General features: G+C 45.9%; 1 protein-coding gene across 3 annotated transcripts; it reads right to left on the bottom strand.

Moving 5' to 3' along the window:
• Window positions 1-27,889: 27,889 nt before the first annotated feature.
• On the bottom strand, window positions 27,890-70,934 carry KIF9 (kinesin family member 9; the record flags this gene model as incomplete). Of its 3 annotated transcripts, XM_080829274.1 has the most annotated exons (20): window positions 27,890-28,199; window positions 35,780-35,884; window positions 36,005-36,120; window positions 36,418-36,594; window positions 40,091-40,305; window positions 41,698-41,889; window positions 43,231-43,364; window positions 43,850-43,940; window positions 44,702-44,757; window positions 46,324-46,428; window positions 47,158-47,226; window positions 54,003-54,080; window positions 56,451-56,515; window positions 57,595-57,742; window positions 59,104-59,196; window positions 59,303-59,386; window positions 65,257-65,481; window positions 67,255-67,361; window positions 69,243-69,408; window positions 70,842-70,934. In XM_080829274.1, the coding sequence occupies 20 exons, from the start codon at window positions 70,932-70,934 to the stop codon at window positions 28,149-28,151; spliced, it is 2,370 nt and encodes a 789-aa protein (XP_080685400.1). In that variant the 3' UTR covers window positions 27,890-28,148. The 3 variants fall into 3 exon arrangements, with proteins under 3 accessions (XP_080685400.1, XP_080685401.1, XP_080685402.1); XM_080829275.1 differs by lacking the exon at window positions 65,257-65,481; XM_080829276.1 differs by lacking the exons at window positions 41,698-41,889; window positions 65,257-65,481.
• Between the last annotated feature and the right edge of the window lie 1,155 nt (window positions 70,935-72,089).

The following is a 72,089-nucleotide window of genomic DNA, read 5'->3' as shown; positions in this document are numbered from 1 at the left end:
AGTTGGTTAAACATCCAACTCTTGATTCTGGCTCAGGTCATGATCTCAGGATTGTGAGATGGAGCCCCACTTTGGCCTCTGTGCTTGGCAGGGAGTCTGCTCGAGATTCTTTCTCTCTCTCCCCCTGCTCTGCCCCCCACCCCAACCATGCACTCTCTCTCTCCTTCTCTCTCAATATAAATAACTCCTTTAAAAAAGTGATTCTGGGGCTCCTGGGTGGCCCAGTTGGTTAAGTGACTGCCTTCAGCTCAGGTCATGATCCTGGAGTCCTGGGATCGAATCCCGCATCAGCCTCCCTGCTCAGCAGGGAGTCTGCTTCTCCCATTGACCCTCTCCCCTCTCATGCTCTCTCTCTCACTCTCTCAAGTAAATAAATAAAATCTTTTTTAAAAAATTTAAAAATAAGGGATGCTTGGATGTCTCAGTGGGTTAAGTCTCTGCCTTTGGCTCTGGTCATGATCCCAGGGTCCTGGGATCAAGTACCACATCAAGCTCCTTGCTCGGCAGGGAGCCTGCTTCTCCCTCTGCCTCTGCTGGCCATCTGCCTGCTTGTGTGCATGCTCTCGCTCTCTCTCTCTCTCTCTCTCTCTCTGACAAATAAATAAATAAATAAAATCTTTAGGAAAAAACTTTTTTTAATAAATTAAAAAGTGATTCTGGTTTGAACATAGTAAGTTAAAGAATGCTGCTAAACATTTAAATGGAGATATGAAGTGATCAGTTCAAAATACCAGTCAGGGGGCACCTGGGTGGCTCAGTGGGTTAAGCCTCTGCCTTCAGCTCAGGTCATGTTCTCAGGGTCCTGGGATCGAGGCCCACATCGGGCTCTCTGCTCAGCAGGGAGCCTGCTTCCTCCTCTCTCTCTGCCCGCCTCTCTGCCTACTTGTGATCTCTCTCTGTCAAATAAAGAAATCAAATCTTTAAAAAAACAAACAAACAAAAAACAAACAAAATACCGGTCAGGAATTTAGAGAAATGCTATAGATAGAGACATAGATTTTGAAGTCACCAGAATACAAGTCTGCATGAGATCTCCTAGGGAGAAAGTACAGCTAGAGAAGAGGGCAAATAAAAGGACAGGGCCCAGGATTAAGCATTTGGGACCATTAGTATTTACAGGTCATAAAGAATGATAAGCCAGCAAAGGGACAAAGGTGAAATTGAAAACAAACAGAGAGTGTGGTCTCATGGAAGCCATAAGAAGAAGGCTTTTAAATGAACGGACAGAAATTCAGAAGCAATATGCTTCCCACTCTCAACTATTTTTCAGATTTATCTTTGTATCATTTATCAATTGGTACATAACAAAATAGTGATTTAAAACAAAAATAGTGGGGTGCCTTGGTGGCTCAGTCAGTTAAGCATCTGCCTTTGGCTCAGGTCATGATCCCAGGGTCCTGGGATCGAGCCCTGCATCAGGCTCCTTGCTCATTAGGGAGTCTGCTTCTCCCTCTCCTTCTCCCTCTTCCCTTTCCTTACCCTCCCCCTCCCCCGCTCATCCTCACTGTCTCTCTCTTCTTTCAAATAAATAATATCTTTTTAAAAAATTAAAAATAAAACAAAAATAGTCATTGATTGTGCTCACAAATTTTCAATCTGGTCAGGACTCAGGCAGGGAAGGTTCATCTCCCATATGGGATCCCCCGTATGGGATCAGCTGGGACCACCCTACTGAGAGCTAGCAGACTGGTTTCCAAGGTGGCTCACATGTGTTGCTGGCGAGCTGGTACAGGCTGTTGGCTGGCAACTCAGCCAGGGCTGAGGACTGAGGTCCTTAGATCTTCCTGTTAGACCTTTTCATGTGGCCTGGGCTGTTTCATTAGTATAGTGGCTGTTTCTAACAGTGAAGAGAAGAGGCAAGTGAAAATGGCATTGCCTTTTGTGAACTAGCTTTAGAAGTCACACATAGCAATTACTTCCACTGTACTCTATTAGTTGAAACAATCACAAGGCCCACCCAAGTTCAAGGGGAAGGAACATAGCTCCACCTCTTAATGGGGGGAGCAGCAAGGTTTTAGAAGAGCACCTTTGATGGAAATACTGTTGTTACTATTTGGGCAAAATATCTACCCAAACCTGGTCAGACATGATAGCTAAAAATCAATGCCTAGAGATGTCTACACAGATGGGTACCAAATTTATTGACAGAGTATGTTAAAAGAAATATTGCAACGAAGTGTATAAGAATCACATTTAATGTGGTAGTTCAAAGTGTTCTGTTTGATACATATTTCATAATCAAAGGAGGAGATCCTGGGTATAAGAGGGGGCATAGACTAAGCAGATGTTTATTTAATGTTAGGGGACAATGACCACAACATTATTAATGTTAACAATTATCATTTAAATTTAGTATATCCATATAAAATCTTGTTTGGTATTCTGAGTTGTTCTTGGCTATTCATTTACATTTTAAAAAAATTTTAATGAAATAAAAAGTAGATAATGGATGATATTCTTGGAAAAATGAAAATTCCCAAACTTGAATCAAGAAAAATTGGAAAAGAAGAATAACCACAGGAGAAATAAAGGGCTGGGGCACCTGGGTGGCTCAGTCATTTAAGCATCTGCCTTCAGCTCAGGTCATGATCCCAGGGTTCTGGGATCGAGTCCCACAACGGACTCCCTGCCCTCCCCCTGGGAGGGGGAGGCCTGCTTCTCCCTCTGCCTCAACCTGCCACTCCTCCTGCTTGTGTGTATGTGTATGCTCACTCTCACCCTCGTGCTCTTTGACAAATAAATAAATAAATCTTAAGAAAAAAAACAAAAAACTAGAAACATAGGTATACTGGTAGAATCATATAGAGGGCCTAACATTAAAGCCTATAAATAGGAAGAGGAAAATATTACACATTTTCTACAGACAATATGATCCAGAGCACTTAAGAAAATCAACTGGTAAACTATTAGCTCTCATAAAAATTTAATAACAATGTGGTTGGATATGAGATTAGTCTATTTTTTTAAGGTTTAGGAGTCCCATGACCATTCTCAAGTTAGCTGGTTTACTAGAATGATTCACAAGACTTACTAGCAGGTTATACTCATAGCCAAGGCTGCAAAAGATACAGAGTAAGAGCAACAGAACAAAAATATATATTGGGTGGAGTCCAGAGGACACACACATGGACTTCCAAGTCATTCCCCTCCAGACCACACAAGATATACTCTAGCAGCAAACTGGAAGTTCACTCTGGTCCAGGGCTCTGAAGCTTTTATCAAAGGTGGGAGGCATGTAAGTAGCTATTCTGGCTTCACGACTGACCATCCATGGTAGCTGAAACTCTGGGACCCTGACAGCTAAATGAGGCACATCATCAATAGTGATGTTTACGGGGGCGCCCGGGTGGCTCAGTGGTTTAAGCCTCTGCCTTCAGCTCGGGTCATGATCTCGGGGTCCTGGGATCGAGCCCCGCATCGGGCTCTCTGCTCAGCGGGAGCCTGCTTCCCCCTCTCTCTGTCTGCCTCTCTGCCTAGCTCTGATTTCTCTCTGTCAAATATATAAAATCTTAAAAAAAAAAATAGTGATGTTTACGCAAAACAATCCTAATAAAGTGGTACGGCATCATCCATTGCCCTGAGCATACAGAATGTCATCAGAAACATAAAGAGCATTCTGAAGGCCATATTCTCATGGTTGGCCAAGGGTTAATAACAGGGTTCTGGGCTTCCCAAAGACATACAACTAGACCGCCTGTATTAACTCTTCTCTTCACAAAAATTACAGTATTAGCCAATTTTTAAATGTAAGAAAGAAAAAGAGAATCCCATCCCTAATGGCAACAAGTTATAAACAAGAAATAAGCGCACCCTATATTAAGAAAAGTTGAGGAGTAAAGTTTTAAGAAACAGGGAAATATATGTTGTACCTAGAAGGAAAGACAACATTGACTTCTGCTTCTGGATAAGGGTATAAACACACATCCTATTCCACTACAAACAGCAGCTAAAAAAAAAACAAAAAACAAAAAACAAAAAACCCTGGACATTAAAAATAGAATAAACCAAAATGACTCTGGAATCTTACTGGCTTGGGACCTTGGGATCCCAAAACGACACAGTGATGAGATGCCTGGTTTTTCTCTTTTGTCTACTGTACCCTAGACTGGGTGCTAGAGTAGCTTCCAACAGGAAAGCACAAAAATGCTCCCCAACCTGCTTCTCTAGCTAATGACCCAAGAAACGTGCAATCTACCAATAGGGAAATACACAATACTTCCCTGTCCTACCAAACAACATGGAACAAAACTATGGTCTCTCTTTATTTCTGTCAGCAGTACCTTGGGAATGGGGAGCCTAGAGTTCCACTCTGTCCCAGCTGTAATGTGGGTGCTATCAGAGAAGATTAAATGGGAAGTTGCCTAGTAGTACTGAGGCCCCTTTATAATATCAGTGGAGGCCACATGGGGATTCTGGACTTCTCCCTACCATCTATGTAAAGGTACCCTTTATCCTTCAGTATCAGAGGAGGCTGAGTGTGAAGATAGAACTTTGACTAACACCCATCAATAATGAGGCCTCTCCTATTACAGTATTGCAGGATCTAACAAGTCACCCCCACCTTCCCAACCAAGGTGATGTCAGGTATAGTGGGAGGCAAGATGTCCAGCTTCCATACAAAGGAACAAGGCACCAAGGTATCACACTTCCCTCTGAGATGCCAAGAAAATTAAATGGGAAGTCCGGAATTTCACCCTCATCTGGCAGAAAGGAGGTGGGTACCCCATTCCTCTCTGGCATGGTGTCAGAAAGAACTTGCTGAAATAGAAGATTTATATAAGATCCAAAGTCTCATGTCTCTAAATGTCCAGGATACAGTTTTTTTTTAAGGATTTTATTTATTTATTTGAGAGAGAACACGAGAGCAAGCAGGGGGAGGAAGAGGGACAAGCAGACTCTGCACTGAGCGTAGAACCTGATGCAGTGCTTCGATCTCAGGACCCTGAGATCATGACTTGAGCTAATATCAGGAGTCAGACACTTGGGGCACCTGGATGGCTCAGTCGTTAAGCGTCTGCCTTCAGCTCAGGTCATGATCCCAGGGTCCTGGGATTGAGCCCCACATCGCGCTCCCTGCTCAGTGGGGAGCCTGCTTCTCACTCTTCCACTCCCCTCGCTTGTGTTTCTCTCTCGCTATGTCTATCTCTGTCAAATAAATAAATAAAATCTTAAAAAAAAAAGGGGGGGACACTTAACTAACTGAGCCACCCAGGTGCCCCTATCCAGGATACAATTTTTAAAAAATCACCCAAGAACCAGGAAAATTTCAACTTGAATAACAAGATATAATTTTTAAAATGCTGACACCAAAATGAATCAGATGTCAGAATTATCTGACAAGGATTTTAAAGCAACCGTCATAAAACTGCTTCATCAAACATTTATGAACCCATTTGAAACAAATACATTTAAAAAGTCTCAGTAAAGAAATAAAATACAAAGTAGAACTAAATGCAGATGTTCAATTCAGTGGGTGAACTCAACACCTGAAAGGAGAAGACAGGAAAGAACCAGTTAACTTGAAGATAAGATAATACTACCCAATTTAAACCACAAAGAGAAAATAAGCTGGAAAAAAAAAATGAACTGCTCCCCAGGAACTAGTGGAACTATAACAAAAGATAAACATTTGTGGAATCAGAGCCCCAGAAGAAGAGAATGAGGGTGGAGTCGAAAAAGTATTCAAAGAAATAATGGCTGAGATTTTTCCAAATTTGTCAAAATACATAACCCTATAGATTCAAGAAGCTGGACAAATCATAAACTGGACAGACCCAAAGAAATCACCCCAAGATACATCATATTTAAACGTCCTAAAACTGGGGTGCGTGGGTGGCTCAGTCAGTTAGGCATATCTTTTTAAAGATTTTATTTATTTATTTGACAGAGATCCCAAGAAGGCAGAGAGGCGGGCAGAGAGAGAGAAAGGGAAGCAGGCTTCCTGCTGAGCAGAGAGCCGGATGTGGGGCTCGATCCCAGGACCCTGAGATCATGACCGGAGCCGAAGGTAGAGGCTTAAACCACTGAGCCACCCAGGCGCCCCAGGCATATCTTTTTAAAAATAAATAAACTTCCTAAAGCTAAAGACAAACAAAATCTTGAGAGCAATGACAGAGAAATAACACCTATAGGGGAACTTTTTTTTGAATGACATCAGATTTCTCATGAGAAACCATGGAGGTCAAAAGAAAGTAGCCTGTTTTCCAAGTACTCAAGGAAAAGAACTGGCAACCCCAAATTCTATATCTAGTGAAATCATCCTACAAGAATGAAGGGAAACTACAGAAAACTTAGAAGAACTAAAAATTTGTCACTACTAAACCGACTGTAAAAAATGCTAAAGAATGTTCTTAAAATATAAGGAAGAAAGGGGCACCTGGGTGGCTCAGTGGGTTAAAACCTCTGCCTTCAGCTCAGGTCATGATCCCAGGGTCCTGGAATCCAGACCCGCATCGGGCTCTCTGCTCAGCAGGGAGCCTGCTTCCTCTTCTCTCTCTGCCTGTCTCTCTGCCTGCTTGTGATCTCTCTCTGTGACAAATAAATAAATAAAATCTTAGGAAAAAAAAATTATGTTTGACAGTTGAAGCCAAAATGTAACATTGTCTTACGTGGTTCTCAGTGTATGTAGGAGAAACATTTAAGATTTATAAATAGGAGAGGGTAAAAGGACTTAAAAGGGAGGTAAGGTTTTTATACTTCATTTGAACTAGTAAAATATTAAAACCAATAGACATAAGTAATGTATGTATGTATAATATCTAGAGCAACTACCAAAAAAAACTGTACAAAGAGACACACTCAAAAACACTATAGTTAAATAAAAATGGAATTTTTTTTTTTTCCCTTAATGCAGGGCTCAAACTCACAACCCTGAGATCAAGACCTGAGCTGAGATCAAGAGTTGAGGGTTTTTTTTTATTTTATTTTTTTTTAGATTTTGTTTATTTATTTGTCAGAGAGAGAGAACACTCGTAGGGGGAGTGGCAGGCAGAGGGATAAGCAGGCTTCCTGCTGAGCAAGGAGCCCGTGCTGGATTTGATACAGGACCCTGGGATCATGACCTGAGCTGAAAGCAGACCTTAACCAACTGAGCCACCCAGGTGTTCCACCAAAGTGGAATTTTTTTTAAAAATATCAATTAACTCACAGAAAGGCAAGAAAAAGAGAAATTAAAAAGAGAAGGAATAAACAAAAAAGAAAAAGGCAGATTTAAGCTCCAATATTTCAGTGATTGCATTAAATATAAATTCCCTAAATATAGTAATTAAAAGACAGATTAGGAGAGTAAATTAGTAACAATAACAAAAAGATCAATAACCCAGGGTTTAAAAATGGGCAAAGGAGTTGTAGGGTGACAGATGGTAGCTACATTTGTGGTGAGTATAACATCACAAATAGAGTTGTCAAATCACTATGTTGCATACCCGAAACTAATGTAACATTGTGTGTTACCTATACTTCAATAAAAATTGCTAAGAGAATAATAAGATTTATATGGAGAATTTAAAAGCACAGGAAGAACCATGGTTTTAACTTTGTAACTATAATGTATCAAATATTAATTTTAGAAACTAAACTAATTTTTAAAGTTTTGGGGTTTTTTTCTAAGTAATCTCCACATCCAACTTGAGAATTGAACTCACAACCCCAAGATCAAGAGTGACATGCTCCACTGGCTGAGCCAGCCAGGCTCCCCAGAAACTAAATAAACTTACGAGTAATCTCTTCTGTGCAAAAATTATTAATTAGGGGACGCCTGGGTGGCTCAGTCAGTTAAGCCACTGCCTTTGGCTCAGGTCGTGATCCCAGGGTCTTGGGATCGAGTCCCACATCGGGCTCCTTGCTTGGCAGGGAGCCTGCTTCTCTCTCCGCCTCTGCCTACCACTCTGCCTACTTGTGCTCTCTCTCTCTCTCTCTGACAAATAAATAAATAAATAAAATATTTTAAAAAAAGAAATCTCAAAAATCAACAGTAAGAAAACAACACAATTTTAATTATCAAAAGATTTGAACAGGCACTTCATCAAAGAAGATATCCAGATGGTAAGAACATGAAAAGATGTTCAACATCATGCAAATTAATTATGCAAATTAAAAATGGAGCACGAAACTACTACACAGCTATTAGAATAGCTAAAGTCAAAAAGACTGACCATACCAAATATTGGCAAGGATATATTGTGCTTTCTTCTTAATGGTAGGAGGTACAGGATGCAGTAATTTGTCTTTCATTGTGGAGGTGATGTCCCAGAATACTAGAGTCCTAAAAATTTTACTGAATATGATGGACACCTGAGTCTTCATAGGATTCACCTCCCAGCCATTGTAGCACATGAGTCTCACCAAGGAGCTTACAGTGCTATCCATTTATTGCTTATTTTGTTCAATTAACATGACATCATCAATATGGAGAACCAATGTGATATTCTGACAGATGTCCAGATTGTTTAGATCTCTCCATTTTATTTTTTTTTAAAGATTGTATTTATTTATTTGACAGAGGGAGACACAGTGAGAGAGGGAACACAAGCAGGGGCAGAGGGAGAGGGAGAAGCAGGCTCCCCACCGAGCAGGGAGCCCGATGAGGGGCTTGATCCCAGGACCCTGGGATTGTGACCCGAGCCGAAGGCAGACACTTAATGACTGAGCCACCCAGTTGCCCCTAGATCTCTCCATTTTATAATTTGACAGAAGTCAGGAGAGTTAGGAGAGCTTTGGGCCAAACTATGAATGTGTACTGATGTCCATTCCAAATGAATGTGAACTGTTTTTGAAATTAGAGATTATTTAATATTTATAACTGCTACCTTTTAGCACTATTGTAATATGCACAGCTTTTGTCTGTTTAGTTCACATTATGTAACCCTAGCATATGACTGAACATAATTCAACCAAGTGCCCCATATGGCAGAGATAATTCAGTGTCATTTTATCCCTCTGATACTCTAATTTCTGCCTCCCTAGACAGTACTCACAACTATTTGTATCTCAGAAAGAAAAATAATATGTACACTCTAAGGAAGTACAGTAATGTCCTGTGCTTTTTTTTTTTAATCAAGAAATTGGTTTGTCTGATAAATGGTGCTCAACTCTTACTGAAAAAGGCTAATTTTTATTGAGTTACATAGATGTTACTTTTTTTTTCATTGTTTTATCTAACGCAAGCTATTTTGCCCCTACCATGAGAAACCCAAGCAAGTCAAAATTAATCCCAAGCTTGCAGCAATAAATTAGTAGATTCCTGCTTCTCTCTGTGTGAACATCTTTTATTTTTATTTTTCGGTTTCCCAGGTATAGTACCTGCCAGTAGAACTTTTCCAAAAAAGTGTTCTCTCACAGCAATTATTGAATGCTTTCTATGTGCCAGCTCCTGTGGGTAGAAATAGAGGATATGGAGATAAATGAGATCATCTCTGCCTTTGGGGAGCTCTCAAACTAACTGGGAAACACTTCTAAACAGTTAATATTTCCAGGCAGTGAATGTTAGCCCTGATGAGTTTGTTAATAACTTTAGACCATACTTGAAGCCAAGAGCATTGTTCTCTTATTTCCTACAGAGAACCAAAGCAGTAGTCAGCTTAATGTGCTAAGTTAGGGGTATCTGAATGTCAACACGGACTTTCAACAATGAAGCAGCAGGTAGCCCAGGCAGGGGCTGAGATGCAGTATTGCCTAAAATCATTCTTAAACACATGCTCATGTGAGAATGTCTGGCTCACCTGGCATGTCTGGCCCCCAGGGTTTGTACTATGATGTAATATTACAGCCATCGGGAAAGAGCCTCCCACTCCCTTGGAATACATTTTCCACAGCTTTTTCATTTAATTCTTTACAAATCCACCAAGAATGAGGACTCCAATGGCAATTCAGAGTTGAGCTTCTTGTTGCAGTGGGGGCTGATGTTTTTCCTCAAAGGACACTGAACTACTATTAGTCATTGGGTCATCACAGCTGAATCCTGGCAAAGTAAAATTTTCAAAAAATTGAAAACATCAGGATGCCTGGATGGCTCAGTTGTTTAAGCATCTGCCTTTGGCTCAGGTCATGATCCCAGGGTCTTGGGATCGAGTCCTGAGTCGGGCTCCCCGCTCGGTGGGGAGCCTGCTTCTCTGTCTTTCCCTGTTTGTGCACTCTTTCTCTCTCTCTGACAAATAAATACATAAAAATCTTTTTTTTTAATGATTATTTATTTATTTATTTATTTGAGAGAGAGAGAGAGAGCATGAGAGGGGACAGGTCAGAGGGAGAAACATACTCCCCGCCAAGCAGGGAGCCCGATGTGGGACTTGGTCTCCGGACTCCAGGATCATGAGCTGAAGGCAGTTGCTTAACCAACTGAGTTACCCAGGCGCCCCATAACAATCTTAAAAAAATAAAGCCACCACCCTCTGGAGTGCCTGGGTGGCTTAGTTATTAAGCGTCTGCCTTTAGCTCAGGTCATGATGGTGGGGTCCTGGGATTGAGCCCTGCCTCAGGCTCCCTGCTCGGCAGGAAGCCTGCTTCTCCCTCTCCTACTCCCCCTACTTTTGTTCCCCCTCTCGCTGTCTCTTTGTCAGATAAATAAAATCTTTAAAATAAGTAAATAAATAAATAAAATGTTTTTTAAAATTGAAAACATGACTTATACAAATATAAGGGAACTAGTAAGATGTTAAAGCGGGTTCAAAGAGCATGTTGAGGAACTGGGTATTCACAGACATTTACAAAGGAATACTGGGAGAGAAAAAAAGGATGTTAGAATTAAAATGTTGGATAAGTATAAAACTCGTTCGTGTTGAGCAGAGCAATCAAACGGTTACCTTTGGGGTTATCTTTTCCACTGGATAATATTTATCATCTAACTAGAGTAATTGATAGTAAATAACAGAGGCACATTCCTTTAAGATAGATAATTAAATAACTCTTAGATGAAACCAACATCCCCCTTAATTCCCTAATTCCCAGTATGACATTGAAAGTACACATCAATTACCTTTCTGCCTTTTTTTCCAAGTAATTTTTCTTAACAACATCTTTATATTTCTTCAGCCAGGTACCTGAGCCCTCTCTCAGCCACCTATCCATCCCAGCATGCCTTTATAAGTCCATCTTCCACCTACACCTTTCCCATACTCACCTATGTCAGAACAACTGCCCACCCTCCTATCAGCTGAAGACCCTGTGGCTCATTGTCAGAGGCCACAGTACTACTTACCCCTCACGGGCAGTGCAGCTGGCACTGCTACCCACTCCTCAGAATCAGTGCGGTAATGAATTGAATCCCCCTTGACACTACTCCAAATTACTTAGTAACAATCTTTCTTGGCTGGTATAAATTAAAGAAAAAGAGGTTTCATGGGATTTCACCATTTCATTTGCTTGGAACCTCTCTAGAGACAGCATGATGAAAAACTAAGTCTTCAACTATTAGGCATTTGGTCCTGTTAAATTGGATTTGACAGCTTGGGCACACCTGCACAAAAGCTTTCAAACGAAATGTGCATTTTGTTGCATGAGCCTAATTTAGAACTGACCCAAGGGGATATTTTGTATGATTGGTGGGAAATTTATGATATCATGTTGAAACTTAACAATTTTTAGTTTTAACAATGTTGGTGAAAAAAAATCACAAAACCTTGGAAACTGGACCACAGAAAGAAGAATTTAGACTGTTACCTCTGGCAGTTGATAAAGGGACAGTCACATATCTACAATCAAAAGAATGAATCTGATCTACCTCCTCACAAAATCAACTCAAAAGAACAAAAACTGTAAAACTCTTAGAAGAAAACATAGGAGTAAATCTTCATGACTAGGGATGTGGCAGTGGTTTCTTAGATATGATACAAAAAGCAAAAGTAACAACAAAAAAGCAGGTGAATTGGCCTTCATCCAAATGGAAAACTTATGTGCTTTAAAGGACACCATAGCGGGTGCCTGGGTGGCCCAGCCGGTTAGGCGTCTGCCTTTGGCTCAGGTTATGATCCCAGGGTACTAGGATCGAATGCTGCATCAGGCTCCCTCCTCAGTGAGGAGTCTGCTTCTACCTCTGTTGCTCTCTCTCTCTCTGTCTGTCAAATAAATAAATAAATAAAATCTTTTAAAATAAATAAAGGACACCAGGGAAGAAAGGGAGCCTACATATGGGCAAGTATAATTATAATATAATTATAATATTTGCAAATTATATATCCGACAAGGAACATGTATTAGACTACATAAAGAACTCTTACAACTCAATAATAAAAAGTTAAATAACCCATTAAAAATGGACAAAGGATGAGATAGATATTTCTCCAAAGATATACAAATGGCCAATAAGCACATGAAAAGATGCCCAACATCATTAATCATTGAGATGCAAATAAAAACCACAATGAGATAGCACTTCACACCCAGTGGGATGGCTATGATAAAAAAGATAATAACAAGTGTTGTTTAACATGTGGAGAAATTGGAACCCTTCAACACTGCTGGGGGCTGATAAAATGGTACAGCCACTTTGAAAAACAGTCTGGCAACTACTCAAAGGGTTAAACACAAAGCTACAATATGACCCAGCGATTCCACTCCTAGGCATATACCCCAAAGAAATGAAAACATATGTCTACACAAAAACTTGTACTGGGTTCATAACAGCACTATTCATAATAGCCCCAAAATGTAAACAGTCCAGATATCAGCTGATGAGTGAATGAACAATTGTGGTATGTCCTTACAGTGGACTATAATTCAGCTATAAGAAGGAATGAAATACTGACACATGCTACAACATAGATTAACCTTGAAGACCTAATGCAAAGTGAAAGAAGCCAGTCATATACTGTATGATTCCATTTATTTGAAATGTCTCAAATGGGCAAATCTATAGACAGAATGTAGATTGGTGGTTGCCTATGGCTGGGAAAGTAGCATGAGGAAATGAGGAGTGACTGCTAATAGATACAAGGTTTTTTAAGAGGTGACAAATGCTCTAAAATTAGATTGAGGGGATGATTGCACAACACTGAATATACTAAAAACAGAGTTGATGGTTGTGACAGTTACAGTCCACAAAGCCTAACGTACTTACTGTCCAGCCCTTTATAGAAAAGTTTGCCAATCTCTCTCTTATAGTAAGTTTTAGATTGGGAAGTGTGGGTCCCCCAACTTTGTTCTTCTTTTGGCGGATGGTTTTGACTATCCTGGCTTCTTAGAATTTCCATATAAATTTTAGGATCAGCTTGTCGATTTTTGAAAAAAAAAAATCCAGAAAACAAAACCCTGCTGGATTTTGATAGTAATTGTGTTAAATTTGCAGATTAAATTAGGAGATCATTTTAAAAAATTAATCTTAAATTATCTCAGATTTAACTAGTGAAACCTCTTCCACTGCCTTCTATGTCCTTTTGATAAAAACCATATCATTCTTTGAGCACTTCCTTGTTGTCTGGCATAAATTATTCCAAGCTTGTCTCATAACTTCCCTTGTCACACCCTAGGAATTCTTTTCATGGAGGGTGGTATTTAGAAGCCAAGATCTTGGTACTTGGTATTAGATCTGGCACATTGCTGTTGGAGGTGTTACTGCACCAAGGCCCCCTCGGTGCCCAGGGCTAGGGAATATTTGCATGTAAATACATATATGCATACTGTATTAGTCTATATTATGTATATGTATGTATGGTAGGATTGGATTGTCCACCACTTCGTGGCTAGCAGAGCTAGCCTGTCTTCTTTCCTCATGTACTAATTGGGAACCCAAGAGGTCAAGGAACACTCCCAAGATCAAGCTATTAGTGATGGACACGGGCCTGGCTGAACACAGAGCTCTCTACCCTCTGATGGGTTTGCTTGTTTCCTGTGATTCTGTAGCAAGCACAGGTCTGACTCCTAGTAGGAAGATATCTTAGCTTGGCTTCCCTTGAAACGGACTCTGAGCTACAGAGAATTTGTTCAGCAAATTCTGAACAGCCAGTTTGTTAGAGAATGTACTCAGTAGACATAACTATAAGGGGAGGAGGGAGGCAGAACTGGGCAAAGGGAGAAGCTGGCCCCCAGTGAGGTTGCAGATGGGACTTCAGATAACCCTACAAGCAGATCTGGAGCTGGGGAAGTCCCTCAGAGTTGACTCAAATTGTGAGATGAGGAGCAGGCCGTTGGCTGTGAGCCTGGAAGGGGGCAGAGCCCGCACGGGCAGTTCCCTAGAGCTGAGGGCAGTTTCGGGTGAAGAGTGTAGCTATGAACCATCAGCTACTGTTATTTCCAGCAGTGGAGTGGTGGGTGCATCACCTCTGAAGAGGGAATGGAATAGAGCCCCCCAGAATCCACTAGAGAGAAAGAGGTCCAGCCTGCAGGCAGTGGGTCAGACAAGCAAGCCCCGTTGCACCGTGGGTAGAGCTCAAAGAGCAGAACTGGAACAGGCCAGAGCAGCTGGTGTTTTGGCTCTGGAGACAGACTGGGCCCAAAGAGGCCACACGGTGTGAGGAGGCTCTAAGCTAGAACTTTTACCTCTGGCTTGTGTATTCAGGGGCTGGATGGTCTGAATTTAAAAACAAAACAAAAACAAAAACACAAGAAAAACAAGCCCACAGGGTCTCCCGAGTTGCTTCCTTCTAGAGCATCAGCTTCAGGTGGCAGTTGTGATTCAGTATTCAGTGTTGCCTTCCTCCTTTCATAGTTGAACAGGAGACAATTGATACATTGACCTCGTAAAGAAGCATGAAAATCAACAGAAAAATTCTGATTCTTACAATGGAGTCTTAGTCTGAGACTGGTTATGACCCTTGGTTATGACCCCTGGATATACTCCTGCCAGCCACATAATGACAGCCTAAAATTGTCCTGATGCTTCCCTTTGTTCCGCTCAGCCCATAGGGAAAGCCTAGGAGGAGGTGCTTTTCTGCTCTGGCCTGGAGACTTTGGTGTCTGGGCCTGTGGGATTTGTGCCTGTTCTCCCCGTCCCACTGTTAGCCCAGTCACCGCCACACTTCCAGCGTGATTACTGAGTGCTGCTCAGACTTTCTAAACGGCTGCTCTAGAGAGCCCAGGCCCTCTCTGGGATTTCTCACCCAAACCCAGAACTCTTGCATCCTTCATGCATATTGTCCTCTTACATTCAACCCTGAGGAAAGTGTAGAAGTAGAATCTTACCTTGGACTTTTTTTCTTCCTTTTCCTCTCTTCCAAAAAATCATAAGAAATTAAAAGTCACTCATTACCCCACCCTACAGAAATAGCTACTGATGATATTTGCATAATATTTTTATTTGTATGTGCATGTGTATTTGAAATGGAACATTATATATGTTTTTTTAATATTTGCATTCAATACCATATTGTTTATCTTTTTTTTTTTAAGATTTTATTTATTCATTTGACAGATCACAAGTAGGCAGAGAGGCAGGCAGAGAGAGAAGGGAGGAAGCAGGCTCCCTGCTGAGCAGAGAATCCGACGCGGGGCTCGATCCCAGGATGCTGGGATCATGACCTGAGCCGAAGGCAGCGGCTTTAACCCACTGAGCCACCCAGACGCCCCTGTTTATCTTATTTTTAACGGCTGTGTACTCTTCCAGAGTATAAATGTACAACTCATTTAATTAATTCCCTCATTTTGGGTGTTAACAACTGTTCACTCTTTTTTTTTTAAAGATTATTTATTATTTGACAGAGAGATACAGCGAGAGAGGAAACAAAGCAGGGGGAGCAGCAGAGGGAGAGGGAGAAGCAGGCTGCCCACGGAGCAGGGAGCCTGATATAGGGCTCGATCCTAGAATCATGACCTGGGCCGAAGGCAGACGCTTAACTGACTGAGCCACCCAGGCACCCCACAATTGTTCACTCTTAAACATTGGTACCTTTCCAGATAAGTCTCTGTTTATCACCATGATGTTTTTGTTAGTAAATTCCTAGAATTAGAATTTCTGAGTCAAGGGGTGCCTGGGTGGCTCAGTGGGTTAAAGCCTCTGCCATCAGCTCGGGTCATGATCTCAGGGTCCTGGGACCAAGCCCCACGTCTGGCTCTCTGCTCAGCAGGGAGCCTGCTTCCCCCCCCTCCCCCCGCCTGCCTCTCTGCCTACTTGTGATACCTCTCTGTCAAATAAATAAATAAAATCTTTAAAAAAAAAAAAAGAATTTCTGAGTCAAGGGATAAACAAGTGATACATGCTCATCATAAAAAATCTAGACAACACAGTAGTTTATATTGCTAACAGGTGTATATCCTTCCAGGCCTTTTTCTCTACATGTTCATTCACATTTATGCACATGCAAACACATGTTTATAAAAGGTAAAATGGTTTCATACTATGCCTTTTGTTCCACAGCTTGCTCTTCTAAAAATACTAAAACACATCATGAACATCTTTTTAGTCACTATAATTTTACCTCATTTTATGTAAGTTGCAAAGTATTCCAGTGTACTATTTTTCATGAACCTTTCCCATATGGACAGACACTTCATTGCCGGTAACTTCTCTCTCATGGGAATCATGTGGCACTAAATATTGTTGTTTGTATACATTTGCACAGTTGTATGAGTAATTTGGTAGGATAAATTTCTAGAATTGGATTGCTGGGTCAAAGGGTGTTAGAAATGTACTGAAGTTCAGTCTCAGTCTTGGCATCCTACCAAAATCTGATATTTGAGTCTGGCTTTACCTAAATAGCAAAATGCCTACTTCATAATCACTTCTGCCTTCCCTGACCTTGTCACCAGTGATCACATGGTAGCCCTGGACATCAGCAAGTCCATCTAGTCCACGAAGTTCCTTCTTCACGTGATAACTGTGGTGGGTAGAATAATACCTCTCCCCACAAAGATGTCCGTGTCCTAAGTCCTAATACCTGGAGCCTATGAAGATGGTAGATTACATGGCAAAGGTGAATTAAGGTTGCAGATAGAACCAAGTTTGCTAATCAGCTGGTTTTAAAAATAAAGAAGTAATCCTAGATCATCTCGATGGGGACAGTGTAATAACAACGGTCCTTAAAAGTGGAAGAAGAAAAGGATAGTCAGAAGGAGACATGACTATGGAAGAATTGTCAGAGATGGCTTTGGGGATGGAAGGGGGCCTGTGAAAATGAAGTGTAAACTTCCTTTAGAATGGGAGTCAGGAGGCCAGCAGGGGGAGCTTTCATGAGGAGTCCCTCATTGTCCATTGCAGACCCAACAGGAAGAGATGTATTTGCAAGTACATACTATTATAGCTACTACTTTACTCCCCAAGCAGGAGGCTGAAAGGCTTTCCTCCTCCCCTGGCAACAGCCCAGCCAATGAGAAAGTGTCACAGCTCAGCCAATGAGAAGCTGCTTTACTTTGGACTCCTGGTTTAGTCCAGTGGGCTTTCTGTTTATAACAGCTTTCCCAAGTTCTCCCTTCCGTCTACCTCTAAAAGACGGTTCCCCTCCTTTGTTCTGCAGGACTTACCTAGGGTTTTTCCTGCAGCCCACCTGTGCCAGATTGAAGTTTTCTGCTCTTCCTAAACTTATTTTTGCCAGTAAAATAACTGGCAGTTTTATTTTGAAGGTTAACAGAGCCATGAGCCAAGGAATATAGGCATCCTGTAGAATCTGGAAAATGCAAGGAAATGGGTTCTTCCCTGTCATCTTGATTTTAGCCCCATATCAAACTTCAAACTGTAAAATAATAAATTTGTGTTATTTCAAACAACTAAATTTGTGGTAATGTATAATAGCAGCAATAGAAAACTAATACAGTCACAAGAGATTTCCAAGTCTAACAACAGAGTGAATCTTGCTAAGTAATATTTATGGAATGGAAAATCATGGTAAAGACCATGAGTGTTTTTGGAATCATACAAAGTTTTGTTCACACCCTTCAGATATTTGTTCAGACTATCCCTTCAGTGCAGCAGGCTGTAACAGAATTACTGGTCAAAGGCAGAGAGTGGGCTGCTTTCACCATTTTTCTTGGCAGAGACATTACCTGACCTGTCAGAGATTTGGGAACTGCCTTGTCATGCTTATACAAGTTGCTCAGGCAAGATGAAATGGCGGCCATTAGGTGTTAACGTACAACAAGACGACTTGTCACTGTTTTTTTTTTTAACAATAATACTAGCATAAGACTTATAAACAACCAGTGGTCGCTTACAATGAAAGTAGTTTGCAGGAACCTGATAAAGAGAACTAAAACCAACTTAATTTCCTGTCTCTAGGTTAAAAAATACCAAGCATACTTTCCTCTCCTTATATTAAATAATATTAGGAACAAGCAAAAATAGCTTAGCTATTTGCTTCAAGAAATACTTGATCCCAGAAAACTATGAACTAACAAAAAGAGCTTACTTACAGAAACTAAGTCATCAAGACTTGCTTAAAGATTGTTGCCTCACTGGGTATTATATGGAAGTGTTGAATCACTAAATTCTACACCTAAAACTAATATATTACACAGTATGTTAATTAACTGGAATTTAAATATTAAAAAAAGTCTGTTGCCCACTGTGCCTACCAATCCAAAATCGTTGTTATAAACTCTGCCTTCTCTCAATCAGTTTCCTGCTTTGCAAGTCCCTCCTTAAAATCATCCAGTTTAGGCCCTAACATCCTAGAAATATCCTCTTCTTAATTTCCCCTTCTGAGAAATTTTAATGACTTTCTCAAGTTGGCATTCTTAATGCAGCAGGTTTAATAAATTTAGCTCTACTTGACAAATAGCTTTCAGGTAGTCTTTTGGAGAGTCTACACTCAATTGAAGTAACCTTGAGAGTGCTAGTATGTCTCCTGTGAAACCTGCTGTACAGATTCTCCAAATTCCCACTCCAGGGAAGATGCTAGAATTGGTGTGTATGCAATGGAGGCTGACTACCACATGGATACTTAAGGACAATTTTGTAAAATGACTTACACTGCTCCACAGCCACAGTTCGAGGTCCAAGGTCAAAGGATGGTATAATGGGAAACTATTAGAAAAAAACAAAACAAAACAAAACAAAAAACAAAAACGTAAGCGGAAGTAGCAATGTTGCACCTAATATTCAGTATGGGACCTCTCCAAGTAAAGCAGAACTCTACAGTTTGTGTGTTTGCTTCGAAGAAATTGTATCCGCACCCTAACCTCAAGTTCAGGAATTATAGAGGAGATAAATCTTTACCCAAATACTATTAGAGAGGAAGGAAACTTGAGTAACTTGATGACATCATTGTCGATTAAACCCTTTACTGCAGAACCTATGGAAATAAATCTGGCTCCTCCACTCACCTTAGTTGAAGGCCAAAAAAAACAAAATTCAGCGCAGTAAATTTGAGTATCTCATTGGCTTTATTCATTGATTCATGAATCAGGCAGCAGCGCATTCAGCAAGTAGAAAGGAACTCACTCCAAGGAGCTATGCAAAATGGAAGTCTTTTGTTGACAGAAGGGCTGGAAAGGGAGTTTATAACAAAGAGTGGATTGTCTCAGACAAGGTTTCTTTGGGGAGGAGGGTCTCTCATGAAGATGACCTCACTGGTGCTGACCAGGTAGTCCCAAATGGACTGGTTAAAGGTCACATTCTGGGAGTGGCTGAAACTGCAGTTCGGTCTTGGTTTGCTGTTGGGGACAAGTGACTTCATTTGGGCGTCTGTTGTTCCTTTTTGAACAACATGGATGTCTTTTTAGTATCTCGGAGGTACACATAGCCGTAAGGTGCTTGGAAATTATGGTGCCCGTAAGTATTAAAATGTTAAATTTTTACAAACTTGGCTACTAAAATAAAAGTTATAATTATTATATGTTATAAGTAAAATATGTGTACAGTTAATTAAATTATATAATATATAATTACATGTCATGTATTATAATTATATCTTAATACTATATGCATTATTATCTAATATGTAATTATAATAATAAATCATAATTATTTTAAATTTAAATAATTAACATTTGTGTATATGTATTTGTGGTATAACTCTGGTAGACACACAATTATGTTTTTTTGTTTTTTTTTTTTTAAGATTTTATTTATTTGACAGAGAGAGAGACAGCTAGAGGGGGAACACAAGCAGGGAGAGTGGGAGAGGGAGAAGCAGGCTTCCCGCTGAGCAGGGAGCCCGATGTGGGGCTCAATCCCAGGGCCCAGAGATCATGACCTGAGCTAAAGGCAGACGCTTAACCCCTGAGCTACCCAGGTGCCACCACAATTAAGTTTTAAGGTATAGCCATATTTTTATCCCAAGTGTAGGTACTAATGCATACATGCAGTATGTGCCAATATGTATATATATATATATTTTTTTTAAAGATTTTATTTATTTATCTGACAGACAGGGATCACAAGTAGGCAGAGAGGCAGGCAGAGAGAAAGAGAGAGGAAGGGAAGCAGGCTCCCCCCTGAGCAGAGAGCCCGATGCAGGGCTCGATCCCAGGACCCCGGAATCATGACCTGAGCCGAAGGCAGAGGCTTTAACCCACTGAGCCACCTGGGCGCCCCCAATATGTATATTTTTAAGGCTCTGGAGAGACACTGCCTAATAGTCCTCCAGAAAACATGAGCCAGTTGATTCTCTCTCCAACACTAAAGAATGCCCATTTATCTGTTGTTAGAGGAGAATTTTTCAAAGAAATTATAATCATATAGTCAAGGTTATCATATAGATATAAAATGAACATGTGCCAAAGATTTTTTTAATTCACTGATTAATGAGAACATCACTAACATGTTACAGCTAGTCCAAAGGAGAATATAATCCATCCTCCTCTCCAACCAGCTGTCCATACTTCCATCTATCCATCCCTCCATCCATCCATTGATCTACTCCAATGGTTCTTAACCCAGGGTGATTCTGTCCCTAGAGAACATTTGGAAATGTCTGGAGACATTTTTGGCTGTATAACCGGGGGGATGCTTCTGGCATCTAGTGAGTAAAGGCCGGAGATGCTGCTAAACATCCTACAACACACAAGATCACTCCCAACAAATAATCATCTGACCTAAAATGTCGGTAGTGCCAAGACCGAGAATCCCCGGATCCCCATCCAACCACCCACCCGTTCATAGAACCATCCATTCATCCACACCCATCTATTTAAATGTTTATGGTGCACCTGTAACAGTGCCTCTCAATCTTGACTGCAAATGAGAATCACCTGTGCAGCAGATAAAACATACACTGCCAAGGTATTACCTTTGAGTACTTGGACTTTTATAATCAGAAACTATGGAAATTTGTGAATTGTAAGTTAATCAGCAGAGAAGCTTCTGTGCTTGTTTCTAAGACAATATATGATATTAAATAATAGCTAATTAAGATTAATAAACAATTTATCACCATATTAGGTAAACAAGAGCATACCAAAGGTGAAAAATAAATGTCCAGGTCTCCTACCAGGGCGGTCTCAACTCATTCTACACATTAGAATCACTGGGGAGCTTTTAAAGATTACTGATCTCCAGATCTGAGGCTCTGATTTAATTGGTCCAGGATGTGGCCTAGGCCTCAGGATTTTATAAAAGCACCCTAGGTGATTATAATATGCAGCCAGGAATAAGAACAGCTGTGTCAGAACTCAAAAAAATGCACTTCTCTTTTTCTATATTGGTTAATTTTTGTGTTTTTTTTTTTACATGTACAAACACTTTTTTCTTTTTCTCTTTAGAGTCCAATCTTAAAATAATGCTTGAGGTAATAATCTGCATCGGTTTTGCCCTTGGAGTCTTGGTTTGCTTTATTTATTGTGTTTGTGGGGGGTTGACCTAGAATCACAGGCCCCCAGGATCGCCGGACTGCCAACCATCAAGGGAAGGGCTCCTAATTCATCTTCTGTCTCTGGAGCTTTTCAAGGAAGTGGCATTGGCAGAAGACCACAAGGCTTGTTTCAGGAGCTAATTATACATCTTGACTAATATTAGAATATTCGGACAGATGGTAACAAAATTTAGATGAAAAGACTTAAAGGGCTGGAAACACCTAAATACCATTAGATGTTCTCACTAACATCCAGTCATCCATCTGTGTTCAGGAGATCCTGGTTTCTTGTCCGGTTTGAATAAACTCATGGTTCAGGTACAAAATCTTTCTTAGACTTGGACACCACTGGGCGCTGCCGCCGCCACCACCACCACACCATGTTTTTCTATAGCTCTGGGAATTTTTAATGCTCTTACTGGGTGTCAAAACTCCCACTCTTTTCTGAGACTCTAACCCAAGAGAAGAGATTCTTACCTAATATAGCTTCCTGCCATCCTGAGAGAACAGGAATAATAATATATTTATGGAAGGCTTTAGACATTGTAAGGTCTTTGTAGACATTATCTCCTGTGATTCTCTTAGCATCCCTGTAGCGGAGAGGGCAGTGAGAGCTGCTGCATCCATTTTACAGATGCAGAGATTGAGACTCAGAGAAGGAAGAGCACCCAAGGTCCTGAGTGGCAGCATCTGGACTTGGGAGGTCTCACATCCTGTGCTCCTTTCTCATATACGTGGCGCCATTTGTGGCTGTGTTCTCTATCCTCTCGGCCTCTCCGGGAGCCTTCCGGGTCGCTCCCTCAGCTTTCCCACCTTCCGCAGAAGGCCAGGGCACAGCCCCATAGCACATCAACCCCCAGTTTAAGAATAGCACTTGTCTGCTCCACACATGCAAAACCCCAGCCTCATAATGCCTTTTACAGCTTTTTTGGACAGAGAGGATTCTCCTTCAGGGGACTTGTAAAAGGAAAATCCCATCTGCATCCAGAAATCCACTTCTTTCTTTTCTTTTTCCATTTCTTAACCAGCCACTTAGTCATCAAATCACACAATCATGGCCAGCCCCAAGGTGAACCCCTTCCCTACACGTAAGACCCCCTTCCAGAATTTGAGGATACATTTCTGCAAACAGAGTGCCTCTCCCTTTATCGTTGTAAAGCTGAGCTGCTCACTAGAAAACTGTTTTTATTATTAAAGTATTCTCTAAATTTGATATTTCTGTTAATAAAAGCAATTAATATTTAATAAACTAAAAATTCAAAAGAAAAGGAAATCCTGGTTTCATCCAGAAACAACCACTGAGCTTTTGACGTTTTAGTCTTTTTTACTCAAATATGAATATGTCTTACATATATGATGTGATTTTCGATTGATACATTAAATAACTTTCTACAGCTGCTTTTATAGAATCACAGAATTTAGATTTAGAAGGAATCCGGGGGCCTCCCAAGTCCTCACTTCCTGGTTTAAGGATTTCTTTCACATGGACCTTGACTGGGGCTGCCCGGATACTGCTTGCATCCTCCAGGGACCCGGGGCCCAATTTGCACCAAGATCATCCATTCCAGGTTTAGAAAACTCATCCTGGGGACGCCTGGGTGGCTCAGTTGGTTAAGCGGCTGCCTTCGGCTCAGGTCATGATCCCAGCGTCCTGGGATCGAGTCCCACATCGGGCTCCTTGCTCCGCAGGGAGCCTGCTTCTCCCTCTGCCACTCTGTCTGCCTGTGCTCGCTCGCTCTCTCTCTCTCTCTGACAAATAAATAAATAAAATCTTAAAAAAATAAAAAAAGAAAGAAAGAAAACTCATCCTGTTTTTCCCTCCTGAAATGACAGAAGATCTGCCCCCCCTTCACTTCTCAGATTAAATGTTTCTAATTTCTGTGACTATTCCTTGCTTGACAGTTTTGGGGTTTTGGTTCGCTTTATTGTTTTTAATATTTATTTATTTGAGAGAGAGAGAGCACAAGAGGGAGGAGGATCAGAGGGAGAAGCAGACTTCCCTGCTGAGCAGGAAGCCTGATGCGGTACTCAATCCCAGGACTCTGGGATCATGACTGGAGCTGAAGGCAGTTGCTTAGCTGAGCCATGCAGGCGCCCCAGCTTGACAGTTTTTTCAGAGCCTCTCATGATGCTTGTCGCCCTCCCCTGGGGAGTCTGTCCAGCAAAAACTGCCTCCAGCCACCAACATGAAGTTCCAAGGCAGCCTGGCAGATGTGGTATATAGTGGGACTACTACTTCACTGACCCAAGACACTTGACCTCCAGTAACACCGCCCAGGATAACACTGGGTATATTTTTAGCAGCTACTTCTCTGTACTTCAGCTTTTGGTCTTTAAAAATCACAGTCAGGCTTAATTGGGGAACAATAATGCCTGTCTGAATGCTGCCTTTTCAAATTCAAAATCCATTTTGGGGAGTGGAAAGGGAGCCTAACATTGGGGGCAGGGGTGTATATATTTACCGTCTATCAGGCATAATGCTGGGCACTTTATTACTGTTATTGTTAATGTCATGGCAGTTTCAGTTGGTTGAGGCCCTGCTGTGCACTAGACATACACGGTCCCAGGGTTATTAATCATTGTTTTACACATGAAAAATGGCTGAGAAATTGGACAACTTGCCCAAGGTCCCACGCCATTAAGATATGGAGTTCCAATTTAAACTCGTATGTCTTGGCCCAAAGCCTGTGCTTACCACTCTGTTGTATTGGCTCAGGAAAATGCAGCCCTCTCGAGTCAAGTGCAAAGTGAGACTCCCGGGGCCACTTGGTGGGGGGGGGGGGCAAGTAATTGGAACCTCCATTACAATGCCGGAGGAAACAGTAACAGGGGTGTCTGAACCCTCCAGATTAAAGATCATGAAGGACAGGGAGGACTACCCTGAGTTCTTTGTCCTATCTTGAATCTCCAAAGAAACCTTGGGTGCTACATTCGTCCAATCTTATCCTTTTCATTATACTGTTATATATGATTAAAAATTATATCATTAGCTACTTTAAATATTTTGTGATATTATTTCACTGATAATTCCACTAAATATAGCAACCATCTTTTTTTCCTTTGGTTCCATTCATCTGTGTGTGCATTTGTACTTTATTGGGAAGTCCCAGGAAATAGCAGACATGCCTCAGAAATGTCCCATCCAGGGGAGAGGTTAGGATGCTCATCCGCCAACTCAATGGCTGAGGGTTGCTCCTCAATGTTAACTCCCTGGCATTTGGGCCCCCTTTGCAGCAAATACGTCCCTATGGTTGAGAAAGCCTTTATGTAGAGAGTTGCAGATGCTTTCAGTAGGAACCCACTAGCAGGAATGGCAAGTGCAAGGGTCTATGATCAAGGGATGACAGTATCTGCTACAGAGGGTGACATTTAAGCAGACTTGGAGGAAGTCAGAGTGAGCCACGTGGACATCTGGGAGAAGATTTCAGGCAGAAGAAACAGCCAGTACAAAGGTCCTGAGGCAGGAGCTGCCTGGCATGTCTGAGGAACAGGGAGGAGGCCCACATGGCTGGAGCAGAGTGAGCAAGGGGGCAGAAGAGAGAAGAGAGTAAAGTCACAGGAGGCAAGATCACGTGGAGCCTTCGAGCTGTTTTAAGGAACTGGGTTTCACTCTGAGAGAAACAGGAACCATCTGAAGTCTGCAAAGATGTATGATGTGGTCTAACTTAGATTTCAAAAGGATCAACCAGGCAGCTGTTATGGAAACGGACTATAGAAAACAAGGGGAGGAAGCGAGAACACGGGAAGTTGCTGAGATACCCAGGCAAGACAGAACAGGGGCTTAGATCAGAGTCGGGGCAATAGAAGCGGGAAGGAGGCCTGAAGGAGGCAGAAGGGTAAAGTCCACTGAATTTCTTGACAGATTTGACGTGGGGTGTGAGAGGAAAAGAGGAGTTTAGTATAAAACTAAGGATTTAGCCTGAGCAATTGGGCTGAGATAAGGGAGATTGTAGTGGGGCATATTTGGAGGCCAATTAGGCATTTAATTTTAAACACGCTGATTTGCAGATGTCTTTTTTTTTTTTTTAAGATTTTATTTGAGACAGAGAAAATGAGAGAGAACACAAGCAAGGAGGAGGGTCAGAGGGAGAGGGAGAAGCAGACCCCCTGCTGCGCCGGGAGCCCAACATGGGGCTCGATACCAAGACCCTTGAGAACATGAACAGAGCTGAAGGCTGACACTTAACCGACTGAGCCACCCAGGCGCCCCTGATTTGTAGATGTCTTTATAGACATTCAAACGGAGATGCCAAGTGGGCTGTGGCTGTTACAGGTTTGGAGTTCAGGAAAGCAGCCTAGGCTAGTTGTATACGATTGACAATTGGCATATGAACAGACACTTAAGGCCAGGACACTGGATGAGCACACAAGACCATGATGTCCCTGGGATCGCCTCTGGATCTGTGATTACATGTATCCTAGCACTTCTCATTCTGTCCACCACATTTCTCAGCCACACTTTCAGTTTTCTATCTTGCTAACCCTCTATGCTCTAGTCCAAGCAACTTCTTCAGATCCAACATCCAGGTCATTGATTCTCTCTTTTGCTGTTTCTAGTCTGTCATTTTAACTTTTAGACCATTTTTTCACCCCTAGACGTTCTGCTTTTTAAAATATGTGTGATTAGGATGCCTGGGTGGCTCAGTCATTAAGCGGCTGCCTTCGGCTCAGGTTATAAGCCCAGGGTCCTGGGATCGAGCCCCACATCAGACTCCCCAAGCCTGCTTCTCCCTCTCCCTCTGCCGCTCCCCATGCTTGTACTCTCTCTCTGTTAAATTAATAAAATCTTTAACAAATAATAATAAATAAAAACTTCTACTTGAGCTAGCATTTCTGTTTGTAGCAAGAGTATTGTCAGGTTATCTTATCTGTCACATGATGGAATTGGAAGGCCCCTCAGGGGTGATTTTAGTGGTCAGATTAGCTCAGCAGGAACTATTTTCTAGAACAGGCCCATTTGAGTGGATATGATGCCCCCTAGCTCCCTGTCATGTTGGAAGCATCTATGCGGAGTTCGCGTGAAGGGTGATCTACCGAGCACCATCCTGGCTTATTCCTGTGGCTCTGCCCATGCTCATGACTACCTGTTTCACGTTGTGCCAAAGAGGCCTACAAGGTAATGAATGAGCTAAAGATGAATGTGCCCAACTGCCATGACAGAGGCTCCGAGACTGGCCGTCTAGGAATCCTGTGGAGTGATGTCCAGCAGGGCCGTGCCATTCCAGCCTTTGGCAGGGAATGAGGGGAAGGGGGACTGGTCATGCCACAAACAGTTGCTTCCTGTGGCCCCAACAAGACGACGTAACCTATTTGTTGTGTCCTGTTTCCCGAGATGCTCCAGAGACCTGGGAACCCTCAACAAGTCCTGGTTGGACAGGGACAGCCAAGGAAGGAAAGAATCAGAACTCTCTGCCTAAGGCCTCCACTAGCTGGGAGGGTAGGCAGAGCCTGGGCAGACTTGTCTATTTGGCCCCAATCGAAGGAAACATGAGGACAGACCAACAGGGCTGAGTGCACACCATTAGTGCTGGTCAGTGACAGTTCCCATGTGTGTCATCCAGGAGGATGAAGTCGGGGCACTGCTCTGCGAAGCCCTGGCGGAGTAGGGGTCTCTGAAATCTCTTTTAGGATCATCGTGTATCAGTCAGTGAAAGAGGAAGGGGCTGACCTCAAGGATGCCTTTCTACTTTCTCTCTTCTACAAACCCCCATCCATCTGCTCACTGACAGGCTGAAGTCAGAGTCACAGGGTCTTTGGACCAGCGCCGTCCAGTTCAACCTTCTATGCAGTGCATGGTCTGTAACCTCCTTGCCAGAGAGCCTCCTACTGTGGGGCTCTTGCTGCTAACGTCATGGTAAGATGGCTCTCATTTTAAGCCTCTTCTTAAGTGAGATGAAAATCTGCCCTTCAGCCATTTCCACATGGACCCATTCCTCTTCTGGTAACTGAGGAAGGAGGGCCTCCTGCCTTCACTGGCTCAGGAGCACAGACAGGATGCCCTGAGGGAACCTACAGCCTGAAGGAGCTGTGAGAACCGGGGCTCCTTACAGCCAGCTCACCCCCAGGACGTCCATCCAGGGAAGGAAAGGCGCTGGCTGGTGGGACAAAGCCGTGCCAGGAGGAAGGCGGCTGAACTACTTTTTCGCCTTCTTCCTGGAGACTCAGTTCTGACCCCACCTGTACACAGGAAAGACATCCTCCTGGACAGGAAATAAAAGCAAGTTTTTGAGTGAGCATCAAAAGTCCAGACTAGAAAGTGGATTTTATCCTGTCCCTGCATACAAGACAGTGAACTGAAACCCCAAGCATTCTGTGAGGATGACAAGGGTGTCCGGTGAAGGATGTTCCCGTCGGGAGGCAGGCTATCGCGAGTTCTCTGCACGGGGCCCCAGCCTCCGAGCAGAGCGTTTGGAGCTCTGGGCAGGTGGGTCAGCAGCGCCACGAGAGCAGGTGGGAGTTCCCAGGAGTCTCATCCTTTAAGGCACTGGCGATGAGTCCCTATTTCCTGTGTGCCTGCTGGAGGCCCATCATGGTTTTCAAGTAATTGCGCTGGACACAGAGAAGAGGAGAAAATGGGAATTGATTAGGAGGCATGGACTTAAGACTCTGAAGCCATGCCACTTACACCCACGCCCTCATTCTTTCTGCAAGCATCACAGTCTGGGAATAAGGATGCCCTCTGACCAGCCCCAATTCTGTGAGAAATATGTTCCATGCATCCCCTTTCATTCTTTTGTCCTAAAGAAAGTGTGTAAAACCGTTTTAAAATGGTGTGGTAGGGGGCACCTGGGTGGCTCAGTCGGTTAAGCCTCTGCCTTTGGCTCAGGTCATGATACCAGGGTCCTGGGATTGAGTCCCATGTAGGGGTCTCTACTCAATAGGAAGCCTGTTTCTCCCTCTCCCTGTGACTTCCACTCCCCCTGCTTGTGCTCTCTCTCCCTCTTTCTCTCTTTCTCTCTCTGTCAAAGAAATAAATCATTTTTTTAAAATGGTGTGGCAGGCATGTTTTTTATTTTTTATTTTTAAATATTACTTGAGGGGCGTCTGGGTGGCTCAGTAGGTTAAAGCCTCTGCCTTTGGCTCAGGTCATGATCCCAGGGTCCTGGGATCAAGCCCCACATCGGGCTCCCTGCTCAGTGGGGAGCCTGCTTCCCCCCACCTCGCCTGCCTCTCTGCCTACTTGTGATCTTTGTCTGTCAAATAAATAAATAAAATCTTTAAAAAATATATTATTTGGGAGAGAAGAGAGAGAACGAGAGGTATGGGGAGAGGGGCAGGAGGAGAGGGAGAAGCAGACTCCACTGAGCAGGGAGGCCCACACAGGGCTCCAACCTAGGACCCCGGGATCATGACCTGAGCCGAAGGCAGATGCTTAACTGACTGAGCCACCAGATGCCCCCAAAAATCATGTGGCAGGCAGATTTAAAAAGAAACATGCATGTTCCAAGGGCCCACTTGAAAGTTTCTGGCAAGAATTAGGTTCAAATAGAAAACAAGAGGTTTCTCTCTCCAGAGGCATGGACGTACATGCCTCCACAAAGCAACTAAATGTTCACTGCTGGGCTCTCAGAAAGCAGCGGGGGAGTGTGCGGATACAGAAACACTGGGCAGTAAACAAGCGAATGCAAAACCCAACCGGAAATGTAGGTATGAGTCCAGACCCCCCACAGCTCCCATGTTAAACTGGAATTCTCTTGTTCACCCCGGTGTTTTTATTGTGGCAAAAGACACATTACATAAAAGATACTGTCTTAACCTTTTAAGTGTACAGCTCAGGAGTGTTAAATACATTCCTAATATGCAACCGTCCCCACCATCCATCCCCCTGACTATTTTCCTCTTGCAACACTGAAACTTCGTGCCCATTAAGCACGAACTCCCCATTCCCTACCTCCCCCAGCCCTTGGCAACCACTTTCTTTTTCCTGTCTCTGGTTTTGGCAACTCGAAGTACCTCATGTGAGTGGAATCCTATAGTGTTTGCCTTTTGGTGACTGGCGTGTTTCACTTACTGGCTGTACCACTCTACATTCCCACCCACAGCATGCTCACTAGGGCTCCAATGTCACCACATCCTCACCAAACTTGTTATTCTCTGGCTTTTGGATAGTGGCCATCCTAACAGGTATGAGGTGGTTATCCTGTAGCTTTGATTTACCTTTCCCTAATGAGTGGTGACCTTGAGCATCTATCTTTTCATGTGCGTACTCTCCATCTGTATATTTTCTTTCCAGCTATATCTATTCTTTGCCCATTTTTGAGCTTTAAAAGTTCTCTATATATTCTGGATATTAATCCCTTCTCAAGCTGTAATTTTTTTTAGGATTTTTTTTTTAAATTTATTTGACAGAGAAAGATCACAAGTAGGCAGAGAGGCAGGCAGAGAGAGAGGAGGAAGCAGGCTCCCCGCTGAGCAGAGGGCCTGATGCGGGACTCGATCCCAGGACCCCGAGATCATGACCTGAGCCGAAGGCAGAGGCTTTTAACCCACTGAGCCACCCAGGCGCCCGAGCTGTAATTTTTTTTTAAGTAAACTCTACACCACACATGGGGCTCAAACTCATGACCCCAAGATCAAGAGTTGCATGCTCTACCCACTGAGCCAGCCAGGCGTCCCTCACATTGGAATTTTTGGAGGAGGTTAAAATGGTCCTGCATTGGCAATGCCCCATGGCTAACTGCAGAAGCAAGTACAAACACTGTGTGTGGCGGGGGAGGGAATGCACTAATGCCCTCGAGACTCCCACAGCTGCAGGCCAATCGACTAGGAACTTATGATTTAAACACACACACACACACACACACACACACACACACACACACACACACACGAATAAAAGCCACCAAGAGAGAAATTCAGCAAAATGGAAAACGTTTTGACCTTGACAAATCTGATCCTGTCTATTGGATGTGTAAAAATACATGGGACAAGGTTTCAATAAATGTAAGATGGAATGGCTCAAGGTCAATATGTGCATATAAAGCATGTGCGTGGGCATGTCTTCAACAGAAGACGTCCAATGCAGAGAGTTCTAGAGATTCAGGGAGGGTGGGAGAATATAACACTACCACAGAAATTCAGGATTCCTCTGCTGAATGATTTAGAATTTAAATGTTTATCTGAGACTTTGGAAGTAATTCAAGAAAACGCAAGATTTGTCCGGAATATCAAGAGAGAAGTTCATGGTGGCAACCACGCAAATCACTGTGGTTCGCCTTTTCTATGATCTTGAAATAATTTATGCCAGTCAAAACAAGTTTACAACAATTTACAATAAGGAATAAAATTCTGGAAGCCAAACCCAAAGACCTTTTGGTCCTCTTATTTAACGTACAGTGTGACTGTAACCTACGGATTAAAATTAACCTCACCAATAATGGGACAAAGCAACATCTTGTGCCTCCTGTTACAGACTGTTTATATTCCCTCAAAATACATTTGTTGAAGCCTTAATGGCCACTGTAATGGTATTAAGAGGTGGGGAACTTTGGGGAGGAAACGAGATTTAGATGAAGTCATGAGGGTGGAGCTCCTCATGATGGTTTAGTGTCCTTATAAAAAGAGGAACAGAGAGAGAAATAGCTTGCTCTCTCTCCACAACACAGGCCTAGGAAAGCCATGTGAGCACACAGCAAAAAAAGATGGCTGTTTATGAGTCAGGAAGAAGGCCTTCACCAAGAAGCAAATCTGCCAGCACCTCGATCTTGGACTTCCTAGCCTCTAGAACCATGAGAAAGAAATGTCTGTTGTTTAAGACCCTAGCCTATGGTGTTTTGTTATAGCATCCTAAGCTGACTGAGGCACCTCCTGATACGATGGGCCATAAAGAATATAACATCATTTCTGGGTATTCCTGCCCAAAATGCACAACTTGAAGTCATGAGAAAATATCACACAAACCTAAACTGAGGGACATTCAACGAAAAAAAAACTGGTCTGGACTCTTCAACACATGAAACACAAGGAAAGACTGAGGAATTGTTCTGGATTAAAGGAGCCATGGCAACTAGATGTAATGCATGATCCTAGACTGGATCATGAACAGGGTGGGAAGGGAGAATAATTATAAAGGACATCATCAGGACAACTGCCAAAAGCTGAAATACAGATTTTGGATGAAATAATGTGAATTTTCTCACCCTGATGAAAGAAAGGTTCTATGAAGGAACTTCATTTCTTTAAAGTTTTTTTTATTTATTTAATCTCTACACCCACTGCAGGGCTCAAACTCACAACCCCAAGATCAAGAGTTGCATGCTCTTCTGAGCCAGCCAGGCACCCCCTAATAATGAACTTCAAAGTGTGCTATTCAAAGGGTATTCCCTGGCCTAGCCACATAGGCACCATCTGGGAGTTTATCAGAAATGCAGAATCTCAGGCTCCACTCCAGGGCTGACATATCAGACTGTATTCTAACAGCCTGGTGACTCAAGTGCAGTCGAGTGAGAAGTTCTACTCTAAGGCTCTTTTTTTTTCCCCCTAGGAAAACCCCAAAGCTAACATCATACTTAAGAGTGAAAGAATGAATATCTACCCCGCTCGGGTCAAGAATACGACAAAGATGGCAACGTTCACCTCTTATTTCAACCTTGTACTAGAGGTTCTAGCCATGCAAATTAGGCAAGAAAAAGTTATAAAAGGCATCAGATTGGAAAGGAAGAAGTAAAACTATCTGTATTTGTAGATGATATGATCTGGTATGTATGAAGTCCTAAGGAATCCACTAAGAAGCTATTAGAATTAATAAATGAATTTAGCAAGGTGATGGAATACCACATTGTTATACAAAAATCAACTATATTTCTATACATACAATGAACAGCAATCTAAGAATGAAATTGAAAATATAATCCCATTCATAATAGCATCAAAAATAATAAAATACTTAGGAATAAACTTTTTTAAATACAAAACTTATACTCTGAAAAGCACCAAACTCCACAGAAAGAAAATAAACACCTAAATTAATAGAAAGATAGCCTATGTTCATAGATTTGAAGACTTAATATTGTTAAGATGGCACTATCCCCCGAATCAATCTAGAGATTCAACACAACCCCTGTCCCAGCTGGCTTCTCTGCATAAACTGACAAGCTGGTCTGCAAATCTGTATGGAAATAGAACCCAGAATAGTCAAAACAATCTTGAAAAAGAAGAACAAAGATGGAAGATTCATACTTTGTAATTTCAAAACTAAGTACAAGTCTATAGTAACCAAGACATTACAGTACCGGCATAAAGACAGACTTCCAGATCAGTGGAATAGAATTGAGAGTCCAAATATTAAACCCTCACATATATGGTTAATTGAATTTCAACAAGGGTAACAAGATCATTCAATGAAGAATCATTTTTTTCAATAACTGGCACTGGGAAAACTGGATATCTGTCTGCAAAAAAATAAAGCTGGACCCCTGCTTCCTACCATGTGCCCCCTCCACTGAGCCCAGCAGGGACAGGCCTCTTTGTAGCCAGGGAAGGAAGCCCCTACATGGCGGTCACAGTCAAATGATTTCTGAGGGTAGGCTATCTAAGCCCACTTGCCCCTACTCTATTCTTTCCCTAGTCCTCTGGGAGAGCCCCACCTTCCCACAGAGAGATTTTCATGGACAACCCTGAGCAAGCTTTTTGGAGGCAGCCAGTGGGGTCCGTGGGAGCAGCCTGGCCAGGGTTGCCTTCCCCAGCCAAGTGATTGGGTTCCAGCAAACCTTTCCAGAGAGACAGGGCCCTGCCTACTGATATGGGCCTCCCTATAGCCACCGGGGTTACTAAGGCTTGATGCTCACAGCCTAAGGCTATTTGGCTACCTGATAAAGCACCCCCCCCCACCCCGCGCCATCCTCTCTCCTGCTGAAGGACTGGGGCCAGGCAGCTGGGCTGGGCAGGTGCCTCTCCACACTGCTGCTAACTGAACAAGGAATGTACACTTAACCCAAGAAGAGTCAACTAGGTTTTCCCTCCGGAGAGACACAAAATAAGCAGTCAGGGGATACGGGGCATTGGAGCTGGGAAGTCTTAGAAAATGGAAGCATGACAGGGCAAAGACTGGGGCAAGAAAATGAGAAGTGAAGGGAGTAGAACAGATAGAGGAAGGAACAGACCTCAAGGAGAAGCTAAGGCCAGGTCTGGAGAGAGAAAGGCCTGGAGGCCTGGAGGGCCACTCAAAGTGTGGTCCCGGATGGCAGCATGACTATCATCTGAGCCTAGTTAGAAATGCACAATCTTGGGGCACCTGCGTGCTCAGTAGGTTAAGTGTCCAAATCACGATTTCAACTTAGGTCAGGATCTCCGGGTCCTGGGATAGAGCCCCGTGTTGGGGGGGGGGGTCCCTGCTCAGCGGGGCGTCTGCTTTTCCCAAACCCTCTCCCTCTGCCTACCCCTCCCCCTGCTCATGTGTGCTCTCTCTCTCTCACTCAAATGATAAATAAAATCTTTTAAAAACTCAACAGAGGGGTGCCTGGGTGGCTCAGCGGGTTAAAGCCTCTGCCTTCGACTCGGGTCATGATCCCAGGGTCCTGGGATCAAGCCCCGCGTCGGGCTCTCTGCTGCTCAGCGGGGAGCCTGCTTCCTCCTCTCTGCCTGCCTCTCTTCCTACTTGTGATCTCTCTCTCTCTCTCTGTCAAATAAATAAATAAAATCTTTTTAAAAAAAACAAAAAACCAACAGAATAACTACAAAAAAACAGAGATAAACACAAAAGACAAATGACAAACAGGGAAAAATATTTGCAACTCATATCATGAAGGGCCAATCTCCCCAGTATATCAAGACTTCCTATAAGTTAATAAGAATAAAGACCAGAAAACAATAGAAAAATAGGCAAAAACAGGAATAGGCAATTTACAGGAAAAGAAATGAAAATGGCACTGAAGCATAGGAGAAGCCCAACTTCATTCATAGTAACAGAAATGTAAATTAAAGCCCCCCTGCGAGACCTTTTTTCACCTTTCAGATTGGAAAAAAACAAAAAGCAGGATAACATATCTTGTGGAGAGGCTGTGGAAGTACAGATGGGTCCAGCTTCAGGCAGGGGATCTGGCACCACCCACTAAAGCACACACGTCCTTGTGACCAAGAAACTCACTTCTATAAAAACTGAACTTTCACATATATTCACTCATATGTGAATGTGCATTTGTATGAGATTATCACAATATCTGTATGGTAAAGCAATGGAACCACCCAAATGTTCCTCAGTATGAGGTGGGTTAAGTACCTTTTGATACCTCCTTACAATGGAGTACTCGTGTACAGCTTTTTTTTTTTAAAGATTTTATTTATTAATTTGACAGACAGAGATCACAAGCAGGCAAAGAGGCAGGCAGAGAGAGGGGAGGAAGCAGGCTCCCTGCTGAGCAGAGCGCCCAGTTCGGGGCTCAATCCCAGGACCCTGGGATCATGACCTGAGCTGAAGGCAGAGGCTTTAACCCACTGAGCCACCCAGGCGCCCTCATGAGAGTGAGAGTGTACAGCTTTAAGAAGAAAAGCTTTAAGAGCCCCGCATGGGGCTCCCTGCTTACTGGGAAGTCTGCTTCTACCTCTCTCTTTGCCCCTCCCCCCAACCCCCATTTATGCTCTCTCTCTCTCAAATGAATAAATAAAAATCTTTTAAAAAAAGAAAAAAGATGAGCCTATGTGCACAGAGAAGTTCACACCACAGGCCCTCGTGTTCTGGCTCCAGACTGAGCCTCAGCAGAGCGAGCCCCACTGCTCCAGCCCCACCTGCTGAGGGAGGAGAGTACAGGCCCAGCCTGTGGCCAACACCCTCTATCTTTGCCTCAGCTGCATGTGGTCCTCTGTCCCCTTCCTCCTGTTCATGGTGGCCCCCACTGGAGAGGTTGTCCCCAACAGGCAGCGGTCTCAGAAGATTCCCAGACGCTGCCCTGGGCTGTGACCCACACATGGTGCCAGCTTAACTCCCAATAACCATATTCAGGCCTGGCTATGGTCTGTAGGACCCCTGCTGGATTTAACCCAATCTAGGACTCTGGAGTTGGCAAAAGATACCCACTGACTCTGGGTGACTCTATGTTTCCCTCGGCTGCCAGAGTCCTCCTTTGCCTCTCCAAAGTGGGAAGCGTGATCTTGGGTGTCCTCCCTGAGCCACCACCCCCACCCCACCAAGTTACCTTCTGTTCTGTCTTGACTTTGGCATTGTAGAAGGAGATGGAGTCCGGGCCCTCGGGCAGCATCCTCTGCTGCAGCTGGTTGAACTTGTCCTGGTCATCTTCTCCCTAGGGGAGGCTCAGCTCAGTCCCTTTTGCCTGCCATTGTTAGGATCTACCCCAACAGGGCCTGTGGGGGGCATCAGCCTCACAGGGTGTGCAAACCCCCACACAGCCCGTGGCACTCACCGGAGATACGAGCCTGTTGACAGGCACCATGCCCGGCCGGATGCTGCTACCTGGCTTCAGGGACACTTGCATGTCCTCGGGGATGAAGAAGGATTCATTGTACCAGATATCAAATTCTGCAGGGAGGCAGGAAGACAGCACTGTGAGGTGCTGGGGAGGCCCCGAGGAAGCAGGTAAAACCTGTATGTGTGCTCGCCGCAGGCTCACCCTCCGTCCGCTTCCTGCTCTAGGGTCTCACCCTTTCCTGCCTCCCTCTCCCGCTCTCAGAGTCCTGGGAACACTTTGGAAGCCCCTGCCCAGCCCCAGACTCTGTCAGAGGGAAGCTCTGACACGGCTTCCAGAACCCAGGTGGTGGCCTGGCCCTCCGCCTCCTGCGACCTCAGGTGGCCCGCCGGCCTTCCCAAATGGCACACCCGTGAGCAGGCGGTGACGACACTGATCCACCAGGTGCTGGCAGTACTGGATCTCAGCCCTGAGGTCACGCAGGTCCTGATACTCAGCCCGGTACTGCTTCTTGAGGTCTTTGAGCTTCAGGATCAGCAGGAATTCCTCCTCGTCGATGATCATCAGCCCCTTGTTTTCATACTCGCCTGCAGGGACAGAGGAGGTCAGAGAACGAGGTGCTCACCTGGGGCGTGGGGAGGAAGGTGTTCTGGAAAGAAGGAACAAAGTGCTGGCAAAGCACGAAGACCACAGACTAGAGGAAGGGCTGGGGTGTGGGGCGGGGGTGGGCAAAGCATGAGGAGGCCAGGCCACCAGGACACGTCTCACCAGAAGAGGGAGTTCAGCTCAGAGGGGGCCACAATGGCAACTTTAAGAACAGGATGGGTGGGCAGGGGAGAGGGTAGAGATGGCGCATGCTTCACACTTATTTTGATCTTAAAACTCACTGGCCAAAGATAGTTCAGTAATCACCTCAACTGAATGGACGTTTGCATTTTTTGTGAGTCGTAGACATGAACTGCCACCACGGGCTAGCACCCCAAGGCACCTGGGCAAGGTTATTAATAACAGAGCGTGTGAATCTGTATCATGTCAAAAGGCTATCAGAGGTTCCAGGAGGAAAGGAGTCCGTTGTGTTGTTTTGTCATCTCATGGTCTCTTCATGAGCTTTTAAGGTCTGTCAGATGAGGGTTTCTGAGTTAAGACAAAATAACATGGTCTGTGGAGCCATGCACTCAGCCGGCCACTGCCTACGGGACCTTGAAATCTCAGCATAGGCATCAGGTCAACCTCACCAGGGCTGTGGGGCTCCCACCCCCGGGAACCCTGGAGAATGAGTCTTCCATGTGACTGAGGTGTGTGGCCAGGGGAGGGGGCCGGAGGCGTGAGGCAGTCTCCAGGTGTCCTTCCACTGATATTTCCTGGGGAAAAATTAAGGTACATATTCACTGACACCATTTATGGAGAAGCAATTAGGAATCTTGAATTGGTCCCAATTCAAGAAGTCTAGAATGGGAGGGGGTATAGAGTGCCCCCCAGGTCCCTCCCCTTCAGTGCAGAGTGGCCTGGTCTGTGTGCTGTGGGCAGTCCCCAGTGTGGTCACTGTGACAGACACAAGTCCTTCACAGAGTAAAGTCTTTACAGTATTCTGTTAACATGGGGAGGGACCATGAACACTTCATGACCCACTGGGCGGGGTAGGGGGGGTTCCTCTGATTATCGCCAAGGAAAAAAACTTCAGAGAGTTGAACCTAAAATGATTTTTCATTTTTCCTTCACAAAACACTAATTAACATGCCAAATTTGCTGACCTTTCTGGGCCAATAAGTGGCTATCAATCAAAATGAATCAAAAAATAAATTTTCTTGATCTATTCCCTCAAGATAAGAGTATTTTATTTGGTATTTTAATAACCGATGGAAAAACAACTGATATTGGGGGGGGAAGAGCAAAAATGTGTTTTTTTGGATGCCTGGGTGGCTCAGTCGGTTAAGCATCTGCCTTTAGCTCCGGTCATGATCCCGCAGTCCTGGGATTGAGTCCCATGTCAGGCTCCCTGCTCAGTGGGGAACCTGCTTCTCCCTCTCCCTCTGCTCCCCACTTGTGCTCTCCCTTAAATAAACAAAATCTTTTAAATAATGTTTTTATACTGATAGATAAATTTTAAATATTTTAAGTTTTTATTTATTTGAGTATCTCTACACCCAACACGGGGCTCAAACTCATGACCCTGAGATCAAGTCACGCGCTCTTCCAACTGAGCCAGCCAGGTGCCCCCAAATGTTCACTATTTTAAAATACTGTTTATTGGGACGCCTGGGTGGCTCAGTTGGTTAAGCCATTGCCTTCGGCTCAGGTCATGATCCCAGGGTCCTAGGATCGCGTCCCACATCGGGCTCAGTGGGGAGCCTGCTTCTCTCTCTGCCTCTGCCTGCCACTCTGCCTGCTTGTGCGCTCTCTCTCTCTCTCTCTCTCTGATAAATAAATAAATAAATAAAATATTTTTTAAAAAGTAAAATAAAATACTGTTTATTTAATCTTCATCTCATTCTTTAAATATATCTGTTTTCAGGGGCGTCTGGGTGGCTCAGTGGGTTAAAGCCTCTGCCTTCAGCTCAGGTCATGATCCCAGGGTCCTGGGATCGAGCCCCACATCAGGCTCTCTGCTCCGCAGGGAGCCTGCTTCCTCATCTCTCTCTCTCTCTGCCTGCCTCTCTGCCTACTTGTAATTTCTGTCTGTCAAATAAATAAAATTTTTTTTAAATCTGTTTTCAGGTATATTTAGGCATAAATGATATGTCAGCATAGCATGAATATGTATCATCTAAGATATGTAAATAGGTAATAAGAAGTTGCATTCAAAGAAGGTGTGGGCAGAAGGGACAAAGAAGTCCTTGGTCCTGTAAGATGTTCACCATGGAGGTTCTGGCTGGAGCCACCATTGCCAGCCCTCCCCCGTGCCCAGACCCATGGAGGCTTAGCCCTCTGGAGCAGTGTGTCACTGTTGGTCTGTAGGGTATAAGCAGAGTGGCCTGAAGTATTTGGAGCTGCCCGCTGAGAAGTAAACAAGTAAAGCGCACATCCCACTGTGAGATGATCCACCTGGCCCGCCGAAATAAAACAAACGACATCTGGAGATGCCCCAACAGCTTGCCTCCTGGGCGGCCCGCCTGGAACAGGGCTGTGACTTAGCCAGGGGAAGCCCGCTAACCTCTGGTGTGCCCTGTCGGGAGAAGGACAATGGGACCAGGACTGTGAACAAGAATGTGGCTTCTGAACCTCTGGCCTCCGAGTCGGGATGGTTACTCATTAAAATGCAGTTCTGGGGCCTGCTCCAGATCTCCCGAGTTAGCCAGTAGTCAGGGCCTGGGAGTCTGTGTTTGATCGGCCCTCCCCGATGAGTCCTCTGCACGCTCAAGGTGGGAGGGCACCCCAGGGCAGGGGTGAGCACTGTCCATCATTGGGACAAGGGCACTAGGGTCAGGGTCACCAGGTAAGCACCCTCCCCACACTGAGGTCTCTCCTCTCTGAGCCTGAGGGCCCCCCAGACACCACCCGCCTTAAGAGACGAGACTGCCAGGCCAGCATGGGTGGTGAGGGATGGGCATGAGGAATGGTCTCAGTGACAATGGCTCCTTAAGCCCTCTCTTTCCCTCCTCAGTTTCTTGTCTTCACCAGCACCCTCACGCCAATCAGACCACCCTGGGCAGTGAGACCACGCCAGGACCTAGGGCCCTTGTGGGGGTCACCAGCTACCCATCTCCCTGGGGAAGTGTCTGTAGGACCAAAGGCCTGCTTCTCCACTGGGAGCAGCACACACCAGGTAGAAGGTCCAGCACCTAGGTCTGAGATAACAAAATAACGGGAGACCCACAGGCAAAGGTTGCCTGATAGGGAAGGAGCCTGTGACTCCCCAGGGCTGACTAGACCCACACGATGACCCAGGCATGAAGACCACAGCCCCCTCCTGTTTCCATCCTCCGGTGCCCAAGGATGCCCCGTTTAGAGCAGGATGACTCAGCTCCCACCGCCACCGCCACCTTCCCACCACATTCACCTTGCTTCTCCCACCGCCACCGCCACCTTCCCACCACATTCACCTTGCTTCTCCCACCGCCACCGCCACCTTCCCACCACATTCACCTTGCTTCTCCCGGATTGATTTCTGAAAATTTAGTGCCTCCTTGGTCAGGTCCATCTCCCGCTTGATGGCATTGATGCGCTGCGTGGTCTCGCTGGCCCTTTTCCTCCGCTCATTCAAGATGGATTTGTTCTCTTTGAAGATGCGGTTGATCTCACTGCCCCGCTCATTCTTAAAGTCCTCGAAGGCCACAGGTTTGGGGGGTGGGGTACTGGGCCTGAAGACAAGAAGGGGAAGGGAAGGGGAGCCAGAGCCACTAGGCACTTTGCCCCTCTTCCTGGGGTGATTGGTGGGGGTCTTCTGTGGGCAGGTGACCAGAAGTCCCAGGCACCCTGTGCAGGAACCACGCCCCCGTGTCTGTCTCTGACTCCCCTGCCCCCCTCCCCCACAGCAATGGCACGTGACCATCGCAGCAAGTGAGGACAGCAAGGAAAAGTGTAAAAAACAGAAACAAAGCAAAAAACCACTCACTACCTATTGACAACTACCGTTTGGTGTATCTCCTTCAGGGATTTCTTTGATACATTATTTAATGTTTGACGTCACACAGCAGACATCATTTTACAACTTGTGTTTTTCACAGAGGCATTCCTTCACACTGTGAGGATGTAAGGTGAATCGTTGGGGCCGGGGATGTGGACTGTCTGCAGCTTCCTTTGAAATGCACTGGGGGCGCTGGGGTGGCTCAGTCAGTTGAATGGCGGTCTCTTGTTTTTGGCTCAGGTTGTGATCTGGGGTCCTGGGATTGAGCCCCCACAGTCAGGCTCCCTTCTCAGCGGGAGTCTGATTCTCCCTCTCCCTCTGCCCCTCCCCTCTGCTTGTTCTCTCGCATGTTCTCTCTCAGATAAATAAATAAGTTTTTTAAAAGTTAAAAAAAATACATCAGAAAAATAAGAGGGATGGAGAGAAAGATGGATGTGTGATGAAGTAAGTAATGTGTTCAATGCAGGACCAAGAGGGTGTCGGCTGTACAGTACTTTCAACTTCTCTGAGTTCTTGGAAATGTTCATTTGCTAAGGAAAGAATTCTTCACGTATATCCTTGTACATCCCAAGGGCAGAGACAATCATTCACTTAGTACCTTTTCAGTAACATTAGCTACTGAAGGTGTTTCCAAAACTCGTTTTTGGCTTTTTAAATGAATGATGCCATGAACATCTGTTTGCATAAATCTCTGTCCACAGCTCTAATCATTTCCTCAGGCTCCACTGCTGAACACTAGATTACTGGCTCACCAGGGAGAGGAACCGTGTAGCTAGAGGAAGGGGTCTCATACCTTGAAAATATGGGGCCTTCTGAATTAGTTATTTTTAAGTTAGTTATTTTTTTAATGTAAATACATTAGTTATTTTTTTAAATGTAAACATAATTCTTTAAATGACTACTCTCTGAAGAGCCTAAAATGATTCCACGTATAACTGTGTATCTTGGAGGCTCCTGAGGCGGGACCGGTTCACGTGTGGATCAGCCATCACATTGCTTCTTTCCAGACTGGGCTCCTGGCCTTTGCCTATTACACCCTCTTTTATTTCTCATTTATCTGTAGGCACTCTTGACATGACCACACTCGGGTTTTGAGTGGTCTGGTGAACTGGCCTGAGGTGCTTACCTGGGTGGGCGCCACTCCTCCTTCGGGGAGTCTAAAGGAAGGGGCTCAGTGCTGGAGGTCTCCCTGTCCCGCAGGGGCAAGTCTTTGACATCCCCCTCCTTGGATGATGGGGTCGCCTGGGTCTTGGAAATGGAGACCTCCAAATCCTTGCCACTCACAGGGCTGCTGGCACCTTCCTTTCTTCCTGAGGAGCTGGAAGGAGAAGGCAGGGAGGCCCCAGGGCTCAGTCATAGGCAGTAAGATGTCTCTGGTACTTAGGGGAGTGACATTTCCCAAACCCTCAGACCGCAGAAGCCCCATCCCATGCAGTCCTCGCTGGATCATACACCCAGGCTGAAGGGCAAAGGGTATGACCCTAAGCCACGTCGATGGGGAGGAAGAAGAGCGCATTCTTCTCCCCCTCATCAGAATGAGGAGCTCTCCTTTAGCAGTCCCTGGCAAGAGACACCTGGGGAAACTAAGCAGTCTCTGGGTCTGAAAGCGGCTGGGCCTGTGAGGAGGGCCACAGGCTCCCGGGAGCATCCGGGCTGCGGAGGTTTTCATCACACAGCCATCCCGGGAAGGCAGAGCTGCCACCCCGCATAGGTCTGTCTGGGGACCAAAGATAAAGCAAGACATGTCTTCCCTGCTGCCCTGATCAGTCCACAACCTGCTCTCCCGCCTTCATGAGTGCCCACAGCCTCTCCCATCACTCTCTCTCCAAGTGACGGCACCCGGGGTCCTCTTCCTCAGAGAGGCACATGTGAGCAGGCCTGAGCCGTCAGGAGGAGACCAGGGGCCTCGGCAACCCCTGCTACTCGACTCCTGCCCCACATGGAACAGTTTTCTACAATCAGCTCCCGCCCGTGACCTCTGACAGACAATAATAATAGCAACACCCATTTGCACAGTGTACTTTCTAGGTACAGGGACTGCCTTCACCCGTTTATCTTCCCAACAACCCTCCTGACTTTGAAGCTATTATGATTAGGGAGAAGGAAACGGAAGCCCAGAGAGGCTGCCATGCCTCACACAAGGTGACCTTTTCACTGAGAGGAGCCTCCTAGAGCCCATGTTCATGTCCACCACTACCAGCACCTTCCAGGGAGGGCATCTCATTTAGCGAGCCTTGACACTCCTCTCGCCCGGTGCACACAAATGATTCTTGTCTGGAAGGTGAACTGGGGCTTTCAGGTGACATGAGTACCAAGGAGTGGGTCACAGAAGGACTCCGGTTAGGGGTGGTTTCCACAGGTAGGTGCTGGGGCGGTACCTGGCTTCTCTCTTCTACTCTCACTCGTCAGTGGTGTGACTTCCCCTCTCCGAGCCTTGGTTTCTACATCAGTAAAATGGAGCCATGACTCCTACCTCCTGGGGTTGCTGTGTGGACAAGAGGTAACCACCGCAGCCTGGACCCCACAGATGTTGCTAGTATTCTCAGCAATAGGAGCAACGGGGACCACCCAGTAGCGAAGACACTAGCTTGTGTCGTCTCTTTCACCAGCTGAGGAGGGCCAAGTGGTGAGCAGGTAAAGCAGCAGGAAGGTTCCTCACCCGAGCTGTTCTTTGAACATCTTCTTGGACTTGGGTTTCTTCCCAGGTTTGGTAGAGAAAGGCATGACCCCAAGTCCGAAGCTTTGTCCATCAGGCTCACCCACGAGGTGGCCGTCAACGTCCATAAGCCCTGCCTGGATAGAGGCCAGCCATAGGGCCGAGGGTTAGATTAAGGGTTTTGGTCTGTGGGGGACCCAAGTATCTCTTATGCTCAGGTGGGTATATTCACCCCACATGCCAAGATGGCAGGCCCAGGTTGCTAGCTTGAGGCTGTCTCCAACAGCACTGTCTCTGACCACCAATGTCCATGTTCCACATCAACTTCACTCAATGGTCTGGTGTCTCATGCCAGCCCTTGAGGATCTTAAGGCCTGTTTCCAATCTAATTCCAGGAATTGGTCTTGTTTATGGTCATGTTTACAGTCATGACTCCAATCCTGGAGACCATTCTGAATTCATATACGGCTTACTCTTGCATGGGTCACGCTCATCCTGGTGTTCCCTTTATCTGTTGCAACCCTAGATCTGCTCGAATGCAGAGCCCCTGCTACTTCTGGAAAGGTCTGGGTATGGAAAAAATCTGACATGAACGCTGTCAACAGGAAGCAACCATGCATACCTTCTGGACTGCGGAGATGGCGGCAAAGTCATTCTTGTCTATAAGGGTATACTTCCTGCGCAAAGTGGACTCTACTTCCTGCTCCTGTTGGCTTGAGAGAGAGGAGAGAACACCTTGCACCTTGGAGCTAGGCTGAACTTTCCAGATCGAGAACCAAGTATGAGAACTAGAAGTCATCTGGGTGTGGCCCCTTGTGATGGAGCCACACCCTCATCATGAACCAGACAAAACAAGCCCATTCCACACCCCAATTCCTCAGAGCACATACCACCTGTTTACCCCTCAAATCGGCAGTGGCCACCCTTGTATGCCAGGGACTTCTGCTCCAAGAACACTTTAACAAGGACTGTAAGCCTGCCTCAGGACCATGGTTTCCCACCTAGGTTCTATCTTTAAAAGGCCCCAGGGAATCATGTGACCCATGCCTGTGCTACCTACCACCCAGCACAAGCTGCTCACTGTACAGGTATGTCTGCACCCCAATACATCACAAATGCCTCCTGAGGTGGGGGTGGGGCACAGGGTGTATTCACGATGCCCTGCTCTGGCCACACTCAGGGCTGGCACTCCAGAAGGACCTCCCGTCTAATTCATGAACTCAGGAAACACCCATCAGGGATCACTTCTTCTCTGAGTTGTCCTTGAACAGACAGCTCTCCTCCCGGCTTCCCCCAGGGAAAGGGGAGGGCTGGAGGTTCTGAGATCTCAGGGGCCTGCGCACACCCCAAGGACTCTGAGGTAGCTTCTCATCCATGAGAGACAAGGCCATGCGCTGAGAGCCACACCCTGACCACCGGAAATGAAAACGGCAGCCTGATGTAGGAGTCCGATGGGCGGGTGAGGGTCCCTTACCTCAGCACCACCCGGAACTGGTTGAACACCTCCTGGATCTGTCTGAGGTTGATGATCTAGAGGCAAGACAGCAAGGCAGAGATTGGGCTTCAGGCTGCACAGGGCTGAGGGTGTGTCTACATTCAGAAGAGAAACCAGGACTCCTTGGCCAACCCTTTAATCATGTATGACTTGAGAATGGAACGTCTGGAACCACCTCAAGAACAGAGAAACAGGGGTGCCTGGGTGGCTCAGCCGTTAGGGATTTGCCTTCAGCTCAGGTCATGATCTCCAGGTCCCGGGATCAAGTCCCTGCATCGGGCTCCCAGCTCAGCAGGGAGTCTGTGTCTCCCTCTCCCTCTGCCTCTCCCCCCGCTTGTGCGCGCTCTCTCAAATGAATGAATAAAATCTTAAAAAAAAAATGAGCAGAGAAACACAACTGATTCATAGTTTTCAAACTAAGTAAGTACTGAGGCTATAAAAATGACCTTCCGTGGAGTGCCTGGGTGGTGTAGACAGTTAAGCAGCTGACTCTTGATTTCTGCTCAGGTTGTGATCTCAGGGTGATGAGTTCCAGCCCTGCACTGGGCTTCATGCTTAGCAGGGAGTCTGCTTGAGATTCTCTCTCTCTCTCCCACTGCCCCTTCCCCTGCCATGCTTGCGTGCTCATGCTCTCTCAGATAAATGAATCCTTAAAAATTATGTTTTCTAAGTGAAGGTCTCTATAAAATTGACTCTAGTTCTTGAAAATACTAAGAAAAAATTTTTAATAAAATTTACTGTCTTCAGCTCCCTCCTGTTTCTATAAGGTTCCATCATGAACTTTCTGTGTAGCACATACATATCTGTGGCTCAAGGAAGGCCACTGGCTTCCCTCTTGGCCCTACAGACCACAAGCATTACCCTTGACAGAGGGTCATTCTGGGACTAACCCTGCTCCAAGGCCAGAAGAGCCCACCCCTCAGTTGTCCCAGGCCTGCCAGTTAGAGCTGCCACAGTAACAAGCCCAGGGTGGTGGGGACGGGGTGGGGGGGAGGGCTGCCATGTAGCTCCTCAGTGAGGGGGTTCCCGGCCTGCACTGTCAAAATAGAATGCATCCTTCCCCCTGAGGACCCTTCCCTGTGTGGCCGCTGTCTCTTACTCCTTAGCTTACTCCAACACAGGCCCTGCATGTCTGCCCTGTCAGTCCACATGACGGCCACCCTTGAATGGCCTCATTCCGCCCGGCACAGCTGAGCTCCTGAGTTAATTCCACTTTGATTTCCCTCTCATTCTACAGGTGTGGCCACCCCAGTACATGAGGTCGAGCATTTTGCTGAAGTCACGCAGGAAGGAGACATCGGGGCTGGGACGTGATCCAGGGCAGACGGTCTCCAGCGACCCCTGTGCCCACAGTGATGGACCACCCCCTGTGTAGTCAAGGCTATTCAAGGCTGCTGGCCACTCTGAGGGGCACACCCATCCTTGTAACCCTAAACATGAATGCTGAGGCCTCGGTAGGATGTAGGGCCCAAGGCCAGGGGTCCAGCACCACCCACCCATACCCACTGCACCCATTCCGTGTGAGGTTCCAAGGCCAGTCCAGCCCAAGTGGGAGGATGCCCAGGATAGGGAGGGCATGGTCCCAAGGAGAGGCTCCTTACGTCAATCTCGTCCAGTGTCCCCTCTAGGTACCTCCGCACCTGGGAGTTGATCTCAGCAATCTGGATTTCATCCATGGGATCGTAGTTCACAAGGGTGCGGTTGGCCTTGAAGGAGGATGAAGAACATGTCAACAAGCTCCAAACACCTGAGCCCAACAGGGGTAGCAGGGGTCGTTCTGACAACCAAGGTGGGGAGGTTGGACACAGGCCCTGGCCAACTAAGCCAGCTCCATTCCCTTGACCACTGGGTTCTGGCCAGGTGCTGGGGTCACAGAAGGACAAGTAGGTCTTGAGAGCTGCCTGTCATGGGCTTGCCACTCCAAGCAAGGGGGTTGAGACTCAGCAGACTCTGTTGCATGAGGGCTGTGGGGCGGGGTGTGCGGGGGTGTCTCCCTCTGCCTTGAGACCCTCCCTGGACCATGAGTAGGCCCAGGCAAGCCATCAGAGGTCTCCAGTTCCCACCCTCTGCCCTCAGGGCACTCTACTGCTGCCCCTCCCCCCTGCCCAATCTGTCCCACCTGCCTGATCTTGACCCCCATACTGTCTGCCCCTGCCCTACCTGCCTGCCACCTGCCCCTCATTTTCCTGTCAACTGTCTGCCTCTGCTCCCTGGTATCCGACATCCCTGCCCACATCCTCCTGGTCTTCTAGTATCCCTAGCTTCCAGGCATCCCTGTTCCCCAGCCCCCTTCCCCACGTCTCCCTACCTACTTGGCTCGCCTACCCATCTGGCCCTTGTCTACCCAGTCCCTCTGCCCACCTGGTACCCTGACCACACCCCCTCTAGCAGTCCAGCCAACCCCGCACCCCAGACCCCTGCCGCTAGCCCCTTACCAGGCTGTCATGGATGGCCAGCTCCTGCTTGAGCAGCGCCAGCTCCTTCTCCAGGTTCTTCACCATTCTCTGCCAGGAAATATAGTTTGGGGTGGGGCAGGGAGGACCGTCAGAGAGACCACCCTGCCTCTCCCACAGCAAGCCCACAATTCCCCAATCTATGCCTGGACATCCAGGCACCTCCAGGAAACCCATGGGGTGTGATGTCAGCATCTGGACAGCTCCCTCCCAGCCAGTGACTTTTCCCCAACTGGGGTGAATTTAGGGTCTCCGGGGGCCTCAGCAGTCCCCTGGCCTCTGCCTCTTAGAGCAGAGGAGACAGAACACAGTGAGCACAGGCACCCACAGGGCAACCGCATACCCCAACTCCCAGGAGCTTCAGATTTCTGATCTACCAGGGTGGTGGCCCTCTCAGTGCAGCCAACTGCCTCCAGATGCTCTCCAAGCACAGTCGTACCTTTAACCCTCGTCCTTCCCAACCATTGCACAGACATATCACCATTCCCTGCTGATAATTGTACGTCATCTCTAATATTTTTGCTGCTTCAAACAACGCCGCACAACATTTTTGTCCTTAGATCTTTGGGTCTTTCTAGGTTTCTGTTGGGTAACGTCAGCCCTTTGTGATCTGCCCCCATTACTTCTTCCCTGCTGTTCCCCCCAAGCTCATTCCAGCCCTACCGAATTATTTGGCACACTCCCGCCTCTGCCCTACCTGTCCCCTCTGCCTGGGACACTCTTCCCCCAAGTACTGCCCGGGCTCACCCCCGCACCTCCTTCAAGTCTTTGTTCAAGAGCTTCTAAATTAAGCACACTTCAATCACCCCGTAGAAAACTGCAATGCCCTTCCCACGCCCCCACTACTCTTTTTTGCAAATCTTGCTCTAATTTTTTTCATAGCACCTATCACCAACATACCCCAGAGCAGTGCTGTTTCACAGAACTTTCTGTAATGATGGAAATGGTCTCTATCTGTGCCGTGAGCTACATGTAGCTACGGAACACTTGAAATGTCACTAGTGTGACCCAGGAAGTGAACTTTTATTTTAACTAATTTAAATAGCCCCAAGCAAGCAGAGCTAATGTACTGAGTGGTGGAACTCTAGAACTTATCTATTTCTTTTTTTTTCCCCCTAACGTTTAAAAAAATCGTTCGAGAGAAATTGTAGGCAGGCATACCTCATTTCATTGCACTTTGCTTTATTGAACTTCCCAGATACTGCACTTTTTACAGATTGAAGGTTTGTAGCAACCCTGTGTCAGGCAACTCTATTTCATATCATTTTTCCAATAGCATTTGCTCACCTCATGTCTCTGCATCACATTTTGGTGATTTTCACAATATTTCAAACCTTTTCATTATTCTTGTATTTATTATGTGACCTGTGATCAGTGATTACAACTTGCTGAAAGCTCAGATGATGGTTAGCATTTATTAGCAATAAAATATTTTAACAGTTATTTACTTATTATTATAATTATAATAATAATTATTATTATTTTGCGTAGGCTCCCCAACCAGCATGGAGCCCAACATGGGGCTTGAACTCACAATCCTGAGGTCAAGGCTGGAGCTGAGATCAAGAGTTGGATGGTAGGTGCCTGGGTGGCTGAGTGGTTAAGGCCTCTGCCTTCAGCTCAGGTCATGATCCCAGGGTCCTGGGATCAAGCCCTGCATTGGTCTCTCTGCTCAGCGGGGAGCCTGCCTCCCCCCACCCCCACCTCTGCCTGCCTCTCTGCCTACTTGTGATCTCTGTCTGTCAAATAAATAAATAAGATCTAAAAAAAATAAGATTAAAAAAAAAAAGAGTTGGATGCTCAACCAACTGAGTCAGCCAAGAATCCCACTGAAAAACCATTTTTACATTAAGGTATATACTTTTTTTTAGACACGATGCTACTGCACATTTAGCAGACTACAGCATGGTGTAAACATGACTTTTACAGGCACTGGGAAACTAAAAAAATCATTTGACTCACTTTATTGTAATAGAAGGTATATTATGGTGGTCTGGAGGTATGAATATTTATGAATACTTAAGGTATACAACAGGATACACATATATATAGTGAAATGATTGCTACAGTCAAGTTAATTAACATATCTATTTCCTCACCTAGCGACCGCACCTAGCGACCGTTTCTCTGTGTGTGCTAAGAGCCTCTGAGATCTATTCTCTTAGAAAATTTCCAGTATACAATACTATTAACTATGGTCACCATGTTGTACATCAGATCCCAGAACTTATCCATTGCATAAATGAGAATTTGTGCCCTTTGACCAACATCTCTCCTTTCCTTGGCCCCTGCCCCTACTCTTGGTAACCACCACTCTACTCCCTGCTTCTATTAATTTGACCTTTTAGGTTTCACATATAGTGAGATCATGCATTATTTTTCTTTCTGTATCTGGTTTATTTCACTTGGCATAATGTCCTCCAGGGCTATCCATGTTGTTGCAAATAGCAAGATCTAGACTCACTTCCTGGTTTGGTTTTTTTAAATAGTTTATTTATTTAAGTAATCTCTACACCCAACATGGGGCTCGAACTCACAACCCGAAGATCAAGAGTCACATGCTCGGGGCACCTGGGTGGCTCAGTTATTAAGTGTCTGCCTTGGGCTCAGGTCAGGATCCCAGGGTCCTGGGATCGAGCCCCGGTGGGAAGCCTGCTTCTCCCCCTCTTGCTCTCCCTGCTTGTATTCCCTCTCACTGTGTCTCTCTCTCCATCAATTAAGCAAATAAATAAAAATGAGACACAGCGAGAGAGGGAACACAAGCAGGGGAAGAGGGAGAGGGAGAAGCAGGCTTCCCATTAAGCAGGGAGCCCAATGCGGGGCTCGATCTCATCATGACCCAAATAAATAAAAATCTTTAAAAAAAATAGTCACATGCTCTCCCAACTGAGCCAGCCAGGTGCCCCTAGACTCACTTATTTCTTATATTTATTCTCTCTCTCCCACCCCCAGCAGACCCTCAGCTCTTTGGGGACAGAGACATGTGTTTACTTGTATACTAACATTCCAAGTGCTTCAAAAAGTGTCTGGCACATGATAAGTGCTCTGTTGAATTTAGGTGAATGGATAAATGATATATTTCTAGAAACAGAATTGCTGAGTCATTTTTACAGTTGATAGATGAGAGGCACATGGGATTTTATGCTGAGAACCGTCACTGTGAACAGGGCTTTCTTCAGTTGTCGAAAAATGGCCACTGGAGGGAGCCCCTGACAACTACATCTGGGACTGGCGACCAAAGCTGTGACCAGTCTGTAGCTAGGAGTGACAGAACCCTGGCATCCTGGTGGCTCTGTGGCAGTTCAGGGCACAAAGCCTGGGACTGGAAGCACATGACCAGGGTCCAAATCTGGCTCTGCCCCTCTGGGAAGCCAAAAGATGGTCTCTTTCAGGTAGACTTCCTCTGAGGTCAACAGGAGAGGCTTGGTGGCCAGCCCGTCCTCTCAGCTGAGGGATCTCCGCTCTGGAAAAGACGTCATGCCCCAGCTAGAGAAAGTCTGGTTGCACCACTGAGGGCCTCCAGTGGGATGACTGTCCAGTGTGGCAGGGGGAGCCAGCTTAGATCTCTGGGCCAGTCAGGTGATGTGGGGAGATGCGCCCCCCGCTCCCAGGGGAACCAGCCTCCATGTCACATCATGAGAGCGTTGGAGCTGCTTCTCCTAATGCCTGGCAGTCTGACTGGAGAGAAGCTGCTTGGAAACACAGGGCGGGAACAGCGGGCCCCACAGAACAGGACCTGGCAGCACCTCCTAGCTGACTGACTCCTTTTTTTTTGGTACCCCAGGTGGAACACAAAACCTGGCCAAGTCCTTTAAAGCTCAGGGCCATTTTCTGGATGGAATCAGCACAGACTCACATAAGTTTTCTGATGGTCAGGGGTTTTCAGCATAAGCGTGATGAGAATAATTCAGAAAGTTCTGCTGAAGGAGCACAGCAGGCTATGAGCGGCTCTCCGCCCAGGAAGCTTCCGTTGTTGACCCCCACCCCTCGCGCCCCGCGGGTGCTCTCTTTTCTCAGCAGAAGAGAACAACAAATATTGCTCTGCTGCCTGTTTATGCCCGAGGCTCGCAGCCTTTACACCCCCTCACAGCATCACAAACTCACAGAGTAGGAGGGTCACGGGAGTTCATCAGTCCCAACCCGACTTCAAGGGTGAAAACCCCAAGGCTCAGAGACAGCTGGTGGCAGAGGCAGATCAGAAACTCAGTCTCCCGCCTTACCGCTGGCCCCACCGCCGGGGAAATGCCACGGAAGCTACCCCACCGCCTCGAAAAGAGGCATCTATGCTGAAGATGGTGCTAGAAATAACACTGGCAGGCTGGCTGTGGTCCAGGGAAAGGGGCAACCAAAGGAATTCCTCAGGTCTCAAGAATTCTTGCTTATAAGTGCTGATCATAAAGATTATACACACGGCCATGGGGTGACACGGAGACTGGCTTGGCTGGAACCAACCATGCCGATTTCGGAACAAAAATTACACAGAAGGGGAACCTGGGTGGCTCAGTGGGTTAAAGCCTCTGCTTTCGGCTCCGGTCATGATCCCAGGGTCCTGGGATCGAGCCCCGCATCGGGCTCTCTGCTCAGTGGGGAGCCTGCTTCCTCCTCTCTCTCTCTCTCTGCCTGCCTCTCTGTCTACTTGTAATCTCTGTCTATCAAATAAATAAATAAAATCTTTAAAAAAAAAATTACACAGAAGGGCATGGAAGTGCTTGCTGTCCGGCGCAGCCAGGTTAGCATGTGGCGATGCGGGGGTTCTGAGTTCAGAGGACACCGGATGAGGAAATTAACAAAAATAAATAAAATCCCCAAACTACAGAAAAGCATAGCAAATAATGCCGTGAAACCCAGGAAGACCACCCCAAAACTGGACTTGAACAGCCGGATGTCCTATTGGGTTCAATTTTTGTTTCTGTTTTTCATTTTAAGAGATAAAACATGGCAGGGTGCCTGGGTGGCCCAGTGGGTTAAAGCCTCTGCCTTCGGGTCAGGTCATGATCCCAGGGTCCTGGGATCGAGTCCCGAATCGGGCTCCCTGCTCAGTGGGGAGCCTGCTTCTCCATCTTTCTCTGCCTGCCTCTCTGCCTACTTGTGATCTCTGTCTGTCAAATAAATAAATAAAATCTTAAAAAAGAGAGAGAGAGATAAAACATGGCAGATAAATGTGAAGCCACTATGAGCCTCACTCCAAGTCCATACCCCCTGACATCCCGGAGGGAACCCCCAACCTCTGGGTGGTCTTCCCACCCCCATGCTTTTTTCTTTCACTGCCCTCGCATCTATCCATTCATGATCTTCAGCTTTGCTGTGCACATTTTTAGACTCGGTGGAAACGACAGAAGCTAGCGTTTGGCCCGCTGTGGTCCCACTTGAGATTATCCAGACAAGCAACTCGAGCCTGGACTCCCTCCCTCTGTAGCTCACTTAGCTAGTCTCCTATTAATTAAAGGCTACTGATCCAATGAGCAGTGGGAGCCCCGTTCTGTCCCGAGGCCATTCACACAGCTATGCGAAGAACGCTTCTAGATTGTCCACCCAGAAAGGGACCCTGCTGACCTGTACGAGTGAGTAGGACTAGCTAACATTTACTGAGCATTTACTCCACGACAGCACTGTGTTAAGGGGTTTCTCCCCGTGAGCTTATTGTTCACCACATCTCTTTGAGAGTGGATTCTGCTACTTCTCCAGTTCACAGTCAAGGACACTGAGGCTTAGGAAGGATAAGCATCTCAACGAGGCTAGGCAGCTGAAGGAAGGAAAGAGCAGGTCGCCACACCACGACAGCCCACTGTGGGGACCATGGCTCTTGACTACTGTGGCAGTGGTTCTCAAGTGTGGCCCCAGAACAGAAGCAGCAGCAGCAGCAGCAGCAGCAGCAGCAGGGAACTTACTAGAAATGTGAATCCTTAAGCCTCACCCCTCCACCAATGGAACCAGGAACTCTGCGAATGGGTCCAGTGACTTGATATTCTGGAAGCCTGCCCAGGGTTCGGATACCCGTGCGTGTTTGAGAGCCACAGCTCTAACCAACCCAATACTTTCCTCTGCCTCCAAGCCATGGGTTAGCTCTAGGGAGCCACAGGGACCATTATTTTCCATCAGGATTTAGACTCTGGAAGGTCTAATTAACTGCTTTGTCATGAGCTTAGGGCACACATATGCTCCTGTCTCTGGTAACTGTGATTCTACAAGCATCCTAAAGGAAAGACAAGTTACCAGTAAATGAGTTTTGATTTGGCGAGATGTTGCCAGCATGCTCTCCACAGCAGCTGGAGAGATGACACTCTGGCCAGAGACTGACACATGCCCCTGTCTCTGCACATTCCCACCGTTATTCTCCATCGTCCGAACAATTCTAGTTTGGGCTAGTCTGAGGGTGGAATTCCACTAAGCTTTCAACCTGCATTTCCCTGGGCAGTGGTGATGCTGAGCATGACTTCTGGTTGGTCAGCTCTGCTTGCTTAAAGGCATCACACAGGCTGGGACGAAAGAGGTTCTGTGGTGACATAACCAGATGAGTCTGAGAGTCTGTCCACACTTACTTCCCTTCGAAACAGTTAGCTCTAAGGAACTCTCACCTAGAAGCCCCAAAGCCTCACATATGAGCTCGGTGGTAAACTGACTTAGCCCTTTCATCTGTGTGCTGGCCCCCTAGGGGGTCTCCAGGGCCTCTGAAGACCCTGGTCTGCCCCAGGGTGTAAAAGGACAGATCCAAGATTGCATGGGGATCTTCAGTTGAGGCAGAAAGGGAAGTGAGGCTTGTATGACCCAGGCAGCACACCCACACACCTTCCCCCCAGTGAGACACCTGCCCACAAGCCCCTTAGTACCTCAGCATCATACTTTTCATTGATGGCAGGCTCTGTGGTGACCAGCTTCATCCTGCTGGCGAACCGCAGTGAAGACAGCTGAAAAACAGATCAGACAGACCTCTGTGTCTTTGGCCAATGGCTCGTGAGTGGAGATATTTGCAAAGGAGGTCCAAGGAGCCCACCAGAAAAGATGAATCTCTGCATATAGACATACTCCAAAGTGAAGGGTGGGGTCTCTTTCTTGGGGAGAAGGGAGGGGCAGCCAGGCAGGGGTAATTACAGCTGGAGGCCCATGAGGCAGCCACGTAAGCAGGCACTTGAGAAACGGCCCCAACGTGCTGCTCCACAGCACTGCTGTTGCATGAAAAGTGGAGGGCTGCTCCCCGGCAGTGGGGAACAGCCAGTGGTAGCACAGGGCGGGCCCTGAGATCCCAGCCTCACACCATGCCGGGCTGACTCGGGGCCCTGAAACAGGGAGGCAGACTTGGGGATGGGGGCAGGGTCACCCAGGAGTGGCCCAGAAGAAGGCCCGAAAGGGCTCTTCCTTCAAGCAGTCTGGTCTAGTGGTTAAGAACTCTGCCCTGACCAACCGTGCAACCTCTGCCAGGCTTTGGAGCTTCTCTGTAAGGTTGGGAAAAGCTGCCTCCCAGGGCCCAGGAGGCTTGGTGAAGAGGTCTTTACACGACTGGCCCACAGCAAGCCCTCGGGAGGAGGCCCCGTCCCTGCAGCTCGAGTGGCTTCTGTGTGGGCTGGAATCAGGCTCTCTTGCTCTGCGCACAGCAGCAAGTGTGGCCAGGGTGCCCTTGCTGTATCTACTCCCACACGTTACAAGCAGTGTCACTGAATAAAGCAACATGATCCTTGACAGGAATAGGGTGGAAGGTTTAAAGCACTTGAAAAAGAGAAATCATTAGCTTCCACACCCCAATATGCCTTTGTCCCAAACCCCCGAGGCCCTTCCAACAGCAGCTCCGGGCTCCGTGGGCTGTGTCCTGGGTCACAAAGCTCTGGGGATGCCAGGTACCAGGTGAGCTGCTTCCTGTGCGGTGACCATCTCAGGGGTGGAGATAAGGAGAGAGGGGGGCCTGTCTCAGAGGGCATTTCTCAGCAAGGCAGTCAGGAGGCCTGATTTTCATATGGCTCCTCTTGGGGTTCACCCGTGCTTTGTCATGCTATGAGACTGGGAGGTTCCTGAAGCCTTCCTCTGGGGATGCTACCTGCACGTCAGCAGGAGCTCCCTCCTGGCCTCCCAAGTCCCAGGGCACCCTCTCTGGACGCAGGCCGGTCCCTAATGCAAGAAACAGGGAGGGCCTGCAGTGTGCCTGGAAAGGACCTGTTTCGCCTAAGTGGATTCTCCAGACGACTGAAGCTTGCCCTAACCATCCACCCTTGACAAAACAAAATGCCTACAGAGAGCTTCCCAAATCTGCCTGATTATGATAAGTAACCCTTCAGAGGAAGACCGCTGCCGGGGTGCCCAGCTACACGAGCTCACCCGTGTTACTGCCTCAGCCATTATGTCCTATATGACTGCCTCTGGTTCTCATAAGCTTGTCCCCTCCCAGGTCACCTGGGTCCTGCAGCTGGGTTAATGTCCCTGAGTCACAATGCTGGCCACAGCCCTCCCTTACTCAAACGCCATGACACCCCAGCAACCGGCAGAACAGTGAAAGCATCAGCCTGACCACCAGTGCCCGTGTAGCCTCTGCAGTTTTTTCTCCCCTTCTCCTTCCCGGGCCCTCCCCTGCAGTGGCCAGATGTTCCTGGCATGGCCCACACCTTCGGGCCCACAGTCCCCTCTGCCAGGAGCACCTCAGCTTTCTGTACCACACATCCTCTAACTGCAGCCGGCTCGGTGCCCACCTTCCTCACCCCAGTTTCAGGAAAAGTCCTGTTTCCTCTGAAGGGCTCCTTCATCTGGGCCTTTCACGTTACTGAGGGCCATGGCGAGGAACCCTGTGGCCTCAAGCCACAGGCACCTCACCTCGCCCAAGCTGCTCTTCCCAGCACATCCCTACCACCCTACACACAGCGCACATGCTTAATGCCTGTCAGCTCACACAGGCCTTATAACTACAGCGCAGAATCTTTGGTACTTCTAAGATTTTTAAGTGTGTAATTATGAAGAACAAGAAATCAGCTGTCCTAGATCCCAGTTCACAGGAGCAGCACCCCAGGGAGCACAGTCCTTTCCCCCTGAGAAACTCTCCTCACAGAGGCCCCCACACTGTGCCTGGTTCCTGCCTTGTCTCCTCCTCAACACAGCCTCTGCCCCTTGGTACTTGGTATGTGGATCCTGCCTGGGCCTCCCGCAGCAATTTTGGCTGATTCATCCCCTGGATCCCTTCCTTCTTGACAATGTCTGTGGCTAAGTATGCCAGCTTAGCCAGCCCAGAGCCAGCCTTACCCATCCCTGGAACCCGTGAGAAGGATTCCAAGTAGGCCTTGTGGGCTGTCTTTACATACCGTCTCTTCTAACTGGGCAGCTTCTCCATAGATGTTCGTCAGGAGGACCATATTGCAATTTCCCCCTGCAGAAAGCAGGACACAGAAGTGCCATGAACCATGTGGGTTTTCTGCCAAGAGATTCCTTTAAGGCTGGTGGGGGTCTGTTATGGATTGAGTGTCTGTGTCCTGTCAAAATTCCTATGTTGAAGTCCTATCCCCCAATGTGATCGCATCCAGAGAGGGGGCTTGTGGGAAGTAATGAGGTTTAGATGAGGTCCTAAGGGCAGGTCCTAATCCCATAGTGGGATTAGTGGCCCTATAAGAAAGAGAGAGAGACCAGAACTCTGTCTTTCTGGTCCCTCTCTTGTTTCTTTCTTTCTCTTGGCCATGTGAAGGCACGGCAAGAAAGCAGCCGTCTACAAGCCAGAAACAGAGTCCTCACCAGGAACCATCCATGCCGAACCTTGATCTGGGACTTGCAGCCTCCAGAGCCCTAAGAGATAAATGTCTGATGTGTGGGTCCCCCAGTCTGTTATGGCCACCCAAGTTGACTCAGACAGGGTCACAGGGGACACATCCAAGCATGTTTGAGGCTGGAGGAGGGAAGGGCAGGGGAGAGGCCACAGGATGTACCTAAAAGAGGAGCAGGGGAGAGCAGAGGAAAGCTGGCGTGGGGCAGGGAGGGGTGGGGAGACGGCTGCAGGCCAGGGTTTTGCTACTGGTGGCACTCCACCAATAATCAGACACCCATAACTGCGCCATCAGGCCCAACACGAAAGCCTGGAGACAGAAGGATGAAAAGACACAGCCCCTGCTCCTCTGTTACAGAGGCTGTAGGGGAAGAGAAGGCAATGTAGGGAGAGGCCCACCACGATCTCGAAGGCCGTAAAGGATTCTGCCAGGTTTGGGATGAGGGGAAAGGAGACGGTATTCCCAGCAGAGGGAAAAGCTTCCACCAAGGTTCTGCGGGAATAGCACGGCACACTGTGGGTGATAGAAAAGGATATCACTCATGCTTCTGCCTTTTCCGCTGTGTCTGTGTCTGGGGTCACCGAGAAAAGGCCGCAGGGAAGTGCAAGCCAGCGGAAGGGAGCAATTCCGTGATCACCAGTGGCAGCAGGCCCAGCCTATCCCTCCTCCCGGGTACGGCCCGCACCCTCACCTAACGAGTCCTTCAGGGCGTGGGTGAGCTTGCTTTGGCGGAAGGGGATGTGGTCCCGCTTCTGGTCCCCGAGGGCAATGATGGCCTGCTCCAGGAATGACAGCGACTTGTTGATGTAGGTGGCTTCCTTCAGCATGCGGCCCTCAGACTACAAACCAAAAGTCACGTTCACTTCACACCAAGTGGGGAGGCGGCCCCGTGGAGAACCCTGCGGGTGGGTGGCCAGGCCAGAGCCTCCTTCCCAGGGCCCGCCATCCTCCCAGTGTCATGGGACTGTATCCCACCTCGGGCTAATACTAATACTCCAGGAACGCTTCTGAAAATATTTATAGGGCGTTCACGTGCATGTGAATACGTACGTGAATATTCCTATGCAGACTCACTTAAGAGTCACACCAGCATGAATCCACCATGGAATATTTGCACAGATACGTGAGCACATCACCCTGAGGCTATCATACGCATAAAAACACATAGACAGGGGCGCCTGGGTGGCTCAGTGGGTTAAGCCTCTGCCTTTGGCTCGGGTCGTGGTCCCAGGGTCCTGGGATCGAGCCCCACATCAGGCTCTCTGCTCAGTGGGGAGCCTGCTTCCTCCTCTCTCTCTCTCTCTCTGCTGGCCTCTCTGCCTACTTGTGATCTCTGTCTGTCAAATGAATAAATAAAATCTTTAAAAAATAAAACAAAACACGTAGACAAATGCACACAGGAGGGGCGCCTGGGAGGCTCAGTCAGTGAAGTGTCTGACTCTTGATTTCCACTCAGGTCATGATCTCAGGGTTGCAGGATTGAGCCCTGTGTCCCGACCTGTGCTCAGCATGGAGTCTGCTTGTCCCTCCCCCTCTGCTCCGCCCCACCTGTGCGCATGCTCCCTCTCACTCTCTCTTTCCCTGCCTTGTTCTCTAGCTCTAAAATAAATAAATAAATCTTTTTAAAAATGCGCATAAACTGGTGATTCACAGACCTGTACCCCTGGGGATAAAAATACATTCTATGTTTATTAAAAAATAAAAAAAATTAAATATAAAAAATGCACATAGAAACGCTTCTCAGCCTTTTGGCTAAGATCAAGTGTAAATATGCACGTAGAATGCATTCAGTGAATCCTGTGAATTCTTATGCTACTACTCAAACTCATATGAATGTCTGAGATGAAATGCAGCAAGACTCATGGGGACACCCCTCTCCCCATACACAGAGGAAGGCTATACTAGCACAAAGCATTTACTGAGCACTTCCTGAGGGCTGGGCACCTTGCTAAGAATTTAGGTGCCATCATCTCAATGTTCACAAAAATCCCATTAGGTAGGAACTACAACTATGTTGCTGCTGGTTCACCTCTACTGATACCAGATCCCCCAGCTCCACAGGGTCAAGCCCACGTGCTCTAGCGTGCCTAGCTGAGGACTGGGCTCTCAAAAACCCCCTGAGGGACAGCCTATGTGCACAGGCTCAATGCCGGAAACAGGCTGTGGCTTGCTGAGAAGGCATCCCCTGTTACCCACTTACCCCAGACTTCCCCAGCCTTTCCGAGCCCGCTAGATCCACCAGGTTAATTTTGGAAGTGATGTACTTTTCATCTGATAAAGTCCGTGAATGAGCCTACAAAATATCCAAACAGAGGTTAGATCACAAGGAGAAGCTTCTGACAGAGCAGGTCCCCGGACTCAGTCGCCCCTCCTGGGCTCTTCAAGGAACTCGTACTCACCTCCACATAGATGGTGAAAATGCAGTGTGACCTGGATGAGTTTTTGTTCATCGTGTGGGAGGCTATAATCCTGTTGGTCTCTCCCTGAAAAGGAGGGGGAACATAGACAGCATTTTGAAAAATTAAAATAGTAAGATATTCGGGTCATTTTTAACTATACCAACAGCTACACAAGTGATTTCATGTTACTGCCATCAGACCTTCCAGAGAAATCTCATTTATAAACTAGTAGAATGGGAGACCAACCCAGAGTCCAAACCTAGACCTTCACCCTCCGCTAAGGTGTGTGAATCTGTAGAGCATTCTGAAAAGCAAAGTAGCAATAAATATTAAGACTTTTAGAGGACACCTAGGTGGCTTAGTCGGTTAAGCATCTGCCTTTGGCTCTGGTCATGATCCCAGGGTCCTGGGATCCAGCCCCACACTGGGCTCCCTGCCCATCAGGGAGTCTGCTTCACCCTCTCCCTCCTGCTCATGCCCTCTCTCTATTAATAAAATCTTTTTTTAGAAAATGAAGAGCCTTAGAAATGTTCAGGACTCACAATCGACCTACGTATTCAGTGATTAGGGAATGATCTGTCTGTACAATGGAATGTGACACAGCCAGGAAAATGTTAACAAATATTTTTTAATCATAGAGAAACATAGAATCCAAAATCATAGCAAACTAACTTCAATGGCACATTAAAAGGATCATACACCAGGATGATGGGGGACTAACCCCTGGGATGCAAAGATGGTTCAGCACATGCCAATCAATCAATGGGGTGCACCACATTAACCGAATGAAGGGTGAAATCATATGGCAGGGGAATCTAAGGAACACAAAAGCACTCCCACAAGAAAGAATACACAGATGCTTCCAATAAGATGTTCAGAATGGTCACTTCTGGGTTGGGGTTTAGAGGTCATTTCTTTATTTTTTTCATTTTTTAAAAAGATTTTATTTTTAAGTAATCTCCACACCCAACGTGGGGCTCGAACTCACAGCCCCGAGATCAAGAGCAGCATGCTGCATGAACTGAGCCAGCCAGGTGCTCCCATGTGTTCTTTTTATATATGTGTGCGTTTTCATGTTTTTACAGTGAACATGTTATTACTTTTTTTCTGAAGATTTTTTATTTGAGAGAGAGCACACATGTGTGTGCACGCACACAGAGATGGGGGGAGCAGCAGAGGAAGAAGCAGACTCCCCACTGAGCAGAGAGCCTGACATGTGGCTCATCCCAGGACCCTCGGATCATGACCTGAGCTGAAGGCAGATGCTTAGCCAATTGAGCCACCCAGGTATCCCTAGTGAATGTGTTATTACTTTTGAAAAATTATGAAAAATGAGTAACTTGCATTTTTTTAAAGATTTTATTTATTTATTTGACAGAGAGATCACAAGTAGACAGAGAGACAGGTGGAGAGAGAGGGGGAGGCAGATCTCCTGCTGAGCAGAGAGCCTGATGTGGGGCTCGATTCCAGGACCCTGAGATTATGACCTGAGCTGAAGGCAGAGGCTTTAACCCACTGAGCCACCCAGGCACCCCCCCACTTTTTTTTTTTAAAGATTAGTAACTTGTATTTTTTTTTAAGATTTTTTTTAATATAAAAAATAAATTATTTATTTATTTGTCAGAGAGAGAGAGAGAGACAGCACACAAGCAGGCAGAGTGGTAGGCAGATGTAAGAGAGAGAAGCAGGCTCCCCACTGAGCAAGGAGTCCGATGAGGGACACGATCCCAGGACCCTAGGATCACAACCTAAGCTGAAGGCAGTGGTTTAACCAACTGAGCCACCCAGGCGTCCTGTAACTTGTATTTTTAAAGGGACACCAGGCTCTCGCTCACAGGATTGGGCCCTATGATCAGAATACACCTAAAGACGTGGAAGAAATGGCTGTTCGTAGGAGAAAAAGGTCCTGTGGGAGGGACCCCGGTCCTCTTAAAGGCCCTAGAGAAATACTCTGAACAAGGCCCAAAGCAGTGGCGACAAGGTCCCCTGGGGAGAGGAAGGGAAGCCCTAAGCCATAGAGCAGACCTGGCTGACCTCCTCGCTCACCCCTATGGCCATGTCTCCACAGTTTCTCACTGTCGCCTATCCCACAAATTCAGTGACATTCACCTAAAGAGTAAGGGATCACTACAACTTCATCCTTCAGTCCCCTCTTTTTGAAGTGCTTTCTCCCCTTGTCTTTCTGGCTTCTACCAGGCAAGCTCTGATGGCCTGAGAAGTGCGCTTCCCTCCATGAAGAGTCCTGTGCTAACTGCTCCTGAGCCTTCCTTACGCAGCATGGCAGTCTAGAAACTTCCACCTGACCTTCCCTCCTTTCACCTGAGGCTTGCATCATGGCTTGACAGCTGACCAGCCTTACCCAGTTTCCTCCCGGCCTCCTTGATACAGGAAATTCCCCTCATAAAATCTGCACATTTAATCCCATCTTGGCATCTGCTTCTCAGAGAATCCAGACTAACATACTTTGAAAAGACTATTGAATAGACTGACAGTTGGCTTCTTACTACTAACGATGGAAACCATAACTTTGCAATGATATCTTTAATATGGTAGAAGCGAACAAATGCCAAAATAGAATTTTACACCCAGCAAAACTATCTTTCAAGATTTAGGAAAAATAAAGACATTTAAAAATACAAGAAACTCTTTGTTGCCAGCACACTCACTGTAAAGGAGGCATAACAGAAAGAAAGAAAACATCCTCCAGTGGAAGGTTATGAAGAAAAAAAGTGGTAAATACGAGGGTAAATGTAAAAGAATGCAGACTATATAAAACATTAATAATGATTCCCTTGAGGAGTCAAAAAACAAAAATGTAAAAGACAAGGCGACAATCCTAAGGTTCTTACAGAATCCAGGAGGAGGGAGAGGTTTTCATGAACTTTAGATTTTGAGAGGTTTTATTTTAAAATAATTGTTAACACGATTAAAATGGCAATGTTATAGTAAAACATAATGTTGGGGATAAAATGACATTTTATTTTGATCCACAGGAAGTTTCAAAGAAATGTACAGGCAGGTCCTCTGTACCCTTCACTCAGCCTCTCCCTGTGATGATATCTTGCTAAACTATAGCACAACATCAAAGCCAAGAAGCTGACACTGGAATAATCCACAGAGCTGATACAGATTTCACTAGGTAGGTACGTTCATTTGGGTACGTACACGTTAACTAAATGTGCAAGTTGTTATTTCTAGGATAAACTGAGAAGGCGAGAGAATATAAATATGAATGAACATTTATCCTCTAGATTAGTAAAGGGGGCAAAAAGGACAATAAGATTTAAATATTCAATTAAAAAGAAGGCAGGGGGAGCGCCTGGGTGGCTCAGTCAGTTGGGCAACTGCCTTTCACGAGGATGATGGTTGCAGGGTCCTGGAATCAAGTCCTGCATCAGGCTTCCTGTTCAGCGGGAAGTCTGCTTCTCCCTCTGCCCCTCCCCCTGCTCATGCGTTCTCTCTCCCTCTCTCTCAACTAGGTAAATAAAAATGTTTAAAAAAAAAAAAAAAGGAAGAGGGCAGGAGCACCTGGGTGGTTTAGTCAGTTAGACGTCTGCCTTTGGCTGAGGTCATGATCATAGGGTTCTGGGATCGAGCCCCACATTGGGCTCCCTGCTCGGCAGGAAGCCTACTTCTCCCTCTCCCACTTCCCCTGCTTGTGTTCCCTCTCTCGCTGTGTCTCTCTCTGTCCAATAAACAAATAAAATCTTCTAATAATAATAATAATAATAATAATAAAAAATAATAAATTTTTTAAAAATTGAACTATGCTGTTGGAGGAAACACAGGTAGTAAACCTATAAAGAAGACCAAAGAAATGATCATAAGTCAGGAGAGTGGTTATCACCAAGGGAATGAATAAATACTTATTCATGATTAAAAAAACCCTTCCCAAACTTGGACCTTCTTTAACCTGAAGCCACCAAAAACCTACAGCAAACATCCTTCGTCACGGTGAAATGTTCGGAGCAACAAGAGGACAAGAAAGCCCAACCGCTGCCTCCTGGGATGCTACCTTCCCTGTAGATGCAAGGGCTCCACGTGTAAATCACCCCAGAGGACACCTAGGTGACTTTTTAAAAAAAAGTTTTGTTGACACATAATTTAAATAGCATAAAATTCTCTGTTTTAAAGATACGATTCAGTGATTGTTTTTAGCACATTTACAAAGTTGTGCAACCATCACCACAATCCTGTTTTACAAATGTTGTGTAACTCGGAAAAGTTCCCTGGGCCCCTCTGCAACCATTTCCCACTCCTTCCCCGGGGCAACCGCTAATCTGCCTTCTATCTCTAAAGATGTGTCCACTGGGACATTTCAAACGAATGGAATTATACAGGATAGATCTTTTGTGTTTCTTTTACTGAGCATTTTCTTGAGATTCATCCATATTGTACCATCTATTGCTACTCCACTTTTTTTCTTTTTAAGATTTTATTTATTTATTTGACAGACAGAGATCACAAGTAGGCAGAGAGGCAGGGAGAGAGAGAGGAGGAAGCAGACTCCCTGCTGAGCAGAGAGCCCGATGTGGGGCTCGATCCCAGGACCCTGAGACCACGACCTGAGCCGAAGGCAGAGGCTTTAAACCACTGAGCCACCCAGGCGCCCCTCCGTTTCTTTTTATTGCTGAATAGTTTTCCATCATATGATTGTAACACATTTTTTTTTACCCATTTATCAGGTGATGGATATTTTGATTATTTCCAGTCTTTGGCTATTATGAATGACGCTGCTATAATATTTGCCTACAAGTCTTTGTGTGCACACAGGCTCTCATTTCTCTTGGAACAGAATTCCTAGGTCCTATGATAAAATTAATGTTTACCTTTTTAGGAAACAGCCAAAATGGCTGCACCATTATACATTTCAGCAACAAAGTATAAGAATTCCAACCTAGGGGTGCCTGGGCGGCTCAGTCCATTAACCATCTGCCTTCAGCTCAAGTCATGACCTCAGGGTCCTGGGACTGAGCCCCATAGCCAGCTCCTGGCTCAGTGGGGAGTCTGCTTCTCTCTCCCTTTGCCCCTCCCCCCCATGCTTATTATCTCTCAAATAAATAAATAAAATCTTTTTTAAAAAAAGAGTTCCAACCTATATGCCTTTTAAAAAAATAGCATGCGTTGGGGTGCCTGGATGGCTTCGGCTCAGGTCATGATCCCAGGGTCCTGGGATCGAGCCCCGCACTGGGCTCTCTGCAGCCCCGCATCGGGCTCTCTGCTTGGCAGGGAGCCTGCTTCCCTTCCTCTCTCTCTGCCTGCCTCTCTGCCTCCTTGTGATCTCTGTCTGTAAAAAATAAATAAATTTTAAAAAATTTAAAAAAAAAAGCATGCGTTGAGGAGTTTATAGATTTCTAAGAGCTCTTACATACTAAGGATGATAATCCTTATTTTTTTCTATATTATAAATGCCCATGATTTAATGTTAACTGCAAAAAAGGACAATTTCAACTATGTTAAGAAAAAATTGCACGGGGAAAAAAATACTAGAGGAAAATAAGCCAAAATATACATTATTGTTGCTGTATGTAGGAAACAGACAAGTGAATTCTTTTTTTGTTCCTGTATTTTTTCTTTACTATCTGAACTTGCTAAATGAGCATATATTAATATTTATTCCGATTATCAAAGTAAGTGAAAAACTAAAGGAGGAGGGAGGGAGCAAAGTGAAAAAGGGAAGAGGGATGCCTGGGGGGCTCAGTCCATTAAGCATCTGCTTTCAGCAGGGTCCTGGGATCAAGTGCTGCATCGGGCTCCTTGCTCAGTGGGAAGGCTGCTTCTCCCTCTGCCTGTGGCTCCCTCTGCTCTCTTTCTATGACAAATAAATTAATAAAATCTTTAATACATAAATATAAAAATATTTAAAAAGGAAAAAAAGAAAGGAGGGAAAGAAGGAGGAAGGGAGGAAGGAGAGAAGGAAGGAAGGAAGGGGCCCTTAGACTTGGTCATCTCACCTCAAAAAGGAGGCTGAAGGCATCCTCCTCTTGATTTGTAAGGTGGACTGACAAGCCCTTAATGAAGACCCCTTGAGGGTTTTCCACGATGGTCATTGGTGTGACTGATGGCCCAACATAGGGCAGAGTAGACAGGAGATCAAACAGACTCTCATTGTAGATTTCCAGGTAGGAAACACGCACAGTGATGGCATGTGTGGGGCGTTCTTCGATCATCCTAAAAACCTAGATGGGGGATTGAACAGCAGTCACCAAGAGCAAAACTCCAATGACCAGCCCGTGTTAGAAGGATTCTGGCCTCGGCAGGGAACATCAAAAAGTACAATTAAAAAAAAAAAAAATCTTTGTCCTAAAAGAATTTATAGTCTAGCTGGCATGATGGTCATCATCAACAATTACTACTATTAGTCTATTGAGTGATAATTATTATCATGTAGTTTTTTGAGGCCTGACTTAACAGATTGAAAAGCCCCATGACATGATGAATGGAAAAGGAGTGAAGATCCCTTATTTTATGGGGTCTCAACATATAGACGCCTCTTTCACATCCATTATTTAATTCCATGCTCACAACTCCCCTGTGACTGAAGCAAGGCAGGGGCAATGCCCACCTGTGGCAAGCTCCATGCAATGAAATTATTTGTCTATGGTCACTTAGCTACTGAGAGAAGCCAAGCCCAAACTCAGTCTTCCCAGCTCCAAATACCTTCCCTGGTACTTATGGGCAAATGACTTTGGACTGGTCTTTCCCTCTCTCTGGACCTTAACTTTCTTAACTTTCAAATGGGCAGTGGGGGTTGGGCTAGGGGATCCCTTAGGCCCCCACCTTGCTCTAACAGTCTAGGTCTGTGCTGTCCAACATGGTAGACACCAGTCCCAAGTGGCTGCTGAGAACTTGAAATGTGGCTGACACAAATGAGAGACAGAATTTTAAATTTTATTTAATTGTAACTAATTTGAATTTAAATTTCAAAGCAGCTCCTAAATTCAGTTACTGGTAAACTTTTCAGTACGTTTGGAACAACTTGGGTTTATAAATCTACTTCTTCAACAGTAAATTTTATGAAATGTAAATACAGATCAAGTATTCCTGATGAGTATTTAGTGTCTAAATGGAAATAGGCCATAAGCATAAAACACACACCACAAACACTTGGTGTGAGAAAAATAATGTAAAATATCTCAAGAGTTTTCACATCGACATATGATGTGGAGATTATATTTTGCATATACTGACATAAAATATATCAAAATCACCTTTGCCTGTTTACTTTTTAACCTGTGGTTATGGGAAAACCCCAAATTGCGTGTGTGGCTTCCGTTATATTTTTCTGGGCAACACTACTGAAGCTGAAGATGCTGAGATCTTGAAGCTTTGACAGTGAGGCATGAAGGAGGCTGCTTCACCAATGAGAGCTGGGCAGTCTATACAGGGTCCTTTCCATTTCTTACAGGACAGGACTAGAAAACCTCAAGATGCTTTTGGGAAAAAGCCCTTTGCCGCCTACCTCCCAAAAGAGGGTCCTCACAGGACTCCACAGGAAGGCCCCTCTATGCTGCATTCAGTCAGAGTTCCCAGACCCCCCAGGGCTGACTCAGTCCTACACGCTCATGTTGTGCCTGCTTCTTCCCTTTGGTCTTTCTGGGGCAATGGTGGTGGTAGAAGCCAGAGCAGGCCAGTAAAGCAGTTCTCTAAGAGTCCATATCCCCCTCATTAGAACAAGAAAGGAACATGATTAGGACCTCCAAATCCTTAATTACAGGATCACAGACCAGTGCGGGAGCCAAGAGGCCAGTTGACACGTCCTCACAAATGAGGAAATTGGCTCCGCGTGGGCTTGGGTCAAACTCTGAAACCCAAACCCCCGGTTTTCTGAGGCCTCTGCACCCCCACCCCCTCAGTGTGCATCCTGTGTCTGGTAGCAGGCCTAGGGTTGGCAGCAGCTGTGGTAAGAGGAGGGACCCGTGCAGCACCCCGCCTGTGGGCCCACTCCCTACCTGCTGTAGGGCACGAGGAAGGATCCCCCGGTGCTTGTAATTCTCAGTTGCTCCTGTCATGGTGTACGTCTTGCCAGCTCCCGTCTGCCCATAACACATAATGGTACCTGCAAATATTTGGAAGCACGTCTTGGTGATGTCCAGGAAAAGAGCTCCAAGGATAGCTCTTTCTATTTTTTTTTTTTTTAGATTTTATTTATTTATTTGACAGAGAGACACAGTGAGAGAGGGAACACAGTAGGGAGAGTGGGAGAGGGAGAAGCAGGCTTCCTGCATAACAGGGAGCCCGATGCAGGGCTCGATCCCAGGACCCCGGGATCGGAGCCGAAGGCAGATGCTTAACGACTGAGCCACCCAGGTGCCCCTGAGGATAGCTCTCCTATCCGCCAGCATGCCTGGTGCCAGCTGGACCCGGGCGTGGAGGTAGCCATCAGGAGCAGCCGTGGACATGAGGAACTCCTGCTATAGGGGGGGATGGGTGGGCAGGGAAGTGGGGACATAAATGGTCAAAACACAGACTGCTGTTCTGAATCTGGCCCATATGGTGATCTACTGCTCCCTGTGCCAAGAGAAGATCCCACCGTCAGGCTTCTGAGCAGAGCAGGTGGTATCAAGGAACAGAGAAACTGGGAATTTTCCTAGCAGGTGAGGAGGGAGACAGGAACATTGAACTCTAGCCTTTCTTTAGCAAAGCCATGAACTGCCAGTCTCAGGCGTAGCCTCCCTGGAGCTGGCCAGGCCAGAGGCAGGAAGAGGTTTCAAAAGCCCAGGAAGAAAGGGGTGTAGACTGCAAGTTCCCACAGGATCAAACGGGGCTGCTAGTTGGTCCCCTGCCACTTTCAGAAACAGACCACCATGACAGGTCTTGACCTGGTCCCGCTGTCCTCTCGGCGAAGACTTCCGTTTGTACCTGTCACGTCTGTGAGATTTACCATTACTACCAGGCTCTGGTGCTCCTGTTCCCATCCACCCTTCCTCCTGGCGTGGCCAGTTTGAGCCAGACCCATCCCAAACGCTGCTTCAGGGCAACATGGAGCCATGGAAATCAGCGTCTGCCTTCCCCACAGCAATGTTCTAGTTCCTGGGATTGGTAGGTTTTACACAAGGGGCTCTAACTCAGCATGGGAGCCAAGGTCAGAAACAGTGTCTACTAACTTAAGTGTGCAGGAAGGAGTCACAGCTGGTAGGACTGAGAGCCCATTTGTGATTCTACAGCACCCAGAGCCCAAGAGACTTAACCTCCTAGACCTTCTTAGTTCCTTGGGGCCAAATCCCCCCAGGGTCAATGAGGACCATACCTATGTGTCACAAGCAGGATACATTACAATACATGGGCCTCAAAACTAAACAGACTTTTAAACCAAAGACCTTAAACTTGCAGACAGGGAACTTGAAGACAAGCAAAGTTTACAAATGGTGATACATTCTTTCTAAAGATTTTCAAGCATCTTAGACTGAACTAGCTGGTAAAACCTTCCCAATAAAGCTGCTTTTAATTTGTTAAGACAATCAAACTCCACTCCTTTTTTTTTTTTTTTTTTGGTGCTATATGTAAATAACCCTATACTAGAACAGGAAGAGTAGACTGATTTTGCTGGTAGAATGAATGAAAGTAGCCCCTAGCAGGTAACCAAGAGAAAAGTATTTGGACTCAGTCAAATTCATAAGGACATTATCTTCCAAGCTAATATTTGAGAGATCTGAAACAGGATATAATAGTTCAATTCCCATGACCTACAAAGAGCCACAGCCTTTGAATCTTCCTATGAAGGTAGGATCCCAGAACTTTGGATCAAGTCATGCCCACTGTATCACCAAGCAAATACCTAGTTTTCCACCACAAGAAAATGGAGATAGACAAAGAAGCAAACAGGAGTTAGCATGTGAGGTTATCTTTTCTTTCATCCACCATAAAATACTTGCATCTCTTCTTCCAGCAAGGGTTCTGTGGGTTCTTATGTAAATCAACCGACAATTAACTAAATTACCGTTGTATCCATCGAGGGCCTGAGCAACCAAGTCCTTTGCGACTGTCTCATAAACCAAGTCCTGGGAGGCATTGTGGAGAACTCCATCCAGCTTGAATGACCAGTCTGTCTGCTTGTTATTGACAACCCCTCTCTGAAGATCTTTTTTTAAGTGAATATCAATGCTCTAGGAAGAGAGGAAGAGAGAGAGTGTTTAGGAAACCTGTATGAAAAACTCACTGCTAGCTGAGGCCTGACCTGGAGAAAATAGAGGAAGTGAACTTTAGGAGGAACAGGGACTCCCACCAGTGGCCGATATTCCAGTGAGTTCTTGGGGATAGGAGAAGGTAGCTCCTGCAGGAAGATCACACAACCCTTAAGGTGGAAGGATCGGGAGACTAGAGCATGTCATAGTTTCAGGACTTGTCACCCTAGGTTACTGGGTGCTGTTTGTCTTGGTTCCCCCATCTATGATACTGGGTCAAGCACATTTATCCTATTTCTATTAAACAAGCTTTAGACACATTCACTAAGCACAGGGAGGCCTTGAATCAGGCCAGAGAGAAAAGTGGGCTTGTTGACAGATGCCTGGGCTTGAGCTATATCTCTTACATGCTATGGGCCTTTGTGAGTAATGATGAATTAATAGCCACAGAAAAGGCTCTTCTGGGTTTCTCAGACATAGTTCCTCACTGGTGTTACAGCAAATCCAAGGTGCCTACATACTTGTAATTAGCATATTTTTAGATGCACAGATTTCTTAAAAAAAAAAAAAAATTAGACGTACTATGGCAGAGCTAAGTTAGGAACCCATTGAATTAGGTCAATGATAAATTCCAAATCTTCACTATGGGGACTTCTGATGTAAAGAGCCTCTTGTTGGAATTTTGTCCTGGCTGCCCTAATCCAGGAATCAAGACACAGTCACATGCAGAAAATGTAAGATCAAGAAAGAGAGGCTCAGTCCGTTCACACATTAAATGTTCTGTGCTTCCATGTTCGCTGAAACCGTGCCCAGTGTGAGCTTTTTTTCTGACTGCCAAGACTTGCAAAGCTTGGGGAGTTTGCCCTTGAATTCCTCCCTTAAAGAACATCTCACTGCTGGCCAGGGTGGATTCACAGTTGTTTGCTGAATGAAAACATAGGACTCTCTCAACCTGTCCCAAGCCTGTCATGGGCTTCAGAAAGATGGTCATGACAGTGTTAAAGGCATGGGGACGGATAACTCTTTCCAGTTATCTCGATAAGAGTTTCTCCCAACGCTTTGGTAAGTTTAACAGTTATTTTAAGACATTCTACCTGGACCCCCGGGGAGATTATGTAACAGCAGATCTGATCACCAGAAAGTTTTATGAGTGTGCACAAATGCCAGCTTTTCTGTACAAGATGCAAGGATGAAGGTAAACGTACTAAGGAAAAACATAATTAATAATGGGAGTTTCAAGAGTTTCCTCATCAAAAGCGATTCAGGGGAGTGGTTTGGACTTGTTGGACTCTGGAGTCCATCTGAACTTTTGTCAGTTCTGTCTGGGTCCCTTTAGGCTGTTTGGAAACAGGGTCATGTGGTAGCAAGGGGGGACAGAGGGACCCGGCCCATGACGGCAAGCGTGTTCCACTTACTTTGTTGTCATCTCCATATTTGATCATTTCGTGAGCAAAGTCGTCAGTGGGTTTGACACGGACAAATGCATGAACCTTTTTCCTAGTGCCCATTCTAGCTAAAAACGAGAAAACAGTGCAACTTTCAGTGGTCGTCATCAAATGACAATCAGTGTGTGTGTGGGGGGGGGGTTGTGTCGCTTACGAAGAAGAGTAGAACACAGTGACATGCAGTCTACGTTTTCCTATCCTCAAGAGCCAGTTTTCCTTTTAACCCCCTAACCTGTCAGTGCTCTACTCAAGGACACTGCTCAACACACACAGGCACTTCCTGCTATAAAGGCTGACTCATCATTTTCCACCAATGGTCCCCTAAGAGACAGACACACAAGGCAAGAAGAATGTTCCCTTCAGTGGCCTAATCTTAGATGTGTCTCCTAAAAATGTTCTGTAATGCAGTTCACTTACGCTTTACCTCATTGATTATATTTTCCTCTAAAATATTTAGGACGTGCATTTAAACTAATTTTCTTTTCTTCACTAGCATACACTACTACAAATGCTGCATCTCCTCCTCTACTTCCATGTGACTGACTTAGACCAGAAAAATGATTCCCTAGAAATATATTTAATCTAGCCCATAATCAAATATTCTTTCTTCTCTGGCAGTCCATTGAGAAAAAAATCAGAGAGTCCTCTACCTCCTCTTCCTCTCCCAAACCTAATTGTATTTTCTTTCCGGTAGATACACTTAAATTTCTATTTATTTATACTACCATGAATAATACGATGTGTAACAAAATGTTAAAATAAAACCTTGGGGTAGCTTCATGGAATAGGATGTAAGGTTATAGGCGTAAGGATTAGGGAGGCAGATTCAGGTAAGTGACCTTCCTACTATGTAGAGCTGTCCTATAAATGGAAAAAACTCAAGCAAAGTCAAGATGCCAGCTAACAGAGATGCCACCAAAGGGACTGTTGCATTGAGGGGAGAGTTAATTAATCTCTTAGATTCTGTCTAACTGAAGTATTTTATAAAAACATTTTTAAAGGGCGCCTGGGTGGCTCAGTTGTTAAGCGTCTGCCTTCAGCTCAGGTCATGATCCCAGAGTCCAGGGATCAAGTCTCGCATCTGGGTCCCTGCTCAGCGGGAAGCCTCCTTTTCCCATCCACTCCTGCTTGTGCTCCTTTTCTTGCTATGTCTCTCTGTGTCAAATAAATAAATAAAATCTTTAAAAAAAATTTTTTTTAAATCGAGGGCACGTGGGT

This window comes from Martes martes, assembly GCF_963455335.1.
Source record: "Martes martes genome assembly, chromosome: 1".
NCBI lineage: Eukaryota > Metazoa > Chordata > Mammalia > Carnivora > Mustelidae > Martes > Martes martes.
The sequence above is the reverse complement of the archived record's forward strand: the minus strand, read 5'-3'. Positions and strand labels throughout refer to the sequence as shown.